Genomic DNA, 72,089 nt, shown 5'->3' on the forward strand with positions numbered 1-72,089 from the left:
TAGACAAGATATTAACAATCTTTTGTTTTATGTTTTCTGTAGTCTCACTATGATCTTCATAGAAATTGAGGCGAAGATTTGAAATTGTTTTTCAAATCAAAGTATCTAAAAGCTAGGAGAAACACTTTCAGTTGCTTCACACATCACTTGGTATACTGTAAAAAGCATCATCACCGGTAAGATCTGACACAATCAACTCCACACTGTTAGGGGCCAGCGCATCTCATACCAAAATTTCCTCTTTTGTTCATCTACAGGAGATTTAAAAAAAGATATTTTTTAAGGTTTATTTATTTCTGAGAGACAGAGAGACAGAGCATGAATGGGGGAGGGCAGAGAGAGACCCAGAATCCGAAGCAGGCTCCAGGCTCTGAGCTGTCAGCACAGAGCCCGACGCAGGGCTCGAACGCCCGAACCGTGAGATCACGACCTGAGCCAAAGTTGGGTGTTCAACCGACTGAGCCACCCAGGTGCCCCTACAGGAGATTTTAGTTGTGACCTCTGCATCAGGAAGTGTAACTTTATTCGAAGAGCAATCAAGAGAGTGACACAATAATGTGTGTTTGTTCATGTGGTATGCCAAGCTAAATCAGGGGCCACCAATTTTGACTGAACGTTAGTGTCTTTGGGGAAGACTAAAAGCTTTTGATTGGTTTGTGAGGCCTGTCTGTCTCATCCAGAACTTGTGAGATTCGGTCTCCATATGGGCTTTCACATTCCTCTGTCTGCCATGCCCAGTCCCAAATTCTTTTCAGCTTATTTTTCAGTAGGCTGTGTTTTGGTTGTTTACCTCCCTATCCAGTTGTATGTGTCCTTCCTTCTGTCATCAAAACAACATGGTCACTTAGCTTTCCTTTTTGGTGGTTTCTCTGGTCAAGATGGGGTTGGTTTTGTGATTGTTTTCAATTTCTTTTTCTGGACACCTGGAACACATGTATAGTATTCATAATGTTAAAAATTAGAGTAGCACTATCTCGACACCAATTGCAAGCGTTAATCCGAGTTAATCCGCAGGCAGGCAAAGGCAAAATGTTACAACTCATGACTGCAGCGCACTTAAGTTGCAAATTTAGGTTGCATCCCTGCAAGTGATGCAACAATGGATGATGCGTTATTGGGAAATGCAAATCGTGGCTGCCAACATCAGTGGTCAGGGTTGAAAATGGTGGCAGTGACTGTGGATCATCTGTGCCATATTCTTTTGACAAGAAAAAGAGTGTTGCTTTCAACTCCTACTTGTGGAGCCACAGTTTGGGTTTGGTACCTTCCCCCCAAGCAGGAGCAACCGTTGCTGAAAATGGATTTTTCACATCCTGGGACGGAGTTTCCCAGGATGTAGGACTCTCAGTGCTAACACTGGGATGGAACCAAGGAAATCGGGATGATCGGTCACTCTGTTATACCTTTGGTAACTTTTCAGAGTACTGAAAGGGTTGTCTTGGACAGTTTTGCTCAGCCTTATGGTTGCTTTAGGGCGAAGATTTGTTACCGTCCTCCATTCATCTTGCCGGAAGTAAATCTCCCACACCACGGATTTTACATATTATTTTTAGTGTGTCTTCCTCTTACTAAAATGCAAACTGCATGGCAGTAGGGATCTCTGTTTCGTTCGCTGCTATGTGCCCCGTGCGTGGCACATTGTAGGTCAATACTTTCGCAGTCAATATCTTTTGATAGAGGCGCCATTCAATGAGTTAGCAAACAGTGGACCAGTACCAGGTTTACGGGGAGAAGATCATGAGTTCTTGTTTCAGACATAGTAAGTTTGAGATACCTCTGAGATGCCTAAGCAATTTCACATAGGCAGTTGGCTATACGATCCTAGAATTCAGAGGAGAGGTGTTGGCCAGAGAGAGCCAAAGTGTGTTACCGTGTCAGCGGATGGTAACCAATGTGATTACAGGGGAGAGCGAGGGTAGGGCCTAAGATCAGGCTGCAGTTGTAGTCCCACCGCACTCAAGTTTTCACTGGGATTCATGAAATTGCTTGAGTGGCGACTGGCACCTAAGTTAGGATTTCAAAACATAAATCTTTTAAAGACTTTGAAATGCAACACATAGATTTCCGGGTTTTCTCCTACTTTTCTTTTAGGTCCTATATTTAGAGCCGAGGTGTGTTTCATGTCCATTGGTTGTACTTTGTTTTCCTTTTAAGTTTTTAAATGTTTACTTATTTTTGAGAGAGAGAGAGCACACGAGAGTTGGGGGTGGGCAGAGAGAGAGGGGGACAGAGGATCCAAAGTGGGCTCTGTGCTGATTGCAGTGAGCTGGGCACGGGGCTCGAACTGACAAACCGTGAGATCATGACGTGAGCCAAAGTTGGATGCTTAACCGACTGAGTCACCCAGGCGCCCGTGCCTTTCTGTTGTTGTTAATTCTGCTTAATAGTGACTATGCAGGATGACGGTTCTAACTTTTTAAGTATTTATCAAGTCCTGTGTGCTTAGCGCTGTGCTCAATGCTATGGAGAAGATAAGAGACATCTACTCTGCTTATTCTCGAGGGATTGTCAGACTATTGGCAGGAAGAATTGCATATTAAAATTGGAAGAGACCTTAAAGGTCATCTGGTCTGATTCTGTCATGTTTTCCAGAATATAAAAGTGTGTCCCAGAAAGATGAAGTGGCTTTTGAAGTTCAAAATGAAGTGATAGAGATCTGATTAGAAGCCAGGCCTCCTGATTTCTAGCCTAGCCAAGTATACTACTTTTTTTTTTTTCACTAAAGCATTCATTTATTCAACAAATATTAACTGAGCGCCTACTATGTGAAGGTGCTGTTCTAGGCCTTTATGGTAAATGGTGCCCCTTTTTCACCTGCATTTGCCTCTGGTGATAAATGGCAGGACACACAATGCCCTGGGCGTTCAATGGGCAGAGTTGACTTGACAGCTGGGCGTGGTCTACAGCTGTATCATTGACTTTCAATTCATAATCCTTTCTTCTCAATGCTTGAGGGAAGAGGGAAGAAGTGGCACATTAACATATGAAGCAATTAGAGAATCATATATGGTATACAGTATATAATTAGCTGCTAAATTGCATCGCATGACGCTAAGTGCCACAGAGACGTACAGGAGCCAAGGCCCAGAGGACAAGAGAGCAATCTCAGATAGGAAAAAGCCTTCCAACAGTACTAACTGCTGGTTCCCTGGCAAGTTCCTTTGAGAAAGTTCGGCAAATACTTACTGGGCGGGCACTGTGCTGGGTGCCTGGGGTATAAGGAAGAACAATGCATGGTCTCTTCTCCCAAAGAGCTCACTCCGTCGTGGGAGGGACAGAAGTACGTATAATTTCGATATAATGTGGTAAATGACGAGCTAGAGGTCTGGCCGGAATGCTATGGAAGTGCTGGAGGTGACCTTTATCCAGTGGAAGGGTGAGTAAAACTTCTGGGAAGCTAAGGGCTGACACCTGAATGGCATCTTGAAGGGTGCTAGGTCCTGGCTAGTCCAAAAGGAGTTGTAAAGGAGTTTTGGGAGCAAGAACAGCATAAATAAAGAAACAGGGGATGGACCCAGAGGGTATTATGCTGAGTGAAGTAAGTCAGACAGAGAAAGACAAACAGCATATGATTTCACTTACACGTGGAATCTAAAAAACAAAACAAACAAACAAAGCAAAAACAGACCCGTGAATTCATGAAACAAACTGGTGTTGCCGGGGGGACGGAGTTGGGGGGACGGGCAACATGGGTGAATGGGGGTGGGAGGTACAGGCTTCCAGTTATGGAATGAATGTTATAGGGATAGAAGGTACGGCATAGGGAACGTAGTCAGTGGTATTGCAATAGTGCTTCATGGGGACAGATGGGAGCTACACTTGCGGTGAGCGCAGCATAATGTATAGATTTGTCAAATCGCTAGGTCAGACACCTGAATCTAATGTAACATTGGGTGTCAACTCTACTTCAATAAAAACAGACAAACAAATAAAGACAAGCTTATTGAAATAATAAAAAGGTAAGGCCTTTTGTCTCTCTCTTCCACTCATCACAAATACCGACTCTCGGTTTCAGCTCAGGTCGTGATCTTAAGCCCCACATGGGGCTCTGCACTGACAATGCAGAGCCTGCTTGGGATTCACTCTCCTCTCTCTCTCTCTCTCTCTCTCTCTCTGTCTCTCCCCGCCCCCCCTCGCGCTTTTTTTTGTCTCTAAAATAAACAAACTTTAAAAAATTTAAAAAAAGAAAGAAAAACTGGAGATCATTATAAACTACTCTTAACTGGTGTAAGATAAAAAGTACTCCATGTTACCACCTATGAAACTAGCTCTTGTCGGGGCATCTGGGTGGCTCAGTCGGTTAAGCGTCCGACTTTGGCTCAGGTCATGATCTCACGGTTTGTGAGTTTGAGCCCCGCATCGGGCTCTGTGCTGACAGCTCAGAGCCTGCATCAGATTCTGTGTCTCCCTCTCTCTCTGCCCCTCCTCAGCTTGGACTCTCTCTCTCAAAAATAAACACTAAAAAAAATTTTAATAAAAAAAAAAAAGAAACTAGCTCTTGTAGTTAATATTGATTGAGCTCTGTGGGCCAGGAACTGTGTGTGCTAAGTGCTCTACGTGGATTATGTAATCATGCAATTTCCGCCCCCCTCCCCCCAAAAAAAATCCTTGAGAAGGTACTTCCATCATTCTCAGTTTATAGGTGAGGAAATTAAGGCACTAAGAAGTTAATCTGAAATCAGGATTTGCGTCCAGGCCATTTGGGTTTTTGCCTCCCAGTCTAGTTCCGTCTCATTGTGATTAATAGCTCCCACAAATCTTATTCATATATAATGCTTTTAGCTTTTAGACTTATTATTATACCATTTGAGATGAGTGTAGAATTTTCTGATTATGTTATTTAACCAATAGCCAGATAGGGGCAAAAGGAACAAAGATGCTGAAGATCACCCAGGACTCGATGGCAAAGCCAGTTATAAGCAAGTGTCTTCACTAAGATGTACGCCTAAGAATGATATTGATCAGAAGGAAGCCTTTCAGGCCTGCAGATATAACTGACAAAATGCCCAGTAGGGGAGTGTTTTTGTTTTTGGCTGGAAGGCGGTAGGTTAATGGTTCTCAAACTTTTGTGCAAATCACAGTCTAACCTGGGGAGCTTGTTAAAAATGTAGTTGCTGGGCACCATTTCACATCTACGCCAGAATCAGTGTGGTAGGGCTTGGGCTGCTGCATTATTAACCAATTCTTGAGATATTTTCATTCCATTCCAAATTTACTTGTCCCCAATTCTTCATTATATTCTCTCCCCCATCCTCTGTCTTCTACTCCTTTCCATTTCCCATTCTCCATGGTTCTCCCTTATTAAATATTTATTGAATATCTACTATAGGCCAGGCACAGAGTTCTACGGGCTAGGGATGGATCAGTGAACATGACAAAACGAAGTCCCTGCACTGGTGGACACAGATAATAAACACATAAGCAAATAAATAGGAAGCAGTTTGGCTTCTGGAGTCAAAACAAGTATGAGCTTGACACATGGTTCTTCTTCTTCCTAGCTGTGTGACCTTGGGCAAGTTACTTAATTGCTCAACAGTCTCTTCCTCTGTAAAACGGGACTAATAACATTCCCTGCCCCTCAGGGCTGTTGTAAAGAGTAAATAAGATAATGCACATAAAGTACTTAGCAGGGTGCCTAGTACATTGTCCGAAGTCAGTTAACTTAAGCATCAGCACTGTAAAGTTGAATTACTTCTCCGATATTGCCATCAATATGTTAAGTTCAGCTTCTGTATTTAATATCCAATAAACAATGTCTTAGGGGTGCCTGGCTGGCTCCGTCAGTGGAGTATGTGACTCTTGATCTTGGGGGGTGTGGGTTTCGGCCCCATGTTGGGTATAGAGATTACTAAAAAAAAAAATTCTTTAAAAACAACAAACAAACAAACAAACAAACAAACGATGTCTTAGAGATGTCCACGCGCCTCTAAAGCATTTCCCTCTGTCACAGTTGCTAGTTTCCTGGGGAGTTTCTGTACCATACCCAGCATCACACTGCTTCACAAGGGGAGACATGAAAGTCCACCAAGGCTCCTAGCTCTTCGGTCAGGTACCAGAGTAGTTCCGTACCCTGGATAAAGTAAAGGGTGTTCTAAAACATCACCAATACGCTCAGTGGACGTTAAATAAACAACAACAAAGACTATGCAGAATGGCATGGGGTCAAATTCCGGCAGCCAACTTAGCAGGTAGATCAGTGAGGTGATATGGCAGTTAAGGGATACAGAAAAAACTAACTGTCCTTCATACTTGTTGAGGCAAGAAAATTCACATACATCATTCTCTGTCCTTGTGTCCCATAACAACTTTGCAACTAATAGCAATCTCATTAGACTGATGTGTAAACTAAGGCTCAGAGAAGTCAAACGAATAGTCCAAGTTCACTCTGCTAAGTTAGAGGCAGGCCAGCAACTCAAACACAGGCCTTCTGACTCTTACGCAGCACCTCACACAAATAAATAGCATTTTTTTTTTCACAGAAGCATTTATTTTTTAAAAGGTTTTATTTTAAGTAATCTCTATGCCCAACGGGGGGCTCAAATTTATATCCCCGAGATCAAGAGTCACATGCTCCACTGGCTGAGCCAGCCAGGCGCCCCTTCACAAAGACATTTAAAATGCAGAAGCCGGGGCACCTGGGTGGCTCAGTTGGTTGAGCATCTGACTTCTGCCCAGGCCATGGTTTCGCAGTTTGTGAGTTCAAGCCCCACATCGGGCTCGTTGCTGTCACTCTGTCAGTGCAGAACCCGTTTCAGATCCTCCGTCCCCCTCCCTCCCTGCCCCTCCCCTGCTCGTTCTCTCCCTTTCCAAAAAATAAATAAAAGGCAAAATCTGTCCACTTTAAAAATAAAAAAGTAAGAAATGTAAAATGTATCCAATATACACAATGCAAATAGGCTTCAGTTACACATAAGCAACATTTACGACTTTTTGCACAAGACGCGATTGCAATTTAACATTTGTTTATATTACAAGTAATCAAGATTAAGGTCGGTCTGTCACTACACCACAATGGACCGTGTCCATTTTTATCTAACATGTCATAGGTGATCAATATGAACTTGATGAATGAATGAATGATCCACTGGTGTTGATTATAGCTAGAAGGGAGGTCACAGGCATGAGTTGAATTTAGCCTTTGGTTTAGGCGGGAGCAGAAATGCTAGAGGTATCTTACATGCTAGAGGTATCTTACACAGAAACACTGAAGATGGGAAAAGGAATTACTTTTTAGTTGCTGGAAAGGATGAATTGGCTTGTACTGGATTCAGTGATTGAGCTCAAGGACAGGACTGATCTAGGCAGAGCAGATGCAGTTGCTAAGCGGTTGTTTACAGGGTATAAAGTCAGAGACTTGTTTCTACGAAAAAGAGTAGAAGGCAGTTTCTTAATGTGTGGTCCTCAATAGATCTGCATCAGAATATGTGGGCAGTTTAAGAGGGCGGATTCCTGAACCCCGTTCAGAATCCCTGAAGAGGGGTGGTGCCAAGAAAATTTGCATTTTTAGCAACCTCCCCAGCTAATTCTCACTTCCAAATTTTGAGAATTGCTGGGCCAGAACAACAATAGATCTGCAGCAGGTCTAAGACTCTGACTAGGGGAAAGTCTGCATTATAAGGTAAGAAAGAAGAAGGGAAACCTTACACGAGAGACTGAAATAGCAGCCAGAGAGCCAGAGTCCAGAGTCCCTGTTAAGAGCCAAAGAGGGTGAAAGTTTAAGAACAAGTAAACTGCCAAAAGTGTCAAATGTAACAGAGATGTCAAGAATGAAGATGGAGAAAAGTCGTGAAGATGGAATCCAGATTTTTCTGGGCCCGGACCTGTCCTTCAAGATCCAACTCGAAACATTTCCTCCCCAAGGATGTATTTCCTGCTCCGCTGGACAGAGTCCATCCATCGTTGTGGTATGTAATTCCATTATAGCATTTCATCTATTGGAGTGAAATTCTCGTCTTCTTCCTCATTAGAAATACCGGTTTTTCCTCCTCATTAGACTGAGAATTCCTTGAAGGCAGGAGCTGCTTCTCATTTCTTTTCAAATCTCCAGTGTCTGCCATAATACCTGGCATATAGAGAATATGTGCAAATGCCTGCTGATCGGGAAGGAACTGGGGGCTGAGAACACAGTCTGGGAGTGAAGGGAGAAGAATCCTAAGTGTTCGAAGGCAAATGAGAGCAGGGAATAATTAGAGAATCGGTTCCTGGAGACCATGAAGAAGATGTGATTAAAACCACAGCCTTAGCTTTAAAGAACTGGACGGGCAATTCTTTCTGAGTCTTGAAGGAAGCCACAAAGGATGGGTGTACGAGATAAAGTCACTTAGCCCAGATGGCCCAACTCTAAATAAGTCAGAAAGCTAAGGCCTTTGCTGAGAATGAGGCACACAAAGCAGGATCTAGAGCCCGAAGAAAGATGGGAAGGCTGTTAGTGGGAGTGTGCTGGTGGTTGGTGGTTCCATAAGACATTAAGAGATCCTATGTTATATCCTCAGGCGTTGTTAATAGAGTGTTGTTACAGGATGACTCCCTTTCGTAGCCCTTGAAATAACAGGCTGCATCTATCAGCCATGCTAATTGGAGCTGGCTAGCAGACCTGGGGCCTGAAACTCACAAGGGTCGCAGAGCTCTTCCTCTCTGGAACATCCCCTGCGCTTCCTTACCACCTCTTAAGGCATGCTGCGGTCCATCTCCTATCATAGATACTTGTCTTTTCCTTGTTCGACTGTAAATAGTTGAGGGAGAAGGCTGTGTCTTATTCACTGTTGTGCTGTACCTTAAGCATAGCGCTTTGTACACAACAGGCAGAGGATGTCTGTACCAGGCACACACCTCTCTGTAGCATTTATCACACCATACCATATTTGTTTGCTTCTTTGTCTCCCTTTTTAGACCACGAGCTTGAGGTTAGGGATGGAGTTGATGTATGTCTCTCTTGTGTTTGGAACTTTGTAGTTTTACAGATGTTTATTGAATCAAATTGTTGAAATGAGTGCACGGTTGAGAGACTGAATAAAAGATAGCAAAATGTGGGGAGTTGGGGAGAAATCTAAAAAGACAACACACTGCACAGACAGTACGTTTTGTTACTTTCCCTATCATCAATGTCATTCTTACATCAATCAGTAAGTGTGTAAACGCTGGTGAAAATAATGCTGGGGGACCGTTTTAAAATACGAAGTTAATGTTTGGAACACACGTTCTGGATCTTCTTATGTAAATTGCCAGCCTCTCCTTTCGCTGTAGAGGGCCTGGATGAAAGCCCTAAGGGTCCCGTGCAGCTAAATGAGTGCTTTGTCCAACATTAGTTACCTGCTTGTATGGGATGCAATGTTACATGAACGCAGTTACTGTTTCCTTTAGAATAACAATTTAAGTTTGACCTTGCAGGGAGAAATAAAAACAATGTTGAAACAGGGTAGTAACAATATAGGATCTCAACAATGAAAATGCACCGCCGCGACCCCCCTCCTTCCCTTTTACAGGAAAAATAGCTACAAAAAGGTTATCTTTAAATTTTCATTGGTTTGCTAGGGCTTTTTTTTTTTTTAACCACTTGCTGGCAGTCTATGAGCGTAGGAGAAAATGACAAAAGCTGGCCCTTACATAGGGCATAGTATGTGTCCAAGTGTTATTCTATGTGATTTACGTGTATGAACTCCTTTCTCTTAACAGCTCTTTGAGATGGATACCATTGTGATCTCCATTTTGGACGTGCTGAAACTGAGGGACGGAGAGGTAATGCAACGTGCTCAAGGTCATAGAGCTAGAAGTGGGGGAGCTGGAATTCAAACCCAAGCAGTCAGGCTCCATACATCAAAGAGGAAAGCTCTCGGTTAGGTGTCGGGTTTACCTGTGTGAGTTATAAAGGAAATCACTTATCTTTGTTGTTTATGATAATCTCCGTATTTACAGAGGGCCTGTTATATGCCAGGGACGCTCATAGACGTTTAACTTGCATTATCTCATTTCTTCTTCACGATAAACCCGTGAGATAGTATTTTTAATCCCCATCTTAAAGATAAAAAAAAACCAAAAAAAACAAAAAAACCCAACTCTCAGATACAGAGACGAAAATGCTTTGCCCAAGGATTGAAATCCAGGCCGACCTACTCCACTACGAGCTTCTCAGTCTTTCCTGGCAGTAAAATGAGAGAACAGAGGACCTCAAAGGGATGCCACGAGAGTACAATGAAATAATGGATGTGAAAAGGCCTCGGTGAACAAGTGCAAGGGATCAGGCCTACCCACTTGAATCCCTGTTGAAAACTGGTTACCCAGGGCTCCCGCCCAACGGTTTCTAGTCCCAACCCTGCCCCTTCTCCGCCCGACCCACGGCGATATCTTTGAATCTCTTTCTCTATCTCCTCGGAGCCTGCCCCCAAACACTCGGCTGAGCGGCGGACCGGAGAATAGAAGGTACGCGCGCGAGCAGGAGGCGGAGCTTGCCGCCCCGATCCGTACTGGGGGCGGCCTCGGCACATGCGCCGTGGTTCTGCGGCTTCAGTTGCCCCGGCCGTGCAGCCAACCGGGGCTCGCGGCGCGCTGGAGACGTATTAACGCTGTGTTGAGTCGTTGCGTGCGAGGGGGGCGACGTAAGGGCGCTCCGCGAGCCCGTCTCTCCTCGAATGAAAGGAAACAACCTCCGGCGACAGAGCCCCGCTCCCAGGCGCTGCCGGAGAACCGACACCGACTTCTTTCTCTTTCCCCTCATTGGCGCTTCTCCCCTGCCGTTCGGCTCTGGGCCCCGCCGGTGAGTCCCCACGGTAGCTCGGGGGCCCCCCATTCTCTGCCCGGCGGGAGAAGACAAGGAGGATGGCGGTGGCCAGGCCGCCGCCCCTGCCCGTTGTTAAGGGGGACTCTCGGTGGTCTCGCTTTATTGTCAAGGACCCCAGAAGCGCCGCTCGTTGAAGGCGCTTGGCAGAGAGGTGGCTGAGAAAAGTGCTTCGGAGGAGCTAAGGGAGCGGTTAGGCTCCAGCGTAGACTTCGGGGGAAGGGGCGCAGCATTTAGGGAGGAAAAAATACTGGGAATTTTTAGTCTTTGCCATAGCTTAGGACATATTTGGGAAGGAGGGAGACTCCCAGTTTGGGAAGCGTAAGAGGAAGAATGGTCAGGATGGCAAGAGGGTTGGCTTTGCGGAATGAGGAAAAACTCTGGGGTGGGGGGAATGAGGGGTGAAACTGAGATCTGAAACGAAGACTATTTGAGAGCGAACTCCTGGGGAAGGACGGTTAAAGAAAGTGGTGGGATATCTTCCTGGATTCGGGAGGATTGGAAAAGGACGATTAGGGGACCCTGACTTGACGACCGAAAGGACCTGCTAAAGTGTTTTAGAGGAAGATAGTTTTGCGAGTTTATCTAGCGCTTGATTAGAGGGAGGTCTTGGAGTCCAGTGTGTATTGAGGAATAAATAACGGAGAGAGGATCCGGTACGTTATGTGTACCATCCTTTTATTATATGGACGAACAGCACGGCATTCTTTTGAAATTTGTTCGTTTCGATATTCTGCGTGGAAGTTGAAAAATCCTTTCTTTTCGAAAACCCCTTTTCTTTTCATCGGCTTACTACGTAATATCGGGTCTTATTCAGACAGTTCAAATTCTTTCTTACCCTTGGGTTTGAAACAACTGGAAAATTCCTTCAGTTTCCTTTTGAATAACCGCAAAAAGCAGTGCGAAGCATGTAATAATATCGTGCAACCAAATTCAGGTGCCCTTCCGGTTCATCTCGATCGTTTATTTCTCTCCACTGTAACTTTCCTGACCGAAATACTGCTTGTTTGGGGATCACGTTTATGTATTTTCAACTGTATGTTTCAGCTTGATTGCGTGTGGGATTGTTTGATCTTCCGGAACGGCAGTTTTTGTTTTGTTTTGTTTTGTTTTTCTGTGGAAATGGTCTTTCAGATACGAGACGTTGAATGAGCTCTCGACTTGGTTCTTGAATGCTCTCCTTGATGTTTCAGGTTATTTCCACCTTGGTGCTTTACAGCATCTTGTAAAATCAGGAACGAATTGATTGCCTCAGCCTAACTAATCGAGCTTTTATATTTTTTCAGACATTTCAATTATGTTTCTCACGCTGTTATCTTTGCCTCTTTTTTTCTGCTTTATAACATGATCCATAATGTTATGTTTCTTTTAAGGAAAAGGTTTCATTGTTGGGCGAAAGCATCAAAGTTTGATCTCTGCGTGCCCTGAAAAACCTTTTACGCTGAAATTAAAATGCCAAATAGCTGCGTGGATCGTTATGAACCCCTTAATATTGGTCCTTGGAATGCCCTTATTCTCCTTAACGAGAGACCACAAGTGAGACAGCATTAGATAAAAATCTGTATTTTTATGATAAAGACATTTTTGTGAGGAGTCATTGTTTCCATGATGTTCCCCACTTCATGTTTCACAAGGAGGCTGTAAAAAATTAGCAAGATATGCACAGATACATTATTTTAATTTTAGTGGAAAAATCCATTTAGTCATTGCACATTGGGGAAAGTTTTTAATTGGTTTGGTGCACTTTGTTGTGTTTTCTGTTCACTTTACCAATTTAAACTGATGAAAACACTAGAATATTTTTGAATGCAAAATAAAGCGTACCTTTTTTCTCTCTTAGATGTTTGGGTATTTGATATCTTAGAAAAGGGAATTCTCAAAATTAGGATGACAAATTTACCTGTTTATAAATTCAAAACAGGCAGAATTCTGTACGGATACAATTTGAGGGACACCATTTTCAGAATCAATTTCAAGAGTAAAAAGTGCTTTTCTACTCTAGGACTTTTTAGAACCTTACAACCCGGTTTTATAGCCTATGCTAGGGTTGTGCAGAAATTACACATTAAAGATGACTGTACAGATTAGATTCACAATGTGCTATCCTTTGAACTGGCCAAGGATGACCGGGGAGAAATGCTGAATATGTTACAGTGGTTTCAGAGTGTCTACTATTCATTGCATAGTCGTAAAGAAAGCTAATTTAGAACTCAAATAGCAGATTTTGGTGCTGTTTGAATTTTGCTGTTTTGCATGGTTAATTCTAAAGATTTTGGCAGCTATATTCTTGATAAAGCAACTGAACACATATTTGCCTGTCCAAATGCAAACACACTTCCCCTTTTGTTTCTTTTGTTTCTCTGTTATGTCCTTTTTTTTTCTTTAATCCTAAAAGTATTTGCTGCCTGTTTTCAATCAGTTTCATGGTTTATAGGCAGTGCTGTGAATACAGTACTGTTGTAAAGTATCCGATGGCGTTTGGAAGACTGAGGTATTTAAAATTGTAGATAGCATTAAGGGTTTGTTAAACCCATCAACGCAGAGACTGCCAAGGCCTTTGAAGTTTTGTTTAAAAAACAAAACAAAACAACCCTAGGTATAAATTGATAAAAAGACCTGTTTCTTTGTGGCTTCACGTTAAATTTTGATTAAGTATCTGCAGTTTTATATTATAAAGCACTGAGTGGTTTGCAGCTAACACCTTCCTGGCACCAGCTGCTACTGTTCTTGCTGGTGAATGAAGTGCTTCTCACAAAGCTACAATGTGGTGTCAGTGAGTCCATTTTTCAACATAGTATTATGAAAATACTCAAGTATATGGAAAAATGGGAAGAACTTTAGTAAATTTTAAGATGAACATTGCAGATTTTATTGATTGTGACTTCTGTTGTGGCAGCCTGGATCCTGGACCGCTTAGTTTGGTTGCTTTGGGAAAACTACACAAATCACATAACTGATTTTACACTTGTTTAGATTCTTCTTAAGAATCCATGTTGAGATTGATGATCTAAATCTGAAACCTTCTATCTTAGAGCTTTTCTTCCCTTTCTTTGTGTTTGACTTTACCACCTAGAATTATAATTTGACTAGATTTAAGGGTCACACAGGAAAATTCTCCTTCCTTTATACAATATTGCTAATTTAATGTGAACGTTACTGCATTTAGAACACCACTCTCTGTTTGTAACTTTAACCTGCAGACTTTTGGAATAAGCCTCAGAGTCAGATAATATAGTTGTTTTTTTATAAATAATCGGTTCCTAAAGTATGGTTTTTACAAATAGACTTATAAGCTTAATTTTTTCTTTAAAGAGGGATACAATAGCAAAAATTTATTAAAGATGTATACGTGATTTTTTTCTAAACTTGAAAATAGTTCACATTTTAAAAATAAGTGTTCCAGAGTCACGGTTAAATGCATTCATTTCTCCTTTGTTGGTTTATGAATATGTGAACTTGAACGAGTTGTGCAATTCTAGAATTCTGTTCACTCTGGATATTGTGTAGTTCTCTTACAAGTTTCTGCTCTGTTCTCAGATATATAATTCTTGGTCTCCTTGAAGGGGAATCTAGCTATACATGAAAAATATTTTTCATTAATATTGTGAGCAGATGATTGTTTTAGTGTCACACATTGCACATTTTTAATTTATCCACACAGAAATCGTTTTAGTTATTTCACATATCCTCTAATTTGGGAGCAGTTTGATTTTTCCAAATTATTTCAGTAACTTATCTTTATGCATACATTTGGTTTTTTCATTATGGAGGCATTTCAGGTTTTAATGTTCATTTGTCTATTCTAAATACCCGCTTAAAAATGCATACATTAAAACTTAGGTTAAATATTAAACAACTACATGACTGTGTAAATGGATATTAAAGCGCAATTAACCATTTTGTTGCCCTTCTCATTCTCTGTAGCATTTCTTGAGGCTTAAAGTGGCATTCTAAAAGCAATTTAAAAATCATGTCAAGCTCAGTTGAACAGAAAAAAGGGCCCACAAGACAGCGCAAATGTGGCTTTTGTAAGTCAAATAGAGACAAGGAATGCGGACAGTTACTAATATCTGCAAACCAGAAGGTGGCAGCGCACCATAAGTGCATGGTAAGTAGAGGCCGGCAGCCGAGAGACCCGAAACCGGGAGGACCCGACAGTGACTGACTGTTCCCGAACAGGATGAAAGTCAGTTAAATTTTTAAGATCTGGTTTCTCACTAATGCTATGCCATTTGTACTAGAAAAGTTCCTTTTAAAGTTAACATCTTGTTGACTGTTTGACTGTAATGTCTTTAAATATGAATCTTAATTGTTTTTAAATGTAATTTATAGCTCTTTTCATCTGCTTTGGTATCATCACACTCTGATAACGAAAGTCTTGGTGGATTTTCTATTGAAGATGTCCAAAAGGAAATTAAAAGAGGCACGAAGCTGGTAAGTTGGTATTTCTGCCTCTTGAGAATAAAACTTACTTTAAGTTCATTAAAGAGGAAATTGCTTATTTTAGAGTGTATTGCATTATTATTAACAGTATAATTTTAAATTGCAGTCTTTCCACCCCCCCCCCCCCAAACCAGAAATTCCAAGGCTGGGTTTAACCTATTTATCACTTGACAAAAAAGGAGGGAATCAATATTTATATTGTTCCGATTTTTTTTTCTTTTCAAAAAGAATTAAAATCTTCTTGGAGGCTGTGTTGACTTAGAAAACAAGCAGTTTGCTTAATTTGAATAGATCACGTGTTAAAGGGTTCATTCAAGGGAATTTTCATAACTCAGATGTGTTTTCCTCTTCCGTCATCAAGTAATTGTGGTGATCGTAAATGAAGGTGACAGTACCCTTTCGGCAAAACAATGTTACCACTTGCTGCATTTTATTGTCGTTCAGCCATGTAACAGCATTTATGACTTTGTGTAACTTTTGATGGATTTTACTGTTTTTTTCTGAAGGTATGTATGCTACAGTAACTTCCTGTAGTTGTCTTCACTACTGGTAACCACATTGACAAGATACTATATTGCTGTTTTGGAAAAGTAATATTGTCTCCTCTCGGGACTTAGAAAAGTGCTCTCTGTACTTATGATGCAGTAGGGTTTACATTGAAACAATTTTCCCTCGTTTGGCTATTGTATTTCTCCTTTGAGCCCTTTATTGAAATTACATCTGTAAATGTACCTTCGGTAGCTTCATTCTCAAGTGTGCTGTTATTTTATTTTTTTAATGTTTATTTATTTTTGAGAGAGAGAGAACATGCACCTGAGTACACATGCGGGCACAGGAGAGGGGCAGAGAGAGAGGGAGACAGAGGCTCTATGCTGACAGCAGCGAGCCCGACGCGGCGCTCAAACTCACGAACTGTGAGATCAGGACCTGAGCTGAAAGTCAGACGATTAACCGACTGAGCCACCCAGGCACCCCTCAGATGTTTCATTATTTTAAAGATGGGTTTGGCAGAACATATATGTATGTTCTTGGGCACTGGATAATCTCCTATTTCGCGAAGAATAGGATGAGCAGAGGTAGGAACTGTCATTTTGATGATCAGGAATAATCCATTTTTTGTAAGTTGTCAGTCTTGTAGTATTAGGAAAAAAAGCAATATGAAGAAATTGAAGGAAGGATTTGAGACTTGCTTTAGGATAAATAATCTCAAACCCTAGAATCATTATTGGCACAGGTGGGAATTCAGAGGTCAGTTTTTGTGGTAGTGAGGCCTTAACTGTGAAAGCATTTGTATTCCCCCACACCCAAAACTGTTGTAGTAATAGAATGCTTCGTGGTTTTTTTTTAATGTATTTTTTTAATGTTTATTCACTTTTCGAGAGACAGAGACAGAGCGTGAGCAGGGCAGGAGCAGAGAGAAAGGGAGACGCAAAATCCGAAGCAGGCTCCGGGCTCTGAACTGTCAGCACAGAGCCCGATGCGGGGCTTGAACTCACGAACTGTGAGATCATGACCTGAACCGAAGTCGGATGCTTAACCCACTGAGCCACCCAGGCGCCCCTCATGTTTTTTTTTATCGTGATTTTTATTTGCTGGTTTTAGATTTCTTCATGTTTTTATGGCTTGCTGATTTTTGAGAACCAGAGCAGTATGTTTTTATTTCCTAGTCCTTAAAAACAAATTCAGATGCACAGAAAGAATACTATTTACTTGCAAGTGGTTGTGCTGTAAACCTTATTACCCCATTATTTATTCCTTGGCATTATGAATATGTCTGGAAAATGCTCTACATCCTGACTCGTGAGCATTTTGCTCCCTTGACGTGGCTGCTCTAGTCAGAACGGGAGCAGTTTTGGTCTCAGTGATTATTAACTGATTATTACTGATTATTAACAAATGCAGTGCCTCGTTTTACATGAAGCAGTATTGCTAAATCCAGTGGAGATTTCATTTATTTGGACGTGTTTGTGAAGAGAGCATCTAAACTTTGTACACGTTTCACTAATATAAATTATTTTGATTACTTTTTAATGGTATAGTATAGGGAGTTAATTTTTTCCCAAGTGTAGCGCGTTGTAAAGAACAGCATTTGTCCCTTGAACTAGGGATGGAAGAGCATCGGAGGTTAAGACCACAAACTATAGTAACAGACTTGGATTTGAATCGCAGCCCTGTCGCTGGCTGGCTGGGTGACCCTGGACAAGTTATTTACTTGTGTACACCACGTTTTCCTCACCTGCCAAAAGGAGACAGTGGCAGTGCTTGTCTCCCAGGGATACTGTGAGAATTCAAAGAGAGACTGTCTGGGACTTAGCGTGGTGCCTGGCACGTGGCTAGGACTTGGTAAATGGTAGCCACCCTGGTAGCCAGTGTTTACAAATAATAATAATAACCCGCTCATGTCATTGTAGGCTGATGAAAAGCATGCTGGGCTGGGAAGTCATGAGGCTGGTTTTTTTAATAACCCTGTCACTGACACATTATGTAACTTTAGACAGGTCGTTAACTTATTTGTCTTTTTGCCAGTGGTAAACAGATAATGCTGCATCACTGCTTACTAGACGGTGATGTTACATGACTAAAAAGTTCTATAAAAGATCGAAAGAGTTGCCTTAGGAAAGGTGTTTCAAAAGCTATTTTGAGGCCCTGGGCATCTATGAGTAAGGAATAGGGGCAAAAGGAAAGAATTTGAGCCTATAGTTGTGTTCCTTTTCCTCCTCCCAAATGTCAGAATTTAAATAAGTTACATGGGGGATAGGACTCGAGTGGCATTCGTATGTTTAACTTTGATCTGTGCAGGGAAGGTAGGTCGTGAATACCCACTGAAAATAGACAGGTGCTTCCAAGTGAGGTTCCAGCCGGTACCTGGTGTTGGCTTAACAGGTGCTCCCTGGCACCAAAGAGAAGTTTCGAGAGAAGAGGCTGGGACCTGCGATGAAAGTGTATAGGTGACCAAATGGGGTCAGAGTCTGAGAGAAAGGGAGGTCACAGAGCAGGAGTTACAGGAATGTGGTTTTTATGTTCTTGCTGCCATAGGCAGTTTTCCAAGGTTTTCATGTCCGTCACAAAGATGAGGGGAGGAAAGCTATTCTGTATAAACAAAATCATCTCTTTTTCATCACCTTTGAGCGCCCAGATGGACCAGGAATGGCCAGAGTACTAAGAATTTTATCATTTGAGTCTCTGTTTTTGCAGTTGAGACAGATACATATTTTTCCAGAATGGTTTCCCAGTTCCTATTGAAGCCATATGAAGACACCACATCTGTACCATCTACTCTTACCCTCCAGCCATCTAGCACAGAAATGCATACTTCCAAGTAAAATTATGAATCATCATGACTGTTTTCATTCTCTTTGAGGAGATGCTTGAGTATATTTGAAGAACATACTCTTTCTGGAGGAAGCTAGGTGGTGAAATCCTTAAGAGTTCTACGTTGGATAGTTACTGTTACATTTGGTAACTGTGTCAGATGTATCACTCTAAGGACAGGAGTTCAGAAGGCCCTTTAGTTCCTCTTCCCTCACCCCCATGCAAGATTGCCTACAAGCCATCCAACATAAGATTTTTCCCCGCTGTTTTTTTAATGTTTTATTTATTATTTAGAGAGCACAAGTGGGGGGAGGGACAGAGAGAGAAGGGGACAGAGGATCCAAATTAGGCTCCGTGCTGACAGCAGCGAGCTTGATGTGGGGCTCAAACTCACGAACTATGAGATCGTGACCTGAGCCGGACTCTCATCTGACCGAGCCACCCGGGCACCCCTTGTCTCCGCTATTAAATATATCAAGGAGTTGTGATTCTACCCAAGCAACGTGAATCATGACCGTCATTATATTACACTCTTCAGAATTGAGGAATCCATCCTTCTTTGTAATTTAATTATCTCACTTAATTTCAAATCATTTATTTTAGGTCTCTCTCCTTCCATTAAAGGAAGTATTTGGGTTTTTTCTTTACTAAAAATGGACAGTCTTTCATATACTTGATGACTATCTTCAGGTCACTCCTGAACTTTCCCCTTTACAAACTAAATTTTACTCCCATGTCTAAAGAAATCCTCTGAACGTTTTTCCTGCTTTTTCCAGTGGTAGAAATAGATAACATTTATTGAACACTTAAGATGTGGGCAAAGTACCTTAAATACATGATTCTTTTTAATCCTGACAGTCATAATGTGAGATAGGAGGTTAAATCTCACTTTATGGATGAGGAAACTGAGGCTCAGTGCAGGAACCTGACTAAGGTCCTGTAGCTAGTAAGCGGCAGAGCTGGTGCTTGACTTTAGGGCCAGGCGACTCCAGAGCCGGAACTCTTCATCACCCTAGGTTATACTAGACTGCCTTTTACGCTACTCAATCCCAAATCATATTTTAAGAAACGTAATTATTAGGGCTTAAGAGTTTTCTAATAAATATGGAAATACTTCTGAATTTAGGACATAATCTAACTCCTGTTAATATATTCTCTTCACAGCATTGTTAGTTTGGGGGACAAAAATCTTACATACATACTAGGTGAGAATATTCTGATTCTGTTACCCTCAAGATATCTTTTGTGGCCTCTGAAAATGAAAAGACCAATTTTAGGTGGTCTTTACTTTGTTATTTCCTCAGTACCAGTGGAATGTTTGGCGCCCTAGAGAAGTGGGGCATCTGATTTTGAGTTTATGATCTAGATATCGGGCATGCCATGAATCTGCATCTATGACAATTTATATATACACCTTTTTATTGTGTGGGGGAGGAGCCTTGCCTATTCAGGTAAGTAAGACTGCTTCCTAGAGATGGTAAGGTTTAAAAGAGGGAGCGGGGGGATGAGTCCAGGAAAGAGGTTAACTACCAGAACAGGTCATTGAGACTGGCAGTAATGGTTCAGTTGAGTAAGGTGGGATAGTTGCCGGGTCTTTAAACCTTAGACAGGAATTTCAACTTGGATAGTAAGGGGATGGGGATGGGGAAAGCAGGATTTTTCAGGAGAAAAGGGATATACAGTGGTCACTATGGAGAATGAAACCTAATAACGGCAGCATTTTTGTCTGCTATACATAGATGTTCTGCAAGGACATCTTAAGATGCATCCTGTCTAAAGCATTATTCATCATCTCCTTGCACTGAACCTTGATTCTCTTTCTAAATCCTTTACCTTCAAGTCTTCCTTCTTCCACATCTGTCACATTGACTCTCCTTCTGGGATGTCTCTGCTTCCTTTTCTTTCTTTTTTTTTTTTAATTTTTTTTCCAACATTTATTTATTTTTGGGACACAGAGAGACAGAGCATGAACGGGGGAGGGGCAGAGAGAGAGGGAGACACAGAATCGGAAGCAGGCTCCAGGCTCTGAGCCATCAGCCCAGAGCCTGACGCGGGGCTCGAACTCACGGACCGCGAGATCGTGACCTGGCTGAAGTCGGACGCTTAACCGACTGCGCCACCCAGGCGCCCCTGCTTCCTTTTCTTTCTTAATGCTCCTCTGCATCCAGTCTTCCTCTTCCCATCCTTCCAACATAACTGCTGGTAATCACTTGGTCTCTGCTTCCCTGCCTCCGAACCTTTACTGGTGCCTTACTGTGTATGAAATAATACCCAGAGGCCTCAGCCTGCCCCTCAGAAGTCATAATCCACCTTTCCCATTCTTGATCTCCTTCTCTCTCCTCTTGGTTTCCCATACATCCTGTTTGTCCCCAATGTTGTGCAGGCACTGACATTATCCTAGCTGTCTGTCAGTTCTGTTTTTGAGTTCAGCTCAACCTTACCTCTGCCACTGAGTTTAACATGCTGTGCACTGTAATTGTTACACCTGTGCAAGTTTCTTCCCTACTATATTGTGAACTCTGGGAGGGTAGAGACGATTCTCTTTGCCTAGCGCAGGATTCAGTGGGGACAGTGCATGGAAGGCACTTAGCAGGGTACTTGATGTCTCATTTGTGCTCAATAGCATTTTAATAAATGGGCACTCATTCATTGTTGAATTGGAAGGAGAGAAGAGCTTCAATCGGATAATAGTGTGAAACCTTAATGGCTAAGTATAAATTGGCTAGGGAGGTGATGGTGTAGCATAAAATTCCTTTTTTTTGGTTAATGAAAATTTTAGTGTTGTTTGCAACTCTAGCAGTTTGAAAAGGAAGGAGAGAAATCGAAAGGGAAAACTCAGGTTGGTTACTTGTTCAGGATGGTAGAGCGCTATGTATGCATCACACCGGAGGGTTGTCGTGTTTCTTCAACATTCCCGGGCCTGGTATGGTGTTATTTTTGTTGTTTCCTTAGGCATTGTATTTGTCAAGTCCTCCGTCTGGAGTCTAGAATTCATCTGTCTGTCCATTTATCAGTTACTTAATTTAGTGCCTACTTTGTACCAAAGCAGGATGCTTAGACACTCTGGGTACAACCACGAATGCGTCTAGTTTAGCCTTAGGAGTATGTAAAGAATGCCACAAGAGAGGTGGGATACAGGACCATCATGAATTCTATTTGGGAAGTCAGAAGGCTTCACAGAGAGTGACATTTGAAATGTGTTCCACTGGGAAAGTGATGCTGTAGAAGTCAAAGGGGGAAGGGTTTCAAGGAGGAGGAAGTGGTCAAAAGTATTAGGTAAGTATTAAATGGCAGTGCTATTTAAAGTAGAGTCAGTGGCTCGTTTAGCATTTGGTAAGGGCGAAATGGGGTGCCCACAGTGCACAGAATGCTACTGCTGCTTGCTTGCTTGCTGCATACAAAGAAGCAGAAGATGCCAGGTGATTAGTGGTGCTACGAAATCCTTAGAGCAGTGGTCCTTAGCCAACTTTTACATCAGAAGAGGAGTGGGCAGGGCATTACAGGCATGTGTCTTTTGAAAAAGATTCCTAGATGATTTTGGATGAACGCTCCTGGCTGTGGACCAGTGCCTTAGAAGATGGGTTGACCAACTTTGATTATAGGACCAGGTAATAAATATTTAAGGATTTGCCAGCCTTATTGTCTCCATTGTAGTCACAGACAACACACAAAGAAATGAGCATGTCTACGTTCCAATAAAACGTTATTTACTAAAATGGCTGGTGGGCTGGGTCCGGCTTGCAGGACCCCTGCTTTAGGGTATTTTTGTGGAAAAACAGGTAAATTCTTCCTGAGTCACTGGCCTCGTGGTCATCTGTGTAACTGAGTGTACGTGCATCACGAGTATATTCATCTTAATGTGTACTTTTTTAAAAAGCTCAGGTGATGGCATGCAGATTAATGTGTGTAGGTATTTTACGTGTCATTTGTATTGAAATGAATTTTGCTTTACTTTGGAGATGATTAAGGAGAAAGAATGTAAGGTAAAAGAGAAACTTCAAGTCCACTGCTGGAGAAAATCAGCTCTTTGACTATTAGTGAATAAATTATTTTTTTCTTTTGCCTTCACATACTACTTCTTTGTAATTGAGAATAATGTAAATTTATGTCATTACGTAACTACCTCTTATCTATTTGTGCTAATGGAGGAGCACCCAAACCAGTAATGTAAAATAATCTATGTTTGGTTTTGGGGGATGTGTTGGTACTCACTTGAGTACGGATATGTGTTTGACATTTCCCACTGAGTGAGTATATATAGTGGGCAACACGGCAGTTTAAAGGACCCTCAGCCTGAACTATAGAGCTGAGCTCAGAAAAACTATTTGAATGTTTCAGATGAAAAAAAAAAAAAAAAAACCTTCAAACGCTACAGTGAGAATTTATATTCCTCATCAGTGATGACTCACAAAGTCTGATAGAGTTGGAGTTTGTGATATTCAGACCAAGGTCAGGAGACCAGGTTAAGTAAGAACTTGATAGGCTTAATTAGTTCATGGCCCTCCAATTTCAAAAAGCTTTCTGAACTCATTTATTCAGTAACTGCTTAGATTTAGTCTGTTACTCTAATGAAAACAAGTACTTTTCAACGTTTATTTATTTTTGGGACAGAGAGAGACAGAGCATGAACGGGGGAGGGGCAGAGAGAGAGGGAGACACAGCATCGGAAACAGGCTCCAGGCTCTGAGCCATCAGCCCAGAGCCCGACGCGGGGCTCAAACTCACGGACCGCGAGATCGTGACCTGGCTGAAGTCGGACGCTTAACCGACTGCGCCACCCAGGCGCCCCGAAAACAAGTACTTTTCAATGGCTCTGTTTTTTAGAAACACTTGGAATTTTAAGGTCCTAACCTATCAGTTTTGTCCTTTTTTAATAACTTTGATGGTTTTTGGATTTCTGTTTTGCTTTCCAGCTTTCCATTTAGACCTAATTATTACATAAAGTTTATTATTAATAATATTCTGTTGTTAACTTGGTGTTTTTGTGAGACCCTCTTCAAAACGCTGAACTGTTTTGTTTTGTTTTTTTTTTAACTGTAGCTGTAGTATAAACCAGATACAGTTATGTGTTCATGTTTCACCCTACCACACAGTGGTATTCTTCTTAGGAATTTTTAACAGGTAAATTGGATAGCTGTCATTTAAACAGATAAGTCAGAGGTCACTCTTGTTTTCTAACAGTGTTGGATATGTAAGGTATTACTGTAAATAAAGCCGTGAACCTGGAGTTTAGGAGCATGTTTTAGGCAGCTCTGAAAACTTACCCTAACTGCCTTGTCCCGCATTCATTTTTATCGAAGGCAGTGTTATCCGTTATTAAAAACAACACAAAAAACCAGACACCAGTGTAAGGTGAACTGCCCTCACTTTAGTTTTGTCTCCTGTCTCCTGTGCAGATATCCCTGGTACCCTGTCCCCAACTCCAGTGCTTTTTATGTTTCCCTGGCCTGCAGACTCAAGAATATGGCCTCGTTTTGGAACCTCTTTTGCATTCTCATACATTTGTAGCCCTTTTCTTAGAGCAGGTGTCTTGAGAGTAGTTAACCACTTGGCTGTGAGGATTTATATCTATACGGTGGTGGTCGGTGATAGATACTGGTACATACACAGCAGTTAAACTGGGCAAAGCGAAGTCTTAGCAAGTGAGCCCTTTGTCACTTGGTTCCATATGGCTCTGTCTAGCCATCAGATTCCAGCTTTCCTTTCTGCCTGTCCTAGAAGTTGGCAGTCTTATTTTAGTTTTACTTTGTGTCTCTCTGTGGTCTTCGTTGAGTTTTCCCTGAGCTTCGCCCATAGCTCCCGAGAAAGCAATGTTTCGCCTTTTATTCCTTAGGATTTCTTCCTTTTACAAACTGAACTTCAGCCCTTGCCTGGTTTAATTGACTGAGGAGCAGGTACATCCCAGCTTCTGGCTCCCGCAGGACTTTAGCTCAGTCATAGCCCTTTCGGTTCCCTTTATCGGCACTCATGTGTGATTTAGTTCCTCTTTAGTCTAGGTCAGCTCGTTGAGACTAAGCTTGTGGGGTACAGCTTAACCTTAACATAGTAGAGTTTCACTGATAGTAGAAGAGTGGTTACCACAGGCAGGACGGTGGGGAGGTGTTGGTTAACGAGTAAGAAGTTGCAATTGGGAGGGTGAAGAAGTCTAGAAGCCTGGTGTACGGCATGATGACTAGAGTTAATGCTACGTTGTATACTGGAAATTTGTTTCAGAGTAGATTTCTGGTGCTTTCACCACACACACATGCGCACACACACACACACACACAAAATGGTAAGCGTATGAAGACATGAAAATGGTAAGCATATGAATACGTGGCTATGCTAATCAGCTCAACTGTAGTAACCACTTCACTAATATTAAAATATCATGCCATGCATTCTAAATATGCATAACTTGTATTTTAAAAATTTAGGAGCTAGTGTAGCTTCTAACCACACTGTAAAGATGATGTGCAAATATCTGTAATAGGATAGGGCCTTTTTTTCCAGTCTCCCCATGTCAGAAGAGGTGTTTGAGTTTTGAGGTGTACTAGGTGTACTAGGGAGCAAACTGAAGAGAGGAGTAGAAGTAAAAGAAAAAGGATTCTTACCAAATTTTCACCTCTACATAAAGAACTTGAAATCAGGGTATGAACAGGGTGACAGTTAACATTTATACTTCTTTGGGGGCCGAAAATGAGCCCTCAACTGAATATTTGATACGTGGGACAGACAGACATTTTTGCAGGGGGAAGGGGTCCACAGTTGACCATGTTCCTGTCAGATTCTCTTTCATTTTCCCACGTTGGAAAGAGTCACAGGTAGTACAAACTTGATGTTCGATGGCAGCTGACAGGCATTCTGCTAAGAGCCCAGGAGGGACTGACAAGTTTGAGGGCAAATGTTTTATGTCAAGACGAATACAGGATAACGTTACTCGGGTCTGGCCAACTGGTGCCAGCTGTGTTGGGGTCCCATTTTCCTATTACTCCACTTTTTCAAGAGAGGTCATCTTTTGTTTTCTTTTCCATAGCTTTTCTAAAGGAAAGTGTACCAGCCATCTATCTAGTTTCCCATCTTCTTTCATTTTTTTCTTTTTATCTCTTTTTGATTCTCGACCTTGTATCTAACAGGGCGAATCTTTTCCTCCCAAATATTCTTGCCTCTGTTCATTCTGTGCCCCTCCAACTACAATGTTCTCCTCAATTTTACCTCTCCAAATTCTAGATCAGACTGTTTAAATTTTTAGGCATACTTGAAGATTATTATGTTAAATCTGCAGGTATTAGAACCATGAGTGAGAAAAAAAATACACCAGAAGATATTAAAATCTTCAGTAACAGAATAAGCTTAAAGTCAATACATTTATTGAACACTGCTTTGTAAAGCAGTGTTTATCTTCCCAAAAACTCAGTCTAGAAACAATTGATGGATAAAATCTATACATTTATAAATATAATTAGCCAGACAAAGAAGTCAAATGGTAAGAGCCAAAATGAATGCTATATCTTAAGTCCCATAGGAGTTCAGGGCAGAAAGGATTATTTAGGGGCTGCGGTGTTGTAGTCTGCTACACTTCAAGGTAACAGTTATGTTTCTGTTTTGTGCTCATAGGTACACAAACACATTTAAATTTTATATTTAGCCTTATGGATAATTTTTGCTATTTTGTTAGCACCTTGCCAAAACTTCATATACAAGCGGGTATTTCTGCTTTTATATGAATGCTGCTTAAAATAGATCCAGTAAATTCTAATTGAGAAAAATTCCTACTCCTAACCTTGAAAAGAATTTTCCACTCTTTGAAACCATTTTTATTGGTATATCTTTTTTCTTCCTTGAGAGGAAATAACAAAAGTGAGAATAAGCATTTCCTCACTTAAAAATTTTATCTGTCCTAAATTGCTGTAGTTAACTGGTTATACTTTGGGTGGATTTAAATTGAGAACCAGCTAAAACAAATTTTGATATATTTTGGACATTTGGTTTCCTTCTTATTCTCAATAAACTGAGAGATGGGTATTAAAAGCATTTGCTGGAGTATTCCCAATACTGTTGATTTTTTAGTTTATTTTAATTTTTTTTTAATGTTTGTTTATTTTAGAGAGAGAGAGAGCGCAAATGGGGAAGAGGCAGAAAGAGAGGGAGACACAGAGTCTGAAGCAGGCACCAGGCTTCGAGCTGTCAGCACAGAACCTGATCTGGGGCTTGAACTCACGAATCGTGAGATCATGACCTGAGCCGAAGTTGGATGCTTAACTGACTGAGTCACCCAGGCGCCTGTATTTATTTTTAAGTTTGTTTGTTTATTTTGAGAGGCAGCGTGAGCAGGGGAGGGGCAGAGACAGGGAGAGAGAGAATCCCAAGCAGGCTGTGCACTGCCAGCTGTGGAGCCCAACGTTGTGCTCGAACCCACGAACCATGAAATCATGACCTGAGCCAAAACCAAGAGTCAGATGCTTAACCGACTGAGCCACCCATGCACCCCATTTTATTTCTTTATTTTGAGAGAGTGAGAGAGAGGGACAAGATCTTAAGCAGGCTCCATGCTCAGTGTGGAATCTGAGGCGGGCCTCAATCCCATGACCCTGGGATCATGACCTGAGCCAAAATCAAGAGTCAGGTGTCCAACCAACTGAGCCACCCAGGTGCCCCTAAAATAATTTTTTGTATATGAAAGTATTTTTGTCCATTGTAGAAAAATCAGAAAATACGGGAAAGTACAAACAAAACCATCCACCCAGTGACACAGAATCTGAAGCAGGCTCTAGGCTCCGAGCGGTCAGCACAGGGCCTGATGTGGGGCTCGAACTCACAGACTGCAAGATCATGACCTGAGCTGAAGTCAGACGCTCAACTGACTGAGCCACCCAGGTGCCCCTGAATCTCATTTTTTTTAAGACTAGAGTAATAGAAGTAAAATTAGTGGATCAGGAAATAAGAACTTTTTAAAAGCTCTCTGATAAATAAGGCAAGCTGCTGTCCAGAGTATAGTGATTTCTAGCAGGATATGAGCACGCCCATCTCACTATTTTTGCCAGTGTTGAGCCAAGTACAGTATTTTTAATAACACCTCCCCTCCTTTCACTTTTACTTGCTAATTGAATTCAATAATGTTTTTCAAAATGTGCCTGTAAGCCCATTTTTGATGAAATTTCAAGATGAACTACTTGCAGTAGAGTTCTAATGAGATGGTGTATGTTTGACTTGTTAAGAAAAACTGGTTGTAAAGTAGTACGTGTGGAATTATGTAGAGAAATACTGCCATGCAAACACTGTAACGCACCATCAGGGCATCTCTACTTGGTAAGCATGAGTGATTTTTAAATTTCCTTTGTGCCCTTGTCTTTTCCAAAATTTCTCTAATTGTGTTTTTTGATGAAAGATACAATTTGCTAAAATAATAAAACTTCATAATTAAGCTGCACTACAAATGCTGCACTTCCTCAAGAATTTATAAGCCACCCCAAAGTATTTAACAGCTTTTCCTGCTTGATAACTTGGCACAGTATTTCTTTTTAACAGTAATACTCTGAAGTTTCTGTATTTAAGGAAATGGAGTATTTCTCTAGTATTAGTAATGGGCACTGGCCTTCCTGCTTTCTGGGGTGTACCTGCCTTGAGAACGTTTCTACTTCTGACTTAATAGGAGTATTTCTTAAACGATAGCTTGATTGAGAGGTTGAGGCTCTGACTTGCTTAAAGAAGTATAAGGAATTTTATTGGAATTTATACTAGCCTCTCCGTATACCAAAAATGCTTAGGGGCCAAGTGATCCCAAAGTTAGGATGGTAAGTGTTCTTTATGTTAAAATCAATAGAGGAGTGAGAACGGTTCCAAATGAGGTGTCTAGAAACCAGCAGTTTTTAAGATTTACCTTCTAGTGAATTTGTTTTGGCATGGCATTTGTAGCTTCGGAGATAGCCTCATTGAAAGTCCACTCAGTCCAGTATACTATGATACGTTAATCAAAACCACTAGCAATCATTGTTATGTACTTTAAAAAAAAATTCTTTTTTAATGTTTATTTCTGAGACAGAGAGAAACCGAGCATGAGTGGAGGAGGGGCAGAGAGAGAGAGAGAGGGAACCGCAGAATCCGAAGCAGGCTCCAGGCTCTCAGCTGGCAGCACAGAGCCCGACATGGGGCTTGAACTCACAAACCGTGAGATCATGACCTGAGCTGAAGTCGGTCGCTCAACCAACTGAGCCACCTCGGTGCCCCAATTCTTATGTACTTTTTTAAAAAAGAGCTTTTTCCTAAATTGAGAGCACGAGCTAGTTCAACAGTAGGAATTATCCAATAAAGTTAGAAAGTAAATACATTAAAATCTGTTTAAGAATATGTTCTTTTATCTATTTGCCTGAATTCATAATGCAGTAGGTAAGTAACAGATTAGATTAAAATAGATGAGCATGTTTTCAGAATCAACATCACAAATTATTTTTAGAGCTTGAGATATTTCAAAATCTACTTTAATTCTTTTATCCTTCTTCCCTCACTTGAAATTGATTTTACCAAGTTCCCCAATAGTATGTGAGGTTTTTCTCCCCAGAGATTCTCATTAAGTGGAGATGTGAAGGACAAATTGTTTCTGGTATGAGACATTTTCTGCAGTTACTCATTTCCAGGAAAATCTGGATTGTGGAAAGGGCTAAGTTATATACAGCTTACATTCCTGCTATGCAACATTTCAAGTTTTCTCTTGGCCACAGTGAAACAATAGACATTAATAATATTCCATTAATTTTGTCAATGTTTAACATGGGGGAAAACACCCCTGGTAGAATTTTATTCAAATTATTTCTAGGCGAGAACACAAGAAAAATGGCATTATTAGTTACAAAACTTCAATAACCAGTTTGTTTTCCTTGACAGAGATTGATATGCCTCTAACCTGACATCACGGCCTTAGGAAAATCGCACGCTAGTAATAATTATTTTATTGTTTTGCTGTAGATGTGTTCTTTGTGCCATTGTCCTGGAGCCACAATTGGTTGTGATGTGAAAACCTGTCACAGGACGTACCACTACCACTGTGCATTGCATGATAAAGCTCAAATACGAGAGAAACCTTCACAAGGAATTTACATGTAATTATTTAACTTCTTTAAGTTTTTTTTTCACAGTCCTACTTTAGGCTTTTGTAAAAGTTTTTCCTGTTTCAAAGCATTTCATCATCATTGTAAAGGGTGTTTTTGGTAAGGAATTTAATGGTTAGAGAAATGGCATAGGACTTTTAATAAGATTTGTGGAATCCAGCTTATGAATGGGGTGAAGTGTACTGCTCATTTTCTTAATTTGAAAAACGAATTTCGTTTGTTTACTTCATAATTATTGATTTCTTCATTTTTTTGTAGGGTGTATTGCCGAAAACACAAGAAAACCGCACATAACTCTGAAGGTAAGTCATTCAGCCGCTTCTCAGTATCAGGAAGAAATTTGAGTGAATTCTGTACTGCTTTTTGCCATAAGATGTATCTCAGTATTGAATACATTTCAAAGAATTAAGAAAAGTGTTAGGACAAACTAATATACATAGTGGAAATGATCTGAAGTTTTAAGGAAAATTTTACCCCTAAATTTAGTTCTTGTAAGGAGTACGTTGAGAATGTATTTATCTTGAGGAAACACATGACGGTGGGGGTTTGGGATTTCTGTGATCACGAAAGTGGTAGTAGATTGCAAAGGTCATAATTGGGATCTGTGCTACTGTCAGATACGCAAAGTGTGAACGAAGGACACTGGTACTACATTTTGTGATCACCATGCTTTCTGTTAGATTTTCATGTTGTAGTACTGTTTTAAAAATACAGACATGTTCATAAGAAGTAATTAACTTTAAAATATATTAACTTTTAAAATTATAGTTTATCTCTCCTTAAATTTAGATAAAACAAGGTCAGGGATGTTTATATATAGTTAGCCAAGTTGTACCTGGTCTTTAAACGGTATGAAAAAGTTCTTACATTGAATTCTTATTTCGTACCTTTACAAACAGATGGTTTTGATACTGTCACTAGCAATATAAAAAGGCTTAGATTTAATCTGAGATTGTTCTGTCCTTCTATTTAGATTAGAGATCTTTAGTTTTTGTTAGCCTCCGAGAATGCGTTGCTTAGCAGTAGAATGGTTTCAGCCTGTTGATTTAGGAAGTGGTTTCTTTTATAAAGACTTACCTAGTTATCAGTATTAGCATATTAAAGTTTGTGGCCCTTTTTGATATCTTAGATCTTGGCTGTATCCTACCCTTTGGGACTCCAGATTGGTTCCATTACTTTAGGATAGTGCTGGTTATATAATCTTCAGCAAAAACTTGTCTTTAAGGTAAACAGATTCCATAGCTGTTAACAACAGAACATTTCGGAGGTGATAAAAGTACAACTGAAAAAAACCTTTATGTTTTCCTTGGTTTTTTCCTCATTTAGTTCTAGAATTCAGTTCAAAAACCTTTTGTTCAAAGGTTAAGAGGAAGCTTTCCCACCTTTCATTGGTTCAGATTTTAACAGTGTGTTTTTTAATGTTTATTTTTGAGAGAGAGAGAGACAGGAGAGAGTGGGGGAGGGGCAGAAAGAGAGGGAGACACGGAATCTGACGCAGGCTCCAGGCTCTGAGCTGCCAGCACAGAGCCTGACGCGGGACTCAAACTCACAGGCTGCAAGATCACGACCTGCGCCACAGTTGGATGCTTAACCGACTGAGCCACCCAGGTGCCCTGGATTCTCTTTAAAATTGTAGTGACCATATATGTATGGTAAACCAAGGATTAAGAGCTGGGATCTGATGAAGATGAGTATATGAACACCCTGGGGCAGAATACTTGAGGGTGGCAACAGTGATTAATGTAGGCAGCTCCCCTTTTATTCGGTAGATTTCTGAAGCTGATAGTACCATCTAGTGGTAGAGAAAAGTCACTGCAGACTGTAAAGTAAATTTTGGCCACCTTTTTGCTTTGAGAAATTTATTGAGAAAGATCTAAATTACTGCTTTTCAAGATGACTTTTTTCATGTAACTGGAAGGATTCCTAAATTCCTAAATTATTCAAATTTGTAATACAATTGTCTTGAATTTGGGGTTCGTTGTATATTTTTGTAGCACTTTGGGGCCCCTTGTATTATTGATATATACGTAGTGTGTATATACTCATATTGTAGAACTTGAAATATAATTTTACAATTTATCACTTTTATCTAGCTTGTATTTGACATTGAGTGCTTTGTCAGAAACAGAACTTCCAATTACTTCGTTGTTCTAATGGGAAACATATGTTCTACTTTATGATTGTAATTTATGATTGGGGTTTATAGGATTGTATTTCAGGGACTATCTTTGAGAATTATACCGCAGTAGTTTGTATAGCAAAGAGGAATTGATTACCTGTGGCAGTGTCTTGATTATTTGCCATCGGTGGCTCAATAACCTAGTTTGCTAATACTTAATAAATACGCCATAATTCAGTCTGTTCATGTTAGTTTGATCTAATATGAACTGTTTTGAAATATTGAATTCAAAAATCTCTTTACCGTCTCCATAGTTTTGCCTTTTCCAGAATGTCATATAGTTGGAATCACATAGTATGTAGCCTTTTCAGTTTGGCTTCTTTCACTTAGTGGCCTTTTTTTTTTTTTTTTTTTTTTTTTGAGGGGGGGGGGGTGGGGGGGTGGATTAGTTGATAAATACATGCTTATGAGAAAGATCTGTTAGGCAAAAGGAGATTGAAGCTCCAGGAAGGAGGGAGACTCCATGCACAACCAGAATTGCCCTGTGATGGGAGGACACTTCCATTGTAATAGAGAAGGAAGAAGATAGGTAGTTCCTCTCTCGTCTGTTTCCTCTGTGAGGGACAATGTAGGGGAGGCAGGAGGGCTGGAAGTTGAAGGAGAGAGGAGAAAGCTTGCAGGAATAGTTGTGAAGATGGGAAAGGAAGTTTGGAGAAATGTAAGGGCTCCAGACCAGGTAGAGGGTTCAGTTAAGGTTGCTAACCATTTATGTAATGATACCCTCAGTTTGTGTGACTTCCGGCAATTCAGGATCCTGTGTGTAGCACAGAGAAAGTGGCTAGTTAGAAATCTAAGTTAGATAGGGAAGTGAAGGCAGGAAAATAAGAAACAGGAAGGAAGTAATAGATGGGAGGGGCGTGATTGAAGATAAGTGAGAAGGAAAGTGCTTGGGAAAGCGGTCATTTTGTGGTCCCAAAGTATGTGTGATTTATAGTGAGTTCAGAGGTTAGAACCCTTCTTAGGTGATTATAAAGGTGTCCGGGTGTGATTATAGGGATTGGGTAGTTGATGGAGGACATCACTGAAGGTCAGGGAACTTGCTTGGATTGTCCCATGGGCCTTTGAAATCACCCAGGATGCAGCAGGGGCTGGAAAGAGGAAAGAGCAGTAAGCTATGTGCTAAGGAGAATCTGATGCATGGGGTGGAATGATTGGGAGCTGGTAACTGTTAGCAACAAGGAGGGGAGGAAAGTAGCATAATCAGTGTACCAGCAAAATTGGCATCATCTGGGAGTTGGTTAGAAACGCCTAATCTCGAGCCCCACCCCTGACCTACTAAATAAGAATCGCCACTTTAACTAGATCCCAGGTGACTTGTTTGCACATGAAAGTTTGAGAAGCAGTGGTTTTAGCTGGATGACGTGGACCTCAGGTGCAGGGCTTTTTACAAGTGGCTATAGAACAAATGGTTCAACAAGGCTGTCTAGTAGGACTTATTGTGACAACGAAGTGTTCTATATTTGCACCGTCTGTTATGATAGCCACCAGCCACATGTGGTCGTTGAGCACTTAAAATGGTATAGTGCCCTTCTACTCTTTTTTTTTTAATGTTTATTTTTGAGAGAGACAGAGCATGAGTTGGGGAAGAGCAGAGAGAGAGAGAGAGAGAGAGAGAGAGAGAGAGAGAGAGAGACACAGAATCCGAAGCAGGCTCCAGACTCCGAGCTGTCAGCACAGAGCCTGACTCGGGGCTCAAACCCATGAACCGCGAGATCATGAGCCAAAGTCAGACGTTTAACCAACTGAGCCACCCAGGCACCCCTGCCCTTACTCTTAATAGGAATTTATACATTAAAAATGGGCAGGAAAAGCCTAGAATTAAATCCCGCAACTTACGTGCCCCATCCTTTGGCCCATGTGTTTAGATAATAGATATATTCTTCACCCTTTTTTTTAAAGCAGTATTTTTTAAATACCCAACATTGGCAATAACAGATAGGTCTAGTTTGTAGCTGATGCTAGCTTCTGTATTGTAGATGTACCTTAACATGATAGGTTGTCATCGATAAACAGTTGAGTACCTACAAGGAACTGTGATTATGTCTTGTGGTTCTTTTAAAATCATTTTCATTAAGAGGTTAAGGCTTTTCTGTTTAATAATGTATATGGAGCAAAGTAATCTGTGATGAGATAGAGAACAGTATTTAGAGTAGATGCTGAGTGTTAGCTATTTGCGGCAAGAATGTGTAGATTGTAAGTCGTGATTACAAACATAACCTCAGCTCAGTTTAGGTTCTTGAAATTGTAAGTAGCCAAACTTGTGGCTTATTATTTTTGTTAAGCTACCCAGTATAGAATGTTTTGCATGGTATGGGTGCTCAAGAAATGTTTGTAATGTCTTTTCTTTGGCTTGAAACAGAGCATGGTTTTGAATGTATCCCTTATTTGGGTGTGACCTTTCTGTGTCCTGTGGCTTGTCTTGTACCGGGTGTTAGTAGAGCATGATGAATTAATAGAATGGGATTTTTTATAAGTCTGAAATTTCTTAAAAATAGCTTAGTGGGAAGTGCCACAATTACGGTGACTGTAAAAGACAGTATATAAAGGAATCTTGTGCCTAACCTTGGAAGACCTACTCTTGATTTTATTCAGGGACCTGGTGGATCCCCTAACAGACTTTCTGGAAACTTTATATTAGAGATTGCTTATCAAATCATACAACTCCATTTGTGTTTTAAGAACTAGAGTCACTGTAGTTCTGTTAGAGGTGTGTTGAAAGTGTGCTGTCCTCTGTGTGCATTCTGCTTTAATATTACCTTAGTATGCTCATTCCCTTTGTTTCTCTACAATGTGTTACACCTTCAGTCTTCGTTACTTTTGTTAAGTGGAAGATGGGGAGATTTTTATGTGACATCAGTGTCCTTGAAACCCTTTTAAGTTTTGTGGCATTGTTATGAAGTACTGGAAAGGCGGTTTTGTGCACTGGTTGAACATGGGCTCTGAAATCAGATCCGTATTTGAATCTTAGCTCTGCTACTTACTCGTACATGGTCTTGGGCAAGCCGTTTAGTATCTCTGGAGCCTTGGATGCTGCATTTGTAAAATGGGAATTAAAATAAAACCCTACCTAGGGGCGAGGGTGGCTCAGTCGGTTGACCGTCCGATTTCGGCTCAGGTCATGATCTCGTGGCTTGTGAGTGCGAGCCCCACGTCGGGCTCTGTGCTGCCGGCTCAGAGCCTGGAGCCTGCTGCCTGCTTCGGATTCTGGGTCTCCCTCTCTCTCTGCCCCTCCCTGCTTGTGTGCTGTCTCTTTCTCTTAAAAATAAATAAACATTAAAAAAAATTAAAAAAAAAACTCTACCTCATGGAATTATTGTAAGGATTAAATGGAATAATGTCTGTAAGGGTCTCAGCAACATTCTGGGCACATAGTTCAGTGCTCACTAAATACTACATTCATGTGGTCTTCCTTGGAAGATAATAGAACTTAAATTGTATTTGTGATTTAACTTGGGAAATTTGAGTAACGTGTTCACGTTGTGCCCTTTGCTAGAACTGACTCCTTATTTTTTCTTTGATTCAGCAGATTTGTTGACTACCCATGTGCAAAAAGTACTGCGCTAGGCACTGTTTGCGTTCACCTTTCATTTAGCACACTTTTCAAACTGACTACAGGAAGTATCAAACATACATGAAAACATGTTTGAAAAAAAGCCCCATCACCTGGGTTAACAATCATCAGCTCCTGGCCAGTCTTGTTTCATCTGCACCCCTCACCTGCTTCCTCCACCTGGATTATTTTGAACTAAATCCCAGCCATATTTCATTTTAGCACACTTAATTAAGAATTAATATTTTGGGGGCGCCTAGGTGGTTTATTCGGTTGAGTGTCAGACTTCAGCTCAGGTCGTGGTCTCGCGGTTTGTGGGTTCGAGCCCCACATCAGGCTCGCTGCCATCGGCCTGTCAGTGCAGAGCCTGCTTTGGATACTCTGTCCCCGTCTCTATGCCCCTCTCCCACTTGTGCTCTCTCAAAAATAAATACATATTTTGGAAAAAAAAAAGACTATTTTTGAGGCATGTTGTGTTGTTTATATGTGCATACACATATAAATATGCATAAAATAAATCATTTATCTGATACCTTTACCGAAAAAGAAAGCAGGTTTGTGTGTGACCTGGAGCGTGCAGGGCAAACGCACATGGCGCTTCCCTTGGAGGAGGCGGGGCGAAGGGCGTCCAATCTTCCTTTCGTTGCAGCACTCCAGGCGCCCAGCAGAGGCAGTGACGCTTACTGCAACCTTAATGCTTGTCATTTTGCTTCTGTTTTAAAAATAATCCTAACACACATTTATTGAGTGTGTGCCCACTCCTCGGTGTGGGCACGTGGGAGAATTGCCAATTCCCCAATAAAAAAAGCCCCTTGACAGAGAGCTTACCATCTACACAAGGTATGACAAGAGAAATAACTAACAAGTGAATAGAATTTTCTAGTTTACAAAGCATTTTTCACGTTTTCTTAAGGCTTCCTTCTCAGGAAGGTGTTCTCCTCAGTTCCATTTGATACGCCAGGAGACTTTGCCTTGTGAGTGTTAACTAGCTTCACCAAGTTTTAAGACCTAGTAGGTGGCAGTTTTGAAACTTTCTGTCCAGGGGTCCTTTCTACTTCATACTGTTAACTGATGTGAGACTTTGGGGAGGAAAGGAAATGGAGCTTAACCCAGGAAGGTGGAAGATGAGAAAAATAGTGATTAGAAGAGAATTGGTAACGGAACAGATAGGGCTTTCCAATACTAGGAGGAGGAGAGTTGGTGTGCTGGTAAGGTGGTCACTCCTGTGCCTCATAGTGGCAATCAGAAGGGTGACAGAAGGACCTGGCCTTTCTGAGGTGACATAGACATCCAGGGGGCGGTGCTCATAAGGGTTGGGAATGCTTGGTGGCACTTTGTCACCTTATCAGCCTGGATCTGTAGAAATAAGAGCTGTGAGTACGAAGGTAAGGTTTTGTTTTCTTATCGCATTCATTTGTTTGATTAGGTGTGTGAACATTGTACAGAAATCAGCAGTACCGATGAGTGTACGTTGTTCGTGAGCTTTCCTCCCACCCTTATGTCTGTTTCCAGATTCCTTCGCTGAAAGCAGCCACTGCTGTCAGTTTCTTAAGTTTCCTTTCAGAGCATTTCTCTGCAGACATGAGCAAACGTGAAACTGTCCTTTTTCTGACTTCCAGGAGCACTTGACATTGTGTATTTCCATGACAGTGGGTATTGCCACTTTAAAAGCATATGGTTTCTCACTAGCATAGGTTGGTCCCAGCTCTGCCACTTCTTAGCTTGGTGACCTTGGCTAAACTTATTTAACCTTTCTGAACTTTTCCTTATCTGTAAAATGAGGGATGGGGATGCTGACAGATACAAGCTCGTGTGGTGGTCGTGAGGCTCAAGTGAGATGGTGCGTATAAACCGCATGGCCCATCTGGCATAGTCAGAACTCCAAAAGTCAGATGTTAGCTCTGAGATTTGGCGTGTTTCCAATTTATAAATTAAGTAGAAAAGGGCAAGATGCAGAATAGTGTGCTCAGAATGCCATTTGTGTGTGTATCCTTTTAAAAACCACGTTTGCATGCGCAGAGGAAGTAACAGCTGACATTTATTGAGAGGGTCTTAGGTGCCAGGCGCTGTTCTAAATTAAGTAACTTTACACTAATTCATTTAGTTCATTCATGGACCCTGGGGGGTAGGTCTCAGGTAAGAAGACACACAGGGACACACAGTCTATGGCAGTTCCAGGGTTCAAAACCAGGCTCTCAACCCTTGAGGTTGAGAAGAAAAGCCCTTAATGGTGGTTACTTGAGAGAGGGAAGGAGGGAGGCAGAAGGAGAGAGAGGGAAGGAGGGAGGAAGAAGGAAGGGAAGCAGGAAAGCTAGGGCAGGCGCCAGCTGGGAGCGCCGCGCAGGCAGAATTAAAAGGTGGGAAGGAAGATTTTTACTTCTCTGATGCAGAGTTCTTTTATAATTATCATTGAAGGAGAAAAAAACACTTTTTATGTTAAAATGTTAAAACATCTTCACAGTTTTGAATTAGGGAAGAAAACCCTACTGTAACCATGTAGCCATGAAAAATTTAAACGAAGGTGCCGTGACTAGCCTCATACTCATTTTTTTCATGTGCATTTTCAGTTATCTTTTTGGGTAAATTCCACGAAGTATGATCACTGGGTCAAAGGGTTCAGTCTTTTTGAGGTTCCTGACACATGTTGCCGTGTTACTTTCTGGAAAGATTTTGCTAGATTGTATTCCCATCAGGGGTGGATGAGTTTACCCCTCTTTTCACCACATTGGATGTGAGACGTTCTTTAATTACAAAAGTAGTATATTATCCATTGCTTAAAAATTAAAATAGTACAATAATGGGTGATGGGCATTGAGGAGGGCACCTGCTGGGATGAGCACTGGGTGTTATATGGAGACCAATTTGACAATAAATTATATAAAAAAATAAAAGGAAATAAAATAGTACAATAATACTGTTGCATTAAAGCAGTTCAAAAAGGCCTCAAAAAGGTTACATTCTCTAGGAGTACCTAGTAATAACAGTTTGATGTATATCTTCCCAGAGCCTTGTTTACCTACATACAAATATTTAGTGTATATGCACACTTATTAAATACAGTGGCATCATAGTATATATAGATACTATTATGCTACTTCCTTTTTTTATTCTCTGATTTATCACAGACCTCCTTCACTGTTGTTTACAGATTGACATCATTCTTTTTATTTTCATCCACTGAAGCATTTTATTTGTCTTTTTTCCCATTGATTTTTTTTATGTTTATTTATTTATTTTGAGAGAGCACAAGTGAGGAGGGAAGGAAGGAAGGAGGGGGGGGAGAGAGAGAGAGAGAGAGAGAGAGAGAGAGAGAGAGAATGAGAGAGAATATCCCAAGCAGGCTCTATACTGTCAGTGCAGAGCCTGACACGGGGCTTGAACTCATGAGCCGTGAGACCATGACCTGAGCCGAAATCAAGAGTCGGACACTTAACCGACTGAGCCACCCAAGTGCCCCATTTGACCTCTTTCTTTTTAACTGTTACGTTATATCCCATAGAATAAATAGAACCATAGTTTATTTAAGGATTTCTCTATCAAAAATCATTTACGTCTATTTGTTTCATGGATAAAACTGTATTTATCTTCCTTGTACATATATGCTTGTATACTTATGCAAGTGATTCCGTAGGGTAAAGTTTTAAAATTTGGTTTGCTTTTAACATTGGGGAAAGTACTGTCTCATGTACCCAGTTTATGGTCCCACCAACAGTGTATGAGGGTGTCCAGTTTTCTGCCTCTGTGCTGGGACATTACCAGTTTTTAATTTTTGCAAATCTGATTATCACATTAAATTTCCATTTCTCTCATCTCTAGTAAGATTGGGCTTCTGTTCATTTTTTTTTTCTTTTAGTCATGTTTCTTTTTTCTGTGAATTGCCAGCTATCCTTTGTGCATTTTTCTCTTGAGGTTTGTCCTTTTGAAATTGATTTGTAGCGAGTGATTTCTGTAATGGAAGTATTAATTCTCCGTCACTAAATGCAAATGATTTCCCAGTTTATCATTTGTCTTCTAACTTGGATTATGGTGCATGTGCCATGCAAAGGTTTCTAATTTTTAGTCACATCTCAGTCTTTCCCTTTATGACTTCTTAGGTGTTTGACCCAACATTATAAAAGCTACTCTCCTCCATTTTCTTCTATTACATTTATTGTTTGTTACTTTATGATTAGATTTTTTTATATGGTATGAGGAAAGGAATCTCAGTTTTAAAAAAATGGATAAGCAATTATGCCATCATGTCTTTTCCCCACTCAATTTGAAATGCTACCATTATACTCAGAATTCCCATATGCTTATGGGTCTATTTTCAACCTTGCTTTCTCTTCTGCTGATAAAAGTCTCTTCCTGTGCCAGTATTTTAACTGCTGTCTCTTTACTGTATATTTTGATGTCTTTTTTAAAAAAACCTTGTTGTATATCATAAATTTACTCTTCCAGAAAACCGTGGAATCAACCATTTTATCAGAGTTGCATTAAATTAAGTTAGTGAGAGCTGACATTCCAAAGTTGACCCTCTTCCTCCAGAAGCTCAATATTTTTGTGAGGCTTCTTTTTGATGTTTATTTCTAACACATCTTGTGTTCAGTTATTCTAGCTTTTTATAACTAAACTCTGCTATTATGATTCATGAAAATGATAGATCACTTAATTTACACTTGGATTGTAGAAAAGTCGTATTTTCTATAAGTGTGTTTAACTACTTATACTCTGTGAATTATTTGGTCATTTGCTTGGTCCATTTTTCAATTGGGGCCTTAATCTCTTATGAGCTTATAGCATAAGGATACTAATCCTTTTTCACAATTACAACAGAGTTTCTTCTAATTTGTTTACTTTTTTATTTTATCACTTTTTTTTGCTGTGTAAATCTGAAAATTTAGTATAGTTAAAACGGTCAGTCTTTTATGATTTTTACTATTGCTGTTAAAGTCCCCTAAAATTTTACACCAAGTGGTTCCATATTTAGTGCAAAAAAAAAAAAAAAAAGCCATGTAGAAAACTAGTCATGTTGGCCTGATAATGGAATTAGTTAAGTAATTTCTTTAAAGGTGTTTAATAATGTAATCTTATAGTGTTAATGATTATTTGTTTTCCTTGTAAGTAACAGAATATTCTGTATATCATATGTATTGTATAACATGTACCAGAATGATGGACAGATTTGCTTATGATTTTTCATTTTTTAAAGAATTTTTAATTTGGGGCAAGTGTAAGTAATTCTAACAGCTTTAATGAAATTCTGTGTCTTAAAAATTGTCAGTTTCAATGTTTAAAGTAGGTGATGTGTTTTGATATGAAATTTGCTATAATGTTAAGATCAGAAGATATCTTTGACTTCTCGGTCTTCACGGGAAGTTATTCACATGAATTTACCTTATTGCTGGTAAAACTTTTACCTTCCCCCCCCTTTTTCCTCCCTCATATCCTATTGTAGTTATGTGAAGTTGCATTGATATAAATTTTTATGAACTGTTTTGCAAACAATCTAATGCCTTCAGTTCCTTGAATTTATATATTCAAGTATACTAATTGAATTACCCTTTTCTTGTCATAATGATTATGCTTTTATTTCTAAAACAATAAAAAAATTTTAAGTATTTATTGGGAAACATTGATATCTATGAATAGAAGTTGATATGCTTTCTCATTGAGAAATTAATCCCTGGAATTGAAAACTTAATGTTAAAAGAAAAAACAAAGGCATTAGAACTGTGCCTAAAACTGTCTTTAGTTTGACCCTAAGAGAAGTGAACATTCGGTTTTTATACCTTTTTAACACTAAATACTTTGTCTCATGTACAGTAGGCCCTCAATAAAGGAAGTGTTTGTAGTGAGTAACTGGATGAAACACCGTTCCATTAATCATAGAAATTCTTTTCACATTGCTGGGAAATGCAGTTCTAAAACTTCTTCATAAATGTTATTTAATCCATTAAAGTATATACCTCACTTGCAACATAGCTTTCTTACCATTTGTGTTAGAAATTCCTTGCATACTTAATATTTGTTTAAGTACTCGATCTGTTGTTCATTTATAGATGACTTCCTTGTGGAATATGACCCATTTGATTTGCATGATAGTTTCAGGAGCTATCCTAGAAGAGTGCTGCCTGATAGAACTTTTTTGTGATGTTGGAAACGTTCTGTATCTGCGATGGCCAGTATAGATGCAGCTCACCATCTGCGACTTATAAGTCCTTGAAATGTGGTCAGTGTGAAAGAGAAATTGAAGTTTTGTGTTTAATTACAAGCGACTAAAATTGTGAAAAACCACCTGTTTGTTGCTCGTGGCTGCTATATTGGACAGCACAGATACACCTACTTTATTTTCATTTAGTTTTCCAAGTTATAGTAAGATTATTTTCTTAGGTAAGTGTTCTGATTTCACTAACAGTGTTTGGTAAAACTCTTTGAAACCTATGGTAAAAACAATAATACAAGAGCTAATTCTAGAAATGGACTTTAATTAGAGTTTGAAAATGTTTACTGGCTTGTGTGCACAGTCAAGATCACAAAACTCATTTTTATAGAATTATAAATCCAAAAGAAATCATTATTACAAGGATTATAATAAAACTTTTGAAGTCTTCTGGTTTTTTTTTAAGTTTATTTAATTTTTTGAGAGAGAGAAAGAGAGAGCAAACAGGGGAGGGGCAGAGAGAGAAGGAGACGAGAATCCCATGCAGGCTTTGCACTGTCAGTGTGGAGCCTGATGTGGGGCTTGAACTCATGAACCATGAGATCATGATGTGAGCTGAGACCAAGAGTCGGACGCTTAATCGACTGAGCCACCCAGGTGCCCCTAAAACTGTTTTTTTTGGTATTTGATTTTGGTTGCATTTATATGAAACATTAAGGTTCCTATATTGAGCATTCCACACACCGTTTCTCCTCATTTCTGGAGGGGATTTCATTCTAAGGAGAAATGTGTATTCTAAGGACCCATGAACTAATGCCCATTTTAAGATCGGTCCATGTAAAGCTTTTTGTTCATTTTTAAGCAGCTGATTTAGAAGAAAGTTTTAATGAACATGAACTGGAGCCCTCATCACCTAAAAGTAAAAAGAAAAGTCGCAAAGGAAGGCCACGAAAAACCAATTTTAAAGGGCTGTCGGAAGATACCAGGTCTACATCCTCCCATGGAACAGATGAAATGGAAAGTAGTTCCTATGTAAGTAGGAAAATGTGAGATTTTTACTTTTTGTTGCACCATGAATATTTCATTTAAACTGTGTTTATAGGTAAAGCTCATCATTTGAAATGTTAACTAAGCTTGAGGGTACTGATAGCATATTTTGATGGATCTTTTTTTTTTTAAGTGTTTTTTTTTTTTTTTTTCCTTTTACATTTGCAGAGAGATAGGTCTCCACATAGAAGCAGCCCTAGTGACACCAGGCCTAAATGTGGATTTTGTCATGTAGGGGAGGAAGAAAATGAAGCCAGAGGAAAACTGCATATATTTAACGCCAAGAAGGCAGCTGCACATTATAAGTGCATGGTAAGCGTGGTTCTTTTTATGTGCTTTTAAACCCAAGTTGTTTTTTTTTTGAAAGGCATTTAGCTAGTAACCAAATATGGCACTTTTCTCTCCAGCGTTAGTGGTTTTGAATTATGAATAGTATATCCTGTAGTCCCAAATCTTCATTAACTTTAGGGTTTTAAAAATACAGCCTTTATGACTTAGTAGGATTTAAAGTGGTCCTAATTATAGTTACCATATTCTGGATAATTGGTAGTTAACTATTTCGTAACTGTACAAATTTCGGCTTATAAACCTGTCGTGAGAGGGGTGTCCGGTGTCCACTACAACCTTGGAAATATCTGTGTTGTTGTGCTTCACACATTGTATTGCACTTACTCATTTGTGAGCCTCTCCCTTAATAATAGACTCTTAATTCTTTGAAGAGAAGAACTGTATCTTTGCATCCTTAGATCCAGGTCGCACATACAGTGTACATAAACATTTTTGAGTTTGATTGTATTGAATTATTCATCCCATTTATGATTAGGTTTTAAAAATTATTGGGATGCCTGGGTGGCTCAGTCGGTTAAGCGTCTGACTCTTGATTTTGGCTCAGGTCGTGATCTCGAGGTTTGTGAGTTCGAGCCCCATTTCGGGCTCTGTGCTGACAGTGTGGAGCCTGCTTGGGATTCTCTCTCTCCCTCTCTCTGCCCTTCCCCTGCTTGCTTGTTCTCTCTCTCTGTCAAAATAAAGAATTAAAATAAACATTTAAAAAATTAGATTATTTATATCAGAGGTTCTTGACCAGAGAGGTGTATCAGATTTACCTTGGGAGCTGTTTTCCAAAATACTCAACCCTACAGTATATCCCAAACATGTCTAGTTAAAAAAAAAAATTCCCCAGGTAATTTTGATCTACATCTATGGTTGAAATTTGCCAGTTTAAACTATTTTTTAAAACTTTGTGGAAACAGGGTACTGGGTGGCTCAGTTGGCTAAGCATCCAACTCTTGATCTCAGGGTTGTGACCTCAAGCCCTCGGTTGGGCTTCGTGCTGTGCCTGAAGCCTACTGAAGAAAACAAAGCCAAAAAACTTTGTGGAAACGTAATAAAACAATTGAGATGACAGGGTAACATTGTTGAAATCTGCATTGTGGAATAAAGTATCTAACCTTGACTTCACACTGGCAGCATTAGTTTCATTTCATTGTCCTTATTTTGGGTTATATTTTAGTCTGACAGATGAATGTATTAAAAGTATTTGAGTCCGTACTTGATTATTATGGAAAAGTCCTCTTTCTCAGGATATTGAAGTAACATAACACATTTGTTATTACGTTGTTTAATCTTTTTCTCACAAGAATTCTGAACGTTAAATGTTCCTGCATTTTTCTTTTCTAGCTGTTTTCTTCTGGCACAGTCCAGCTCACAACGACATCAAGGGCAGAATTTGGAGATTTTGATATTAAAACTGTACTTCAGGAGATTAAGCGAGGAAAAAGAATGGTCTGTGGTTTTATATTTATGCTATGCAACGTTACTCTTCTGACTCTCTCCTTTAAACTTAGAACACATCTCAAATTTATCCAGTCATCAAAAAATTTAATATAAAGTAGTTCATATGTTAAAGCAAGTATCTATTGGACTTATTTGTAATATAATAAAGGACGCTGATGTTACTGAAACTTATTCCTCTTTCTATGTAACTTCATTACTTCAGAGAATTACACTGAGATTTATATTTCAGGGTATCTGAGGGTCTTTTAATAAAATAAATGAAGATGTGAATGTGACACACCTAATTAAGTTTAAAATGTTATATTATTTAAGCTTGCTTACAGAACAACTCCATAACCCTAATAGAGCATTGGGAACTTCCCTGTGTTGTTACTCATTCTTTTTTTTCTTTTCTTTTTTTTTTTTTTTAATGAAAGGAAAAGATTTTTTTCAGAGCCTTCTGTTTAGTTAAAGTTCACATAAACAGTTATGTCTCTTAAAATGTTTATCATAGCTTTAAAGTTTTCTTTATAAAATGTGCCTAAGTCTCCTGTTCTTAAACACCCTGAATCACTAATAAATAGCTTTAAGAAATATTGGCATCTTTATTGATCACTTACTCCTTTACAGTTGGTGAATATCATAAAATGTCAATGGAATGCAAAATCTTTTCTTTAAGACAGCAACTGTCTCTAGAGATGACTTTAAACATTTTTTAATTGTGAAAATTTTTGAACCTATCAAAATTAGAAAGACTGGTAGCACACATCTGTCCATCACCTTGACTCATCAGTTATCAAGAATTTGCGGCACTCGTTTCATCTATGCCTTTTATTCTTGTTGCTTGAAGTGTTTTAAAGCAAAGATGAGACTTCATATCATTTCACCTCTACATATTTCAGTATGTATGTCTTAAAAGTCGGACATTCTCTTAGCTAACCACAGTGTCATTACCCCTTATAGATTAACAGTGAGTTCTCAGTGTCATTTAATACCCAGTTCGTATTTGTATTTCCCCAGTTGTCTCAAAACTATCTTTTTAACGTTGAGTTGTGTGAATCAGAATCCAAAGGAGGATCACACATTGCATTTGGTTGTTCTCTATCCTTTACGTAACCTAGGGCACTTCCCCGCCCCTTGTCTTTGTTGTTTCTTTTTCTGTTTTGTCGTGTGCCATTGGCCTGTTGAAGAAAATGAATTAACTGTCCTGTAGAATACCCCATATGTTTTATTTGTTGGTTTGCTTATTTGTGATGCCATTTAACTTGTCCCTCTACTCGCCAGATTGTCTTTAAAGTGGAAGTTAGATGTAAAGGCTTGATTAGGTTCGGTATCAAGATTTTTGGGGGTAAGAATACTTCACAGGTGGGACTGTATCATCCACATTTTATAATATCAGACTAGTCCTAATGTCTGGTCCTTGGATTCGGGTGGCGAGTGTAATCCGTGCCCCTCCGTCGTGAGTCCGCCTTCAGCCTTTCATCCAGTGGTTTCAGGCTTTGCTGAGCTTTATCTGAATCCATTAGAAATGACCCTTTCTTTGTGCAACTGCAGCTTTGAAGGTGTGAAGATTGTTGTTGTGAACTATTCTGTTTAAATCCAGTTCAGTTTATTGGTACTTTGATTAGTCTTTTATAAGCAAAACTCCTTGGAATCAGAATGTATAATACTACAAAAATATGTAAGGGAAAAATCTCTTCCACGTATCACACCGAGCAGTGTTGTTGTACAGCTATAAATAGGTGACCAGGATAACAGTTCCGTTCTGGTCAACTTATTTGTTTACCTCTGCACAGTGAAATGTTGGTGTACTCACTAGCCTAACATTTTTCCAAGTGTGCTCCAAAGGAAATTAGTCCATCGAGATGCTCCCCAACCCCTCCAAAAATAAAAGGGCATCTGGAGTTCAATACTTTGGGAGCTATTTCCTATACCCTCCTTCTTGCCGAAAGGCTGTGAGAAGTTCTGCAATCAAGCAATCTGTTGCATTCCTCCAACTTACTTGACTATGAAACTCTTTTGTCAACAATCACCCTTTTAATCTCAGAACATTCTTGAGGCAAGGCAGATCTAGGGCAACTTGTGATGTCTTGAAAAGATTTCAGCCCCATTAGACTCCCTCTGCCCTTTTACCTACTTGGTAGCAGTCCCTCCGTGGGGAATCGCTTTCCTGTCTTCTCATTCTTTAGTCATAATAGCCAAGGACCTAGTCCCGTGAGGAGGAGAAGCCAACCACTAAAATCTAGAGTATCATTTTTTGGTGTGTTTGGCAGTATTCAGGAATATCTTGTTTATGTTTAGATATCAGACCTTGGAAGGTTAGTATAGGTAAATAATGGAAACATCAGGGAGTGACTTAATATCAGAAAGTCTATCAGAGTGTGGTTGAAATTGCAGCGTGATTTAATCTAGATGCTCAACAGTAAGTTTGGTGTATTTTTTTTCCATAGAAAACTGGCTGTTTTCTTTGTAAACTGGAATGTTTGGCTGAAATATGGCTAAAATAGAATAAATAAGGTGGCAAAAACTTTGAAATACTGCTTATGATTATTCTTTCTCTTCCCTTAAACAGAAATGTACACTTTGCAGTCAGCCCGGTGCTACTATTGGATGTGAAATAAAAGCCTGTGTTAAGACTTACCATTACCACTGTGGAGTACAAGACAAAGCCAAATACATTGAAAATATGTCACGAGGAATTTACAAGTAAGAGAACAACAATTGTCCATTTTCCTTAACTTGTCAGTAAGTAACTGCCCGTGAGTAGATGACATCAGTTTACTTGGTCACTGTCCCTAGATGGTATTTAGCCAAGTATAGAAGACTTAGGACTCCATATAAAGAAACAAGTACTATGATTGGCATTTTCCTCTTTCAATACATCCCTGGATTAGCAGTCACTCAGCCAGTGTGTGTTGTGATAGGAGCTGGGCATACAGTAGCGATCAGTACACATACGGACTGAGTCCTCGCGAAGCTTATAGTCTAGTGGGAGAGACGTGTTAATTAAATGGCCACATAAATGTACAATTACAAACTACATTAGATGCTAGAAAGGATATGTTACAAAGCACCATGAGAACATGTAACGAGAAGGAGCTGACTTAATCTGCAGTGAGTGAATATTTAGGAATTTCCTTAAGGAAATAGAGCTTGAGCTGAGATAGGAAGGGCGTAGATCGATGTGGGTGTTGGGACCGTGTTCTAGGCAGAAGGAACAGCATGTGCAAGACCCTGAGGTGGAACCGAAGCAAGGGCGCAAATGGGAAGGTGAGTCAGGAGGCTGCTGCTGAGGGTCCAGGTGGGAATTCTTGGCAGCTTAGAATAGGATGTGGTTGTGAAGATAGAAGCCCAGAGACGCTCTTGGGGGAATGAGGAAAGCATAAGGTTTGGAGATTTGGAATTACTATCCTCTGCTTTATCGGTCTTCCATATCCATGTACGTGTATAATGGTTCCATTCGTTTAACTGAATGGAGACTACGTTGGTGGGGGTCCATGGATTTTTGACTTGCCTTCGCGAGTTGTAAAGCACTTCCTTCCATTCCCAGGATGCAATAAGCCAGTGACTAAACACCCTACTATTTTGCATACGAAGCAATTTATTGTAAGCAGTCACCACGTATTTGGGTGATTGGATGAGGTGCTAATGCTCTATTATAAAGTTTGCCAAACTTTGTTTGATAAGGAAGGCAGGAGATGTTTTTCAAGTGAATTCTGTCAAGCCTTTAAGAAACAGGAATTCTAATATTTAAAGAGGTCCAGCACATGGCGAAAGATGGAAAACTTCATTCATTCTGTGAAACTTACATTAACTGTGACACTAAACCTGACAGAGATGGCATGTAAAACAAAAACAAGAAAACCGCAGACCAAATCTGGCTTTTATAAACAATATACCAAATCCCTAAATGTTAGAAAATCAAATCCAGATCTGTATTCTAACGATTTTAAAGACTGTTCAAAATTAGGAAATATATTATTGTGAACCATTATAACTAATAAAGAAAGAAAGATCCTATCGCCTTCCTGGTGGATGGTGAAAAGGCATTAGATGGCATTCAGCATCCACTTCTGAATTTTAAAGTAAGGAACCAAGAGGGCGCCCGGGCAGCGAGGAGTCCTAATGGAGCATTTATGAGAAAACGGCAGCAAAGAGCCTTATTAAAGGAAAGGGACTGCAGTTCGTAACCAGGGCTGAGCCTCACAACCCCCCGAGGATGGATAAGGCCCGCTTTAAAAACGTTCATGCCTGGGCTCCACCATCAGAGATTTAAAATTCACTAGGTAGAAGCCCAAGCCATGTTTTTTAATGACACCCCAGGTTATTCTCATGTTCATCTGGAATTGAGAACCACTCTACCAGTACGCTTTCAACTACCAGTGTTACTTTTCAGCGCTCTTCGGGAGGGTTAAGCCAGTGCAACACGAGAAAGAGGAAAAATGTATAACAGATATTGTGAAGGAGCAAAATAAAATTGTCAATATTTGTTACGAGTGTCATCGTCTACCGAGAAAATCCCAAGGAATCAACCCAATTTATTAAAATCAATAAGAGCTCAGTAGGGTTGCTGAATACTAGATGAATTTTTAGAAACAATCCCAGTAATAACTAGCTAGAAATCATAAATGAAAAATGTCACCCTCCGCCCCTTTCCCCATACACCTACACACACCACAGGTGAACCTTTTTTTTTTAAAAGTGTTTTTACACAGGACCCAAATGAAAAGTAAAATATATTATGTTTTTTGATGAAAAGACTCGACCTTGAAAGATACCTGTCTTCCTCAAATTAATCTAGACGATAAATACAATTGTAATGAAATACAGAGTTTTGACTTTTATCTAGAAGAGTAAATGGGGTACTTTTGGTAATGGTTGAGTTACTTTATATAATAGGAAACAACTGAAAGCTTAAACCAGATAGAAATTTGGTTTTCCCCCGAAATATGTCCCAAGGAGAGCAGTCCAGATGTGGTAGGCTGTTCTGCGTGTCCTCGGGGACCCAGATGACCATCTTCCGGCTCTCTCCTCCTTGGGGCGTCCCTTCCACAGGCAGTTAGGAGGGAGTGGGAGCAAAGGAAAGTGGGTGAGGTGGCCATTCCTCCAGCCGAGTGGCTTTTTAGTCCGCCTTCCTGGAAGTTCCACAAGCTCTTCTGCTCAGCATCCCATTAGAGAATTGAGTCACCATGTCCCAGGGAGACAGGGGAACATACCCCTGGTGGGCATATTGCTACCCAAATCTGGTTCAGTACTACGAAGGGAAGGGGAGAAAGTAGGTACGGGGGTAGTCAACACGTCTTGATCACAGCAGCCAAGAAGAAATTGAAATGAGATCAAGAGGGAAAATCCCCTATTAGATCTCAAAACCAGTGACATAGTAATTAAACCTGGTACTGGCACAGTGACAATGGCCACAAGAAATCCATGTCTCTGTTAGGGTAATTTCAGTAGTACTAGATCTGTGGAGACAGGGTGGATTATTCAATACTTGGTATCTCTACAGTTTATACAACTGGCTCTCCATTTAGAAAACGGGTTGGATCCTTACCTCAGACTGCACCCCAGAATATATCCTTCATGGGTTAAAAACCTAATCGTATGTAAAACCGAGTAGAAAATGTAGGAGAAATTTTCTAGAATCTGTTGAGTACAGATGACCTTTCTAAGCATGATAGGAAACTCAGAATTTTTGACTGTATTGAAATTAGACTAAAGAGAACTTCAAATCCTTAAGAAAAATAGCCCAGGTTTTGTTTTTTGTTTTTTGTTTTTGTTTTTTTTTTAATGGGCAAAGGACATGAAAAGGGAATTTATAAGAGGACTGGCCGTGGATTATAAGCGCGTGAAAAGCTATTCTCCCTTATTTGTAATGAAAAAAACATACATTAAAACAAGATGTTACCAGTTTTTGCCTATCTGATGGGCAAAGATTAGTAGGATTCACATGGCAGCTGGGTTCTGGAGACCTGGGCATTCATGTTTGATACTGAGTTAGGCTATAAATTGGTACAATTTGGGAGAACAATATAGCGTTGTAGACCAAAACCTTTAACGAAATGGTGTGTATATTTTGCCACTAGTCTGCTCTGTAGCGATTTATGCCAGGGAAGTGAGCAGAAAACAGTACAAAAATGTACATGCGAGAAGTTTCGTTGCATTACTGTTCGTGCTCACTGCGATACCCGCTAAGGCATCTTACTCACCTGTTCTTCAGATTGGTGAGATGACCACAGATGGCATCAGTCAGCGTAACAGTGCGGCTCAGGTCCAGTGAGATTGGATTCACGTTGGGTAGGTCCACAGGGGAGCCACCCGAGCTTAAAAGCCTCGTACCGCATTTGGAGCCAGCACCTGGTCCACTGTAGTTCTATAGGCATAGGTCATTGTCAGGTTACACCACACAGGAACAGAGATACAGCTTCTCAGAGTATAATTCTCCCGCTCCAGCTACAGTCCACCCACCGAGGGGTAGCAGCTCAGTGCAGAAGCGGGCACGTCATGCCAAGTTTTGCTAAGTTGCCAGGGGAATAGCTAGAGTTAACTGAAGGTAAATCGGAATAGATTTTTAGCCTTTCACCCATCCAGCAAAAATCAACCCCCCAAAAACCAGAAGGTCTATCAAAAGACTTAAGTTTTAGTACGTGCGTTTAGTGGAATACTCTGCAGCAATTAAAGAATGAAGTAGCTCCATATGGAGAGTCGTGGAGAGGTATTATACCTGTGATCAAGTAAGGTGAAAAACCCAAGTTGCATGATCTACTTTAGCATGTAACAAGTACACGTATGCACATGTGTGTGCAGATGCACACCTGTATACATAAAAGATTTTTGAGGGGCATATTCAGCAGCTGAACAGTTGTTACCTCATCCATAATTTTACCAGCAGAGAGAATTTGAAATCTTTTGGAATATTTTCTAGACATGTGATCGTGTATGTACATATTTATAAAAAGATTTTCTTATGTATACTCTTATAATATCTGGGGTATTTTTCTGTGACATTAAACAGTTCTACATCACCATTTTAATGGTTGCATAATCACTTCCTTTTCTAGACATTCAGATGGTTTTTACTCTCTAGCTGTTAGAGAACCATGTTGCCAGTGACCATCTCTAAACGAAAGTATTTGTACCGGGGTCCACAGTGATTTGAATTACTCTTTCTATTTTTTTCACATTGCAATTTGTTTCTAAAATCTGCATATGGTGTGGATTCCAGATTTTTTCATAGAGACTGTTGAGCTCAAATCAGAGTCCGTATGCAAGTAGTTTGGGGATAGAAGAATGGAAAATGGGAGGAATACCTCTGAATGAAGGGGTTTCCGTCTCCTGTATGTGCTTTCCTTCTTCACTGGCTCTGGATCCTGAATATACTCATTAGATTATTATAGTAATCTATTGATTAAATGAAGTGTGTTCATTAAGAAGGCAAGAGAAGATTACATAGTGATTCTGCTTATCCTGTTTTATTGTCTTTATTGTATTACTAAACTTTGAAATATGAATGTCTCTAAAAAGTCAGTCGCCCACCATAAAATAAATTCTGTGACAGTAGAGATCTTGTTTGACTGGTTCACACCCGTGATCTCGGTGTCTAGATTGGTGAAGGACATATAATGGGCCTGTGGGGGTGAAAAATAATCCCATAAAAAGATGAAGATCTGTTTTAACAAAAAAGGGCTCGTCCCTTTAGGAAAAAACTCTTACAGGGAAAAAAAAGAAAAAACTTAGGAAAAATTTCAGAAGTATACAAAAATAGAATAGGATAACAGCTCCCCATCTCAGCAGCTACCAAATTACTGCCACACTTGTTTTCATCTATTGTTTTTCTTTCTGATGTATTTAGTTAAAGCAGAGCCCGACATCTCTTTTGTCATTTTATCCCTACATCGGTATCACGGTGCCATTATCACACTTTGTAAGATCAACAGTAAGTTCTTAGTATGCTGTCCTACCAAGTCTACGTTTACATTTCCCCAGTTGTCTTGGAAATGTCTTTTTAGACTTGCTTTGTTCGAATCTCAATACTTACAAGGTCCCTACATTGCATTTAATGGCTATATCTCATAAGTCTCTCTTGATATAGAGCAATCCCCACTCCACCCTGCCCGATAAGTCTTGTAGAGTCCCACATTCTAGATTTAGCTATTTGCTTTTTCATGATGCCATTTGCTTTGTTTCTCTACGCCTCCATATTTCCCATAATTTATAAGTGATTCCCAGTGGGTAGCATTTGAAGAGTACAAATTCTCCGTAGTTCTTTGGAAGTAACTGAAAATATTTTAAGAATAAAAAAATAAGCAAAACTAGGTCAGAAGTCAGTTGCTTTTGTTGCTCCCCACCCTCCCCTCTGCCTTTAATTCTTCTCACATGTTAGACACTCCTCATGTTAAACCAAGTTTTAGATCCTTTGTGTCAGAAGGATTCCTATAGGAATGTCTTATCTTATCTGTTGCTGACCACAAGAGGGCACTCACTGAACATTTTTAAAGCATTGTTCCATCTTGTCATCTTGTATATGTAATTGACTTAAAACTGAGTTCATATCAGCTCACCCACTGATTACAGTGGGGTGGTTACCTATAAAACACAGATTTGGTACTTATATGTTAGTTGGCCTCCCTAAACCCTTGTCCTAAGTAACTCACATTGCTATTTATTAAAAGCAATGAGTGTCAAGTATACGGTGTATATCACCCACATAAAAGGTTGTCAGAACGGCCTAATGTCAAAGTATCACTCCAGAGGTACAAATCCTCTGGTTTGAAAGGGGAAAACCTACCATCCCAGTGGAGAAATTTGGCCATCACCACCACTTAAACCAAGTGATCGAAAAGCATCACTGATAGTGGGGCATTCTGAAATTAACATTCCTCTTGAAGTACACAGGGTCACCTATCAAATACCCTGGACGAACAAAGAAAAAAGTTGAACCTACAGCTAAGCAAGCCCGTGGACCTTATTTCCAGTTTTATAGGAATCTGGAGTAAGAGAGAACCAACTGAAGCAGTGCCACAGTTAGACAAGTCCAGAGTGGTGTAGTTGAAAAGGTAGCTGGTGTAACTTTTTCCAAAAAGTGAGTGTCATGGGAAAGAGAGGTTGGAAGAGCCAGTCTAGATCAGGAGAGACCTAGCCAAACACAGGGCCTGGAAAACTGTTAGGGGGCTCACAAAGGTGTTCTAATGAAAGCCAGGACACGAGTGCTGGGAAGACATTTTGAGGAATTTGAATAAAAATGTTTCATGAAACACGAGCAAAAAGCAACAGTATATATAGAGTTTATATTGTTTCCTAAAATGTACTCTTATTATCTTTCTGAAACCTCGAGTTTGATTATTTCGTCTGTATACCTGCAAGTTTGTATTTTCAAGTTGGCTGGAAGATTTATTTTTAATCTCAGTGGGCAGAATGAGGACTTGCCTCATCTTTGGGCATGTGTGACAACGTTTACCCTAAACCAGAGGTTTTATTTCCGATGAACTTGCGTTATCTCATTAATAGAGTGCTTTCCTATCTTTCAGATAGAAATGGACCCGTAACTAATTGTAGAGTTTTTAGAAAGCATGGATGAGGAAACCTTTATTTTAAATGGGCACCAACCTCATCTGCTAATGGTGTAAATGTATTATCAGCAGTGACAAAACGTTTTGAGATTTTTATCTTTCATCATTGTAGACTATATTGTAAAAATCATAGTGGAAATGATGAGAGAGATGAAGAAGATGAGGAACGAGAGAGTAAAAGCCGGGGAAAAGTAGAAATTGACCAGCAGCAACTAACTCAGCAGCAACTTAATGGAAACTAGGTATGAACGTTACTTCTCTCGGATCTGTTGTCAGGATACAATACTCACTGATAAATAACATGTTGGAGTAATGGTATATGCAGTATGATTTTTTTAATGCTATTATGTTTAGTTAAGCATGTTCCTAGAATGCTAAAGGATTGTGTAGGCTTGCATAGTTTTTTTAACTAGCTGATTTTGTACCAGTAAAACCAAGCTCTCCACTTTATCCATAAGTATAGTTGTAATGTCAAACCAATAAGATGTTCTCACTCCTCAATAACATTATATTTATTGTGTTCCCCTCAAGCATCATATTTTACAATTTTTTATCATCTTTTGAACAGGTTCATGGGACAGAGTTAGAAAACTGGGAATTGAATAAGACATCCATAACTACTATGCTTTTTTCACTGTTTTCTAAAATCAAAAAGGGTTTGTAACTTTTTACTGCCCAACTCTTAGATCCTTCATTGAACCGCCTAAAAACGTCTTTTGTTTGTTTTATGAGCCTTCACTAGATGGCAGAATTTGACATGTTGCTATTACGTAGCTGTAGTTTGCAGTTTCTGGGAAGCAATTGAAACACTATTAACCCTGTGTTTAGTGTCGACAGTTAAAGCAGACATTGAAATGAAGTAAGCTATATTTCTGGACTGAACAAAGTTCTACTGTTTAGAGTGTCTAAGTTTGTTTAGTGGATTCATACTCAAGGGAGAGCATAAGCAAATTTCACTTTACAGTGCAAACACGCCTCTGGTGGCGACACATGGGAATTTGTGCTTTTTTTTTTTTTTGCTTTTTTTTTTTTCCACACTCAAGTAATGGATACTAGAAATGAAGAGAACCTTCTTTTTCTCTTGGCTTTGACAGCACATGCTAAAAATCTCTTCCAAGAAGTGTGCTAAAGCTTTTCATTTCGTCCCTGTTAAAGTTGTTCTCACTGACCAGCATGCACTCGGGCAACTGGTGATAAGTTATGAGCTCCGGTGCGCCTCTGCCAAACTTCTCTTGACAGTAAACCTCTTCTCTTATGTCATACAAAGAACTTCTAGCAAAATTATTGGATCCTCTCAAGTTGAAACTAACATTTGGCAACAGCAAATTGAACCTCTTTAAGATGTAAAGGGTTACCACTCACTAAGGACTTCAGCCACCATGTCGGAAATCGGTTCCTCTCAAGTGCCGTGTGGTGTGGAACACTTCATATATTGGCCCAGAGTATGTAAGGAGGTCTCATGTGCTGTAGGAGTCAAAAACAGCCTGCAGAAAACAGTATTTATTTTTAATTTTGTGACCACTATTTTAAAAAAAAATTATTTAATATTTTTAATGTTTTCGTTCATTGCTTTGCTTATCTATCAAATAGGCTTTCGTGCCCTCCTTTTCTTCTGGTAGGGCCTGGTGTTGTTTTTTCAATCATCGAAGTTGTTTTTCGAAGCCTAAGAACCCAGCTGTTTAGAAAGGATTTTCACACTGGCATTCCCAGCTCGTGATATTTTCTCCCACTTACCTGCTGAAGCACATTTATATATTTCTTTATGGCAAAACCAAAAAACTTTAGTTGTGGTCTGCCTAATATTACCATAGCACCTCAATATTCAAAGGTAGGGCTTCTGATTTCTGAATTATTAGTTAACCTACCACATTAAAGCAAATTAGCAAACAAGAAATACCGTGTTAACTTGACTGTGCATCGAGATATTCTGCAGCTTATGGAAAAGCATTTTTAAAATGTAACAGGTGGAAAATTACACTGTGCTTAATGACTGATTTTTTTTTTTTTTTAACCGCTAGTCCCTTAAGGTCACATTTGTCGAGTGTGTATTCACTTAAGTCAAGGGACTTGATGATTGCTTTATTTTAACCATCTTTTATTATTTTTAGAAGGAAACTAGCTTTAGTGGGGTTGCCCTATATGTTTTTCTCCTTTTGCTCTAAATATGCCATTGGGTGGTTTTTTTTTTTTTTTTTTTTTTTTTATGTTGTGTGTATGTGATGAATTTTCAAAATTCACCATGACTTGAAGTGCAACGACAGATCTAGATGTTTGTTTACCAAGCTATGTGACTTTTCCCAAAGGATCTGTACTTTATTTCCTTACAACAGCTTGAAACCTGTTATTTTAAATCTTTGAATCACTGTGTCTTGATCATTTTTACATGGTGTGCCATACACTTACCCACGGAACAATAGAGCACCTTCATTTTTGGACAACTACTGTAATGATGTTCTTAGGAAAAATGGAAGGTGCTGGGGTAAAAATGGCCAGTCGATGATCATATCATGGACTTCAAATACTTAGCTGTCAGTCGCTGGATTTGCTATGTAATCAAGTGTATACCTTTGTATGGGTGTCTTCAACCCTTTCTCTGCCACTAGCAACCAGAATAGCACTTTACCTTTTGGTTGGCTAGAATAAGTGGCTGGCTACCTATCTTTCTCACTGTGGTGTGATTGGCTAAACAGTCTTTCATTAAAAGTTGAAATGAAATGTAAATTGAAGTCACATGAAAAATCACCTTTGGTTGTAAACCTCCGATACTTTGATTCTCCATCCATGTCTTCGTCACATGCTGAGTAAAAAGTGCCTTACAATGTAAAAATTGTACAGTACTTATGTTCCCAAGTAGCAGCATCATCTTCTGGGTAGTAATTACATTGTGGTATGAATATTTAGAAAAATGGACCTCAGCAGTGTATTTACTGTTCATCTCTTAAGTCCTTAACCGTAGTTTTAATAAGCATGACATTATTTGATAAGTATATAACACGTACGTCATTTCAAAAAATACTGCCATGACTGTCTTTTACGCATATTTTAGCTTGAAATTTTGAAGCGTCTTTTCTTTCCTTTTTTTTCCCCTCTGTTTTGTTTTGTTTTCGTTATTGATATTCAACAGTGTAATCTTTGCAAGCGTATATTGAAGATTATTCTGGAGCATTTATTGCCTTACCAGAACTGTTAGTAAGAAATGTTCTTTAGAGTAGAAAGATAGACTTGAGTTTCTATACTTTAATAAGAGCTCTTTGTTCCTGGGGGGAGGGGGAGGGGGTGTGAATTTTACTTTTCATCTCAATTTATTAAAAACCCACAGCTGAAATACATTTTATTTCAAAGATCAGCAATTTTAGAATTTCAGATAGTACTTGCTCAGGAGTACGTGCTACTCAAGATATTAAGAGAATAACAAGATATGTAGATCTACTGTTGAATCAGAATCTATGTACTTGAACAAATGTGTGAATCTTAAATATCTCAAAGAAAAAGAAAAGTGTTCTAGAATGTTGTTGCTTTTTTGAAAAGCACTAAAGGTTAGACCAAGGTATACAGTTTTGTTCTAACAGACATTTAGGTTAACTGTAAAGATAAGGAATGCATTATGGGTCAAAATCAAACATTCCTCTCATGTTATGTATATTTTGTTCCTGTTATATTGGCTTTATTTTCAAAATTGTAGTTTGTAGTATTAGTTTCCTTTTATTGGTATTCTTGCATATACTATTCATTCAATAAATGAGTTATGACTTTCATGTTTGTATGTATGTCTTTTTTGTCAAAGGGTATAATGAAGGGTATCATCTGTAGCAGCAGCAAGACTGTGTTCCCTTTAGTCTTCCTTCAAGACGAAATGCCCAGTTTGTTTAGTAACTTGTTAATAAAGAGAATGAGAACAAAAAGTGCGTTTGAGTCCAGTTCAAGATTTCACAACCTCAGAGTTTCATCATGGAGCGAGACATCGCTCTTTCGAGTACAACAGAACTGTGTTACCCCTTGGTTCTTTTATTAGTAACAGGATTCGGGTACCTTTGGCTTGAATTGGGTTCTCTGGAAGCTAGTTCAAAGGGGATTTTGAAAAGAAGCCAAAACTCCTAGTGCGGTTTATCTGTTTGGTCATACGGAGGAGGATTAATATTTTTTATAAAGGCATTCCACCTTACAGATTTCAATTGACTCCCTCTATCGTGGACGGCTTGCTTCTTGTACAGTGCTTGGAGATTGAGGTAGTCGTATCCAGGGCAGAAATGAAAGTTTTAATTAGTGGAATGTGCTCATTCCATACACACAACTCCTAACCTGCATTCCTACTCTAGAGGAAAAATAAATTAGGGGCACCTGGGTGGCTCAGCCGGTTAAGCGTCCGACTTCAGCTCAGGTCATGATCTCATGTTTCCCGAGTTCGACTCCCACATCGGGCTGTCTGCGGTCAGCGTGGCGTCTGCTTTGGATCCTCTGTCTCTGTCTGTCTCTGTCTCTGTCTCTCTCTCTGCTCCTCCCCCACTCTCTCTGTCTTTCTCTCTCAAAAATAAATAAATAACTTGTACACATTATGTAACAGGTCTGGTTAATGCTAGAACTATGGGATAGTGTACCTCACTGCAAATGTTACCTGGTATTACTCATCACACATGCATCCATGTGCCAGCGTGTGTGTGTTTAAAATCCATTCTTTACTCTCATTTTGTTTTTTTAATTTTTTAACAAAAGATTTTATCTTTTTTACCACCATAAAAATATGGAGAAGGGGGTTATGTGGTTTTCTTTAGCTAACTGAAACTATTGACAGCTGGGGACTTTGGTGGGGGGAGTTCTGTTTTCTTTTTCCAGCTGCAGTCATCAGCAATTGCTCAGGTCATTCCAAAGTGTAAACCTGGTAGAATTTTCTAGGAAAATTCTATGGCCAGCAAAATTCTATGGCTGGTCCATATTTTTAAGGGAAAACCGTCTATGTTTGTATATTAGAGTCCTCGGTGCAGAGACAATGCTGCCTTATATATAAACCAATGTTACATAATTTTGCAATGTTGAGATAATGAAATATCTGGGCAATTACCCAGTATATATAGATATCTATCTATCTAGATATCTATCTATATATACATCTATCTATATATCTATATATGTATCTATACATATATGTATCTATATATATCTATATATACATACGTACATACTTATATATATAAGGATATAAGGCAAAAATTTACTCTTGATTTTTATTCAGAAGATGAAAAACCTAAAATGCCAGTTACTTATGAAAGTTAATGACAGCATTTAAAGTGTGACCCTGTAGCAGACACGTTCTGCAACATGGTTAGTGGACTGAAGTCATTCAGACCTGGATCTTTGTCAAAAGATAGGAGGTCCATATACATCCAAATTAATGCCTTCGTCTCTACCTCTCTGGCTATAAATGTGTTCTTATGCTGTGGGTGGAGGCAGTGCCAGGGAGATCGGGAAGGTGCAGCTGGGCAAAGAGCTAACTAGGTCTGCTGTGTGAAAGATAATGATCTACTAAACAGACTTAACATGGAAACGAAAATACTGTTTGAAGGGACAAACCTTTGAAATGGGACCCGAGAGAGAGAGAGAGAGAGAGAGAGCGCGCGAGCGAGAGAGAGAGCGCGCGCGAGAGCGCGCATATTCAAGGACGTGTGGGGGCGGGAAGGTAGAAGTAAACTTTAATATGGACATTGGATTTAGAGGTACTGAGTTTTTCTGTAAAGTGATTTGTACAAAAGGATGAGGCTTTTCCTTTTCTGAGTTTTTTTTTTTTTTAAATCAGCTATTTACAAATTTTTTTTATTTATTAAAGTCACACATCACCTTAAAAAGAAAATACTGACCCTTGCTACAATGTAGACGAACCTTGGAAACATAATGCTAACAAGCCCGGCACAAAGGATCACATATTGTATGATGACATTTACATGAAATGTCCAGAAGAGGCATATCCACAGAGACAGAATGCAGATTAGTGGTTACGGGGGAGACGCGGAGAGGGGGCCCTGGGAAGTGACTGTTACCAGGTGCTACAGGGTTTCTTTTGGGGGGATGCAAATGGCTGGATTAAGCAGCAGTGGTGGTTACACAATTTTGTGAATATACTAAAAACCATGAGTTCTACCCTTTGAAAGGGTGAGTTATATTTTATGAATTTTACTTCCATTTAAAAATAATACATAGTCATCGTACAAAATGAAAACCTACAAAGATCTATAGGGCAAAACGGGAAAATCCCCGTTCTCCACAAGTCTACTCCCCAGTATTTGACGTGTATCCCTCTAAATGCTTGTGTACATATATAACTTACATACTTCTTAGAGTAAATAGGATCATGCTATACACGCAGTTCTGCACCTGTCCTTTTCCTTTGAACACCTAGATTTCTCATGTTCTGTTTAGAGGCTCCGCTCCATTGCAGTGTGTGGCTGGACTGAAATTGTTCCGTCAGGTCTCACATACTTCTTCGTGCCCTTATGAGGGGCGCATTTATTAGGCCAAATTTCCAGCAGTGGAACTGCAACATAAAAGGTATATACATTTGAAGTTTTAATAAAAATTGCCATCCAAAAAATTTGCACCAATTAAAAAGGTCATCTATAGGGATTAAGCTTCCCTGCTTTTCCACTCCAAAAGGAATGCCTTTTATTTTTATTTATATTTTTTAACGTTTATTCATTTTTGAGAGAGACAGAGACAAAGACAGAGCGTGAGTGGGGGAGGGGCAGAGAGAGAGGGAGACACAGAATCCGAAGCAGGCTCCGGGCTCCGAGCGGTCAGCACCGAGCCCCACGCGGGGCTGAAACTCACGAACTACGAAATTGTGACCTGAGCCGAAGTGGGCCACTCAACCGACTTAGCCACTCAGGTGCCCCGAGGAATGCGTTTTAATGGAAAGCGTTCTGGTACCTTCTTTTAAAAAACATAATACATGCCTTATAGAAGACTCTGTAGGGTCTTGATTTTTGTGGTAAAGCCCATAGAGACTGTATCTCAAAGTAGAATATGGATTATTTGGGGGAAACCATCGATTAAGTCAAAAGGTTTTGTTTCATATGTATTAGTAACAGTAGTAATTGGTGAATCTTCTCCCTTCCTCCCACTTTCTGAAAAAGTAACAGATTGTTCATAGCTGTTCATTGTTGGCCAGATGGATCTGCTTCTCTGTGTGTCCGGGGTCATGCGTGTCTTGCCTCCGTGCACTTGAAGGGGTCGTGCAGTGTTTCGTTGAAGAGTTCCTATGACCTTTATGTGTCGTGATGGTTCTTACTCCCCAAATCATGAACGTGTCTAACGTCTAGTCAATTATGTAGAAACAAGATGAAACCATTTGAATTTTTCACTTTTCAACTAGTTGTTTTGTCCTTGGATGAATAAACTGTAAGACAAACCAGAAAAATTGACTTGATATATCTATATATAGACATATAGATGTATCTATAGATATCTGTATATAGATATCTATCTATATCATGCTTTCAGCTCAATTGCAAAAAAAAAAAAAAAAAAGATTGTTCTCACTTAAGAATTTCAAGCAAGTTACCTGCACGTCTGAAAATAAATTGTTGGTAAAAATAACACAAGTATTCAGTTATGCCGGTCAGTCAACATGCCAGTTTCTAAGTAAAGAATAAATTGAATGTAGTCAAGGATGATTGATACCACATGAAAACTAGTTTTTCCTAATTCTCAAAATCACATTTTGTGCTAATTGGGTATTTATGATATTAGCCAAACAACCATTTTATTTAAAAGGATTTAATCCTATGTGTAACCTTACAAAAATAGTTTTTCAATATTTTACCAATAACCTTTGATCATGTTTCCTTCCACCCTTTTATTCATATATGTATGAAGTAATGAAGTCTTTAAAGAGGGGTAGCATTAGAGAGTTCTTCTTGTAACTTTGAACTTCGGTGGTCATGGAGACTGCTATTATTTTCATTTCAGAGGTTAGCCAGACAATTTAACACAAAGGCTTATTTTCAAACATTCCTGATCCTTAAGCCCAAATAGGCTTATGTTCTATATTTAGTATTGATTTAGTATTACCAGGAAGCAATCATTCTCCGGACCCTGGTTTCATATGTTCTCGGTTAGAGAGCAAGCACAAAAGATAAGCAGTTTCTGGAAAGTTTGCACATCGCAGAGCTGGAATTTTGGCATTATCCTCAAATAGGACAGTCTTTCCGGACCTCCCTTAGAAGAGTTGTTCTTAAGCATTTCAGCCTATCCGTGTGCCCAGACCGCTCAGGGCGGCTATCCAGTATGCGGGGGTTGGGGGTGGGGACACAGGGAGAGGGGTTAAAGAAAACATATGTTGCTTAAGGGAAAGGCTTGGCAGCCTTCACGGCATTTCATAACCGGGGTCACTTCATTCCATGAAACTTGGAAGTGCAGCTAGCCGTGGGCCACTTCCTAGAAAGATCGACACAGAACTTGGAACATTCCGCTTCCTTATTTTCTTCCTTTGATGCCCTCCTGGAAACTCTCATACCTTAATTCCCGTGATCTTCCCCCCCCTCCCCCCCACCCCGCCCCATGAACGCTACTCCTTTCCTGACTATTCTCCCTAGCCTGATGTGAGTGTTCCACACTGTTCCAGTCTTTGCCCTCTCGTATTGTTCTCACTTATCACCGTGATCTGGTACAGCTGTCCGCCGTGTGTTCTGCTGATGAGGCCCCATCCCGGAGCACAGTCGGCTCCACCCGCTGAATAGCCTCCACCGTGTTCTCCCGGACACGTCTACCCGACCTGCTGGCTGCTCGGCGCGAGTCCCCCCCTGAGTTGTCCTCACCTGAGTTTTCTCTCTTTGTCAACGACGCCCTCAGTCGATAGGGCTACGGTTGGTCCACGTCAGCTTGCCAAGTTCGTCGCGATCTGTCGTTCTGCCTTTTGGATCCGTCCTCTCCATTCTTGCTGCTGACACACCAGTTTGGATTTTACTCGCCGTTCGCTTGTTGGTTTTTCTCTTTCCCCCTTTGCCCAGAATGCTAACTTCTGTTTCCACGGTGCACCCGTGTTCGTCAGACTCTTCGTTCCTTCGTTTTCTTGAGGGGGCAGTTCTTGGCCTCGCTCCCTTAGCTACTCAGGCTGCGTGAGGTGGCTAATCGTCTCCACTGCCTCTAGACATCACTGGCCTCAGCGTCCTGCTTCTCTCAGTTCTCGGCCATCCTTTCGCCTCCCCCGTGCCTGGAGTTCAGTCTACTGTTCCATCTGGGAAAGGTGACCCACTAGAGGTGGTGGCAACAGCGTGGACCGGTGCCACGACACATATTGGTGTGTTTCATCTCAGGTTCTCCACATTGGTCTTCAGTCCTTTTTACTTACCTGTCTTTCCTTTTATACTTAGAAAACTGTGACACACATAAGCGTAGGGACTCTCGGTTCTGGTGGCCTTGGCGCGGATCCTGCGTGACCTTGATTAAGTTAACGGAATCTCCGCCTCCGTGATCCCGTGTCTAAAATGCAGGTAAAGATAGTAGCCCATGCACAGTCTCGTGGCGATGAAAGGAGGGAACAGAGACTCGAGACTCTCCCGTCCCCTGACACGCCGGCCCTCGTTCCTGTGTTCCCTTCTAGTTTGACCTGTTTCTCTCCTCTTCTCATATGATGTTCTCGAAAGTCAAGTCCCCACGTGGCGTCTCCGCCTCCATATTGTTCTGACCCGTTCCCCCAGCTTCGCCACACTCACTTCTGTCCACACCCCTCCGCTTTCTCAGCTACCCTGGAACTGCTCCAGCAAAGCCCACCCGTGGCCACTGCCAAAGCCTGCGGCTACTCTTCGGTTCTTATTTCCTTGACCCCTTGACTGTAACGTCCCCGAGTGGCCAAAGCCCTGTCTCGTGGTCCTCTGCTAGTCTGCTTTTGCAGCTAACCCGGGAATAAGAGTAACGCATTAGATGACAGGGACCAAGACGGAAACGCCTAGTCCCCTTTCCACACGTGATCCTTCAGATATGAAAGTAAAGCTATCCTGTCACTTGGAACATTTTAGATTTTCACTATTCACACCTGACTTGACGCTCATTACACCAGAATGAGAAAATACACATAAGCAGACATAAAAATTTCAAAGCTCCCATAATCTTACGAACCATCAAGTCACCATTCTCTCTCCCGTAAAACCTTCGAACATTTCTGTGCGTATGTGTAATTATATAAAATGGGCGCATGTTATACCTGCTAAGTTGTATCCTGCTGTCTCCATTTAAAAGTTGGAAATACCTTCACAGTTCCATTGGTTGCATGAGACTCCCTTTTGTGGATGTATGATAGGTTAGCCATTTCCCTATCATTAGATAGTTCCGTTTCCAGGTTTCGTGGTTGCTATTATTTTGCTCTTGCAAAAACGGTGCTGATGCAATGGTGAAGAAACAGCAGAGAAGAATATTCTGCAGAACAACTGGCCGGTACTCTTCAAAGAAGTGAATGTCTCGAAGATCGAAGACACACTGAGCAAAGGTGACAAAGAGACGTGACAACTAAAAGTAATGTGTGATCCTGAATCGGGGACTGGTTCGGGAAAACAGAATTCTTGCTGGGCAGGACATTTGGGGAACTATTGAGTAAATGTAAATACGGATTGAAGATCAGATATTATTATGTCAATGTTAATTTTGATAATGGTGGTTATATAAGAGAATATTCTTGTTAGAAAATATACACTGAAGTGTTTGGGAGTAAACGGTCATGTCTACCTTTTAATTGGTTCAGGAAAAGAATGTGTGCGTGTGTGTGCGTGTGTGTGTGTGTGTGTGTGTGTGTAAAGAGATAAAGCAAGAACTCTTTGTACTATTTTTGCAACTTTTCTATAATTTTGAAAAAAAGCCTTCAAGTACACCAACAGAAATAGCAGCAATTATTAAGGGAGCCTGAAGAAGGTCCAAACTCGGAACAACGGTCTGGGGAGGGGAGAGGAACCACATTCTGGAGGAAAGAGCGTGAACTATATTTGGATCAAGTGGCCTAGAGAGAACTCTCTCCCTCCCCATGACTCAGGGTGATCCCCAATGTTTTCTGCTGATGTACACCCAAAATACAGGAAATTGACCTTTCAAGCTGTTTTCACCCTTCAGATACCACCGCTTTGTTTATATTTCAATGTCCTCGTCTATCTTAGGTTCCTTTTTCATTTTGTTGAAGTAACATTTCCTTTCTTCTTATAGGAAGCATGGGTAACAAATATTTAAAAATAAATAATGCTGAGATGAACATTCTTATACATATAGCTTTCTGCCCTTGTCTGATTGTATCCTTAAGATACATTTCTAGGGGCGCCTGGGTGGCGCAGTCGGTTAAGCGTCCGACTTCAGCCAGGTCACGATCTCGCGGTCCGTGAGTTCGAGCCCCGCGTCGGGCTCTGGGCTGATGGCTCAGAGCCTGGAGCCTGTTTCCGGTTCTGTGTCTCCCTCTCTCTCTGCCCCTCCCCCATTCATGCTCTGTCTCTCTCTGTCCCAAAAATAAATAAACGTTGAAAAAAAAAAAAAAGATACATTTCTAAACAGAGATTCCCAAGTTAAAGTTTTGGGCACGTTTTTCGAAAAGTCCATTAATTCATACCATGAACACATGACCCAGCTTCAACGGTTGTCAACCAATTTCCAGACTTGTTTCATATATACCCTTACCTGTTCCCCTCCCATACACCATAATTGATTTTAAAGCAAATCACAGACATAGCATTTTTATGTATTTATTTATAATTATATATCTCTAAAATACAATCCTGATTTCAGCACTCACTTTATATATTATTAGTGTCTCTATATTATATGTGATACAGGCATACATTCCGGGCAATCCTAGTAGACTGTATAAAATTAGATGCTTATTAATGTAGTTTTATACTGATTTGAACTCCCCGAAGACACTTAAGAATATTAAGAGATATAAAATAGAGGTAAAATACTGTTGCTAAATGATCTTTACAAACACGCAGCAGATAATATGCCTTGAAAAGTCCTCACACAAAGTCGAGTGGAAACATTTCTAGATACTCCTGTAAATTTCAGAATGTTACCTGGATTCAGCTAAACAAATCATTACTAACTAGCTGCCGGAGAAAAGTCAATTAATTTGTTGTCTGATCAATTGCTTTTTAAATTTCTAACAAATGGGATCGCCTGGGTGGCTTGGTGGGTTAAAGCATCCGACTTTGGCTCACGAGCTCACGGTTTGTGAGTTCGAGCCCCGCATCAGGCTCTCTGCTGTCAGTGCAGAGCCTGCTCTGGGTTCTCTGTCTCTGCCCCTCCTGCATGCGCCTATGCTCTCTCCTTCTCTCTCAAATAAACAAACAAACAAAAAAAACAAACATTAAAAAAAAAATAGGGGCACCTGGGCGGTTCAGTCGGTTAAGCACCTGACTCTTGATTTTGGCTCAGGCCATGATCTCACAATTTGTGGGTTCCAGCCTTGCATCAGGGTGCACGCTCGCAGTGCAGCTTGCTTCGGGTTCTCTCTGTCCCTCTCCTGCTTGCGTGCACTCCCTCTCTCAAAATAAATAAACGTAAAAAAATAAATTTTTTCACAAATGGTGGAAATTAGACATAGTCTTAATTCTGTAGCACACAAAGTCATTATTAAAGTTATTTATATTCATGATAATGTAATATTCCTTTAAACTTGATTCCTAGGTTAGGAAAATGTTTCCAACAAATTTCATGAGAACTCCTTTTCACTGGTAGCTATTTCGTGTAGCCTGTGGACATGGGTGTGGTAGATGTGTTGGTGCCCTCTCTGGGTCCCTTTACCAGCTAGTGCCCTCATCCCACATCTGCTTGTTGTATGGTTGACACCTGGGATCTCTGGTTACTCGCCCTTGTCTTATGGGAGCCTGGGAGGCTACACTCTCCCCCTTCCCAGGGAACCAATGGTACTAGGATACCAAGTCCCTGTCCCCTAGCTCAAGAGGAGACCAACGTGAGTAGGTCCTGGGAGTTGGCCAGGGCTAGGCCTCACCTGAGGCCCTACCCTTGCTCCGCTCTCTCCCTGTCCCTGTCCTGCTTTTTTTTTTTTTCAACGTTTATTTATTTTTGGGACAGAGAGAGACAGAGCATGAACGGGGGAGGGGCAGAGAGAGAGGGAGACACAGAATCGGAAACAGGCTCCAGGCTCTGAGCCATCAGCCCAGAGCCTGATGCGGGGCTCGAACTCACAGACCCTGAGATCGTGACCTGGCTGAAGTCGGACGCTTAACCGACTGCGCCACCCAGGCGCCTCGTCCCTGTCCTGCTTTGATTCCTCCCTTGCAAGGTTTTCCTTAAAAGCACCCCTCCACAAATCAGATCATTGAAATAACCTACCAGTCAAGGAAAGAGTTATGCTCTTGGTTTAGAAGTTTAGGTCGGGAGTCCACTGGTAATGAACTTTGAGCAAATGTGTGCACCCCAATGGCATCAATACAGCTTGCTAAACGGTTAGAGGAGAGAGAAGAGAAAGGGGACTTTGCCCATGCCTGCCAGAAACGGAACATTCAAAACAATTCCGATAAGATTCTAAGACAAACTGCGACTAGATTTCTCATCAACTTCACTCAGTCCTACTCGGTTTTCTAGTCAGAGTAGCAGTCTACCCTCGTGAAGTCATCTGCCTCCGGGCTAAGATAATCCTGGAAATCCTAAGAGTTAGGAGTACTGGAACAGTCTGACAGTTTTATGCACAGTATCAGCTTACAGAGAAGCCGGCTTCGGTTACTAGAGCCCTTCCCACCGATGCTCTGAGACTGTTCTTTGTCATTCCTTCTGGAAGTCTCACTCTCTAGCCCAGAGCTAATCTACGGAACTTTCTACAGTGTTGCAAATGTTCTTTGTGCTCATACAGTAGCCACCAGCTGCAAGTGGCTATTGAGCATTTGAAATGTGGCTAGTAGGACTGAGGCACCCAAGTTTTAATTCATTTAAACTTAGATTTACATAGCCACGTGTGGTTAGTGGCTACTATATTGGATGGCACATCTCTATCTAAACTACAGCAGGGACCTTGGGGCGCCCGGGGGTGGCTCAGTCAGTTAAGCGTCTGACTCTAGATTTCGGCTCGCGTTATGATCTCACAGTTCATGAGTTTGAGCCCCGCCTCGAGCTCTGCGCTGACAGCATGGAGCCTGCTTGGGATTCTCTCCCTCTCTCTCTGCCCCCTCCACCCCCCCGCACATGCTCTTTTTCTCTCTCCCTCTCCCCCCAAAATAGATACACTAAAAGAAAATTTTCAACAATAGCAGGGACCTTTAGGCAAGCCTGAAGGGAGAGCAGAGACCACAGGTTGAAAGACCAAATTGTTCTGTTTGTTTCTTACAGTAACCAAAAGTGTCAGAATGGAGGAAAGCGGAATATCTTATTAGGGAGAAGGCGTTGGGTAAATGTTCAGGGTGTTAAAATCTGCCCAGTACGTCGTGTGCTACAATCGCTATGGAACAACAGAGCTATTTTAAACTGGGCAGTAAAATCTTTGTTACAAGTCAACTTGTTAACAGTCCCTTCATTAGCCCTTACACACGTGAATGGGAACCTGTCACTACTCTGCTTGAAAAGATGCACAATTTCCTATACTTGAGCTGCTTTGTACTTGACAACTTTGCCTATACCGTGAGCCTCAACTATAAGATAGTTTACTGTTGATCTCATTAAAAATATATGAAGCATACCTATTATACCTAATTATTTCTCACATACCCCTCCCCACCTTTGCTTGTGAGACCACGTGGTGTGTGTAAACTAACTGGAGTGTAAATAAAAACTTGGGGGGAAAAAAGAAAGAGACGTCAGCATGCTGATACCTGAGAACCCCAAGTAGCCACGGCCTTAGCTATATTCATAACCAGAGTAACAGTGCTTCCTTAAAGCCCTGACAGGAGGTGACCTCACCTTAGGGACTTCTAGCTTCTTTAGAAGCAAAGAACCCTTATAAAATCCTGTTTTATTTGCTGATTTTTCTACCGTTGGCTCTAGCAGAAACACTCAAATGCAGCACAGAAGCGTGAAAGTCAGCAGGCCTTTTTATTTTAATTTTCTTAATGTTTATTGACTTTTGAGAGAGACAGAGCGGGAGCGGGCCAGGGGCGGAGAGAGAAGGAGACACAGAATCCGAAGCAGGCTCCAGGCTCTGAACTGTCAGCACAGAGCCCGATGTGGGGCTTGAACTCACGAACCGGGAGATCATGACCTGATCAGAACATGAGGTTCTGTTTCCAAAAAAGAATTCAATATATACATATTTGGATATATGAATTTAAACATACATACACATAGTAAATAATGATAGGTGGCATTACTTAAGCTTTAAACCTTAGTTTTTGTATTTTTTAATTTTTTTCCCCTCTTGTGTAAGTAATCTCTACTCCCAACTTGGGGTTCAAACTCCCAACCCCAAGATCAAGAGTCCCATGCTCGGGACACCTGGGTGGCTCAGTCGGTTGAATGTCAGACTCTTGATTTTGGCTCAGGGCATGATCTCACGGTTGGTGAGTTTGAGCCCCACGTCGGACTTCTCTGTCTCCCTCTCTCTCTCTCTGCTCCTCCCTGCTCGCTATCTATCTCTCTCTCTCAAAATAAATAAACATTAAAAAAAAAGAGTTGCATGTTCTGACTGAGCCAGCCAGGCACCCCTAAGCCTTAGTTTTTAAAATATAATTACTCTTAAGACATTGTTGATTTTTACCATCATGATTTAAATGTTATAACCCAATGCCCAGAGCTTGGTTTCTTTTCTTTTTCTTTTTCTTTTTTTTTTTTTTTTTTTTACATTTTTTTAATGTTTACTTTTGAAAGAGACGGAGTGTGAGTGGGTAAGGGGCAGAGAGAGGGAGACACAGGATCTGAAGCAGGCTTGAGGCTCGCAGCTGTCAGCACAGAGCCCGATGCTGGGCTCAAACTCACGAACCGTGAGATCATGACCTGAGCCGAAGTCGGACGGTGAACTGACTGAGCCACCCAGATGCCCCTCTACTTCTTTTAACACTACTTTCCAATGGAAGGAACCAGGGCTTTTTGGAAGAACAGCAGATTCCAAGGCTAGGACAGGAAAGGTACAAGATGAGCCTTGGAGTATCTTGTGGTGCCAGAAATTAAGGAAGTGCTCAAAGAACGATGGGGAAATAACCACAAAGGTACAGGAGCCAACATGGAGGGACTCCCAACAGCCAAATTTGAAGCAATTTGGACAACAAAGTAATTAATGCTACTAGTGGATCATTACGTATAGGATAAAATTCCTGAGTCCGTTGTGATTTAAATAATTTAAAAAACAATGAATAGGGAGAAAGAAAAGCTCTTTATTATAGTAGCATTCCAACTAATATGTGAAGAAGGAATGATGAAAAAAAATCAACATTCGAGAAACACCCCAGTAATAATTGTTTCAGTGAACAATCACCAATGCATGTTAGAATTAGTCAGTGAAAGTTTGATGAGGAACAGAATATTTACATAGTCTCAAAGTATGTGGAGTTTCTGGCCCCAAATGGAACACCTGAAATTCAGACAAACCCAGATTGTGGGAGATTCTGCAGAATAACTAGCCAGTGTCCTTCAAAAATGTGGTCATAACAGACTGAGGAACAGTTCTGGAGTAAAGGAGATTAAGGAGATTGAAGGAAATGCATGTGTGCTCCTGGATCAGATCTTGGTCCAGAAAAGAACATTAATGGGACAATTGATGACGTTTAAATAAGGATTCCAGATTAGTTAAAAATGTTACATCAGTGTTAATTTCCTGATTTTGATCATTGTACCAGATGTGGTTATGTTGAATGTTAACACTGGGGAAGGGTATATACATCTTGCTCTACTTACAATGGGCTTATGCCCTGATAAGCCCATTGTAAGTTGAAAATATTGGATATAAAAAATGCATTTACTACACCTAACCTATCAAACATCACAGCTTAGCCTAGCCTAGCCTCCCTTAACCGTGCTCCAAACACTTACATGAGCCTACAGTTGGGCAAAATCATCTAACGCAAAGCCTATTTTATAATAAAGTGTTGAATATCTCGTGTAATGTGTTGAATACTGTACTGAAAGTGAAAGAAAGATGGTTATATGGGTGCAGAATGGTTGTCAGTGTATGGGTTGTTTACCCTCGTGATCGCGTGGCTCACTGGGAGCTGTGGCTCACTGCCACTGTGTCCAGCATCACGAGAGAGGCCCATATGGTACGTCACTAGCCTGGGAAAAGATTGAAATCCAAAATTCCAAGTATAGTTTCTACTGAATGTGTATCACTTTTTCACCATCATAAACTTGAAAATTTGTAAGTTGAACCATTGTAAGTCAGGAACCATCTGGACTGAGAAGTTTGAGAGAGAAAACTAGAGAGGTAGGACATTCAGGAGGGTGTTGTCCCAGAAGCCAAAGGAATAGAGTCAAAAAGAACACAGTGATAGGGGCACCTGGGTGGCTGGGTGGGTTAAGCATCCAACTCTTGATTTCAGCTCAGGTCATGATCTCACAGTTCGTGGGTTCAAGCCCCGCGTTGGGCTCTGTGCTGACAGCTCAGAGCCTGCTTGGGATTCTCTCCCTCTCTCAACGCCCCTCCCCCACTTGCTCTCTCCCTCTCTCTCTCAAAATAAATAAATAAACATTAAAGAATAAGAGAACACAGGGGCGCCTGGGTGGCGCAGTCGGTTAAGCGTCGGACTTCAGCCAGGTCACGATCTCGCGGTCCGTGAGTTCGAGCCCCGCGTCAGGCTCTGGGCTGATGGCTCAGAGCCTGGAGCCTGTTTCCGATTCTGTGTCTCCCTTTCTCTCTGCCCCTCCCCCGTTCATGCTCTGTCTCTCTCTGTCCCAAAAATAAATAAAACGTTGAAAAAAAAAATTAAAAAAAAAAAAAGAATAAGAGAACACAGTGGTAAATACATCAAATGCAACAGGGAGAACAATTATAGAAGGTCAAAAATAGTGTCCATCGGGAGCCTGGGTGGCTCAATCGGTTAAGTTTCCGACTCTTGATCTCAGCTCAGGTCTTGATCTCAGGGTCGTGAGTTCAAGGCCTGTGTTGGGCTCCACACTGGGCATGAAGCCTACTTAAAAAATAAAAGAAACGTTTGGGGCACCTGGGTGGCTCAGTAGGTTAAACGTCAGACTTGAGCTCAGGTCATGATCTCACGGATCATAAAAATAAATAAACTTAAAAAAAATAAGCTAGGGCTGTAACCAAACAATGTTTGTCTGTTTGTTTGTTTGTTTATTTATTTATTTATTTATTTTTTTATTTTTAAT

The 72,089-nt window shown here is 40.4% G+C and overlaps 1 protein-coding gene across 3 annotated transcripts; it reads left to right on the plus strand.

Moving 5' to 3' along the window:
• The first annotated feature begins 10,571 nt into the window (after positions 1-10,571).
• PHF6 (PHD finger protein 6) lies at positions 10,572-57,622 on the plus strand. 3 transcript variants are annotated; one of them, XM_032592109.1, is made up of 11 exons: positions 10,572-10,750; positions 14,696-14,879; positions 15,104-15,205; positions 29,468-29,601; positions 29,869-29,912; positions 42,347-42,513; positions 42,697-42,840; positions 44,206-44,310; positions 46,874-47,007; positions 53,980-54,109; positions 54,436-57,622. In XM_032592109.1, the coding sequence occupies exons 2-10, from the start codon at positions 14,742-14,744 to the stop codon at positions 54,107-54,109; spliced, it is 1,098 nt and encodes a 365-aa protein (XP_032448000.1). In that variant the 5' UTR covers positions 10,572-10,750; positions 14,696-14,741; the 3' UTR covers positions 54,436-57,622. The 3 variants fall into 3 exon arrangements, with proteins under 3 accessions (XP_032448000.1, XP_030161258.1, XP_030161259.1); XM_030305398.1 differs by having other exon boundaries at positions 10,591-10,750; positions 42,344-42,513; XM_030305399.1 differs by having other exon boundaries at positions 10,591-10,750; positions 42,344-42,513; positions 54,962-57,622.
• The last annotated feature ends 14,467 nt before the right edge of the window (positions 57,623-72,089 follow it).

The sequence above is a fragment of the Lynx canadensis genome, chromosome X (assembly GCF_007474595.2).
Source record: "Lynx canadensis isolate LIC74 chromosome X, mLynCan4.pri.v2, whole genome shotgun sequence".
NCBI classification, from domain to species: domain Eukaryota; kingdom Metazoa; phylum Chordata; class Mammalia; order Carnivora; family Felidae; genus Lynx; species Lynx canadensis.

What these genes read in the sequence shown, in the direction of transcription:
- PHF6 (XM_030305398.1), top strand. Translation starts at nt 14,742, where the DNA reads ATGTCAAGCTCAGTTGAACAGAAAAAAGGGCCCACAAGACAGCGCAAA. An exon ending in TTAAAAGAGGCACGAAGCTG is followed by an intron (nt 15,206 to 29,467) that starts GTAAGTTGGTAT and finishes GTTTTGCTGTAG; the next exon opens with ATGTGTTCTTTGTGCCATTG. An exon ending in AACCGCACATAACTCTGAAG is followed by an intron (nt 29,913 to 42,343) that starts GTAAGTCATTCA and finishes TTCATTTTTAAG; the next exon opens with CAGCTGATTTAGAAGAAAGT.